Genomic DNA, 72,089 nt, shown 5'->3' with positions numbered 1-72,089 from the left:
TGGAACATTATGATAGGTGGGCTTGACCATTTGGGACTTAGGCTTGTGACCCAAACCTTTCTTGTCCTTGGACATTGGTTTTTGACCCTTAAACCCTAGAGATGACTTCTCCAAGTTCTTAAGAGCCTTTTCCAAAGTATCAAGTCTTGACCTCAAGACTTGATTCTCCTTCTCTAATACCTCAATTTTTAATTTTTCATTTTTCTTGGAGGTATTCCTAGGCATGTGTCTAGTTGATTTGGGATTTCTACCTAGGTTTTCCTTAGCCTTAGATGAGTTAGTCCTAGGGTTGGCTTTCCTAGTGTTATCCTCATCTAGGCTCACATGTTTGGCACCTAAGCATGTATATTGATTCCTATAATTAACATGCTTATCATTCTTGACAATAGCAATAAGGCTACTAGCATGCATCCTACTAGAATTGCAAGAATGTGCCTTAGAGATTACCTTAGGGTTTGCCCTAGCTCCCCCTATACGTGTGCTCGATCTCTTGTCCTTGTGAGATTGCCTCCCCCTCGGACATTGGCTCCTATAGTGTCCCCTTCGCTGGCATTGGAAGCACACCACGTGCTCCTTGCCCTTGTGTGTTGGGACTCCGGCTTCCTTGACCTTTGGCGCCGGTGGAGTCTTCCTAACCCTCCTTGGACACTTACTCTTGTAATGTCCATACTCCCTACACTCAAAGCACATTATATGTAATTTACAAGAAATTAAATTGCTTGAGTTACCTAGGGTTGAGGATGGTTGAATGCTCTCTCCTTCATCCCTTCCGGAGGTAGAAGCTTCTACTTCTTGCTCCGAACTTGAAGAAGAACTCTCCTCCTCTTCATCCTTAGATGTTGAGTGACCCTCAACCTCTAAATCCATGCCTCCATGATGTGAGCGACTTGGCTCACTTGCCTCCTCTTCATGGCTTGAAGTGGAGTTCCCCTCATGAAACTTGGCCAAGTTATTCCACAACTCCTTGGCGTTGTTGTAACCACCTATTCTACACAAAATGTCATTAGGTAAAGAAAATTCAATGATTTTCGTTACCTCATCATTGATGGTTGATTGGTGGATTTACTCCTTGGTCCACTCCTTCTTCTCTAGGGTTTCTCCTTTCTTGTCCATCGGAGACTTGAAACCTAATTGAACACAACTCCAATTTTCAAGGTTAGTCATAAGAAAATACCTCATTCTTACCTTCCAATACGCGAAGTCGCAGCACTCGTAGAATGGTGGAAACGTGATGTCTTCTCCGAGTCGATCCATTCTCTAGCTTGTGCTCCCCCGGGTGTTAATCCGACGAAGAGCAACCTTGCTCTGATACCACTTGTTGGGATCCTTCGTACGGAGGCTAGAGAGGGGGGTGTGAATAGCCGACCCCAAATCGTCGTTTCTTTCTACAAAACGTGTTAGCGCAGCTGAAAATAAACACAGAAATGAAAGGGAAAGAAGACAAACCTCAAACAAACCGATGTAACGAGGTTCGGAGATAAACTCCTACTCCTCGGCGTGTCCGTAAGGTGGACGAAGCCTATCAATCCGTCGGTGGATGAGTCCCCAGAGAACCGACTAATAAATGCTCCTTGTGGGTGGAGAAACCTCGCCACAATACTTGTAACAACAAGAAAGGAGTACAAGGAAAGCAAGAAGCAAATACAAACAACAATAGGAATGCAACACTCGCTTGCCTTCTCTGTCGACCGGAGGCGATGAAGCAGCAACTTCACAACCCAACTGCAGCAGCTGATCGACGACTGGAAGCTCACGCGAAGCTTCGGAAGCGAGCTCAACAAAGCTCAGAACCTCAGAGCACAGGAGCAGAAGCTTCAATCCAAGGAAGAAGAAGAAGAAGAAGAAGCCAATGTAGAAGCTCTCAGCCTCCTTTTATACCTGCGGAGAAAGAAGCACAGAAGAAATCTAGCCGTTGCGTCACAACGGCTAGTGCCCTGATCGGTCCACAGACCGATCAGGGAACTTCCTGATCGGTCCGGGGGACCGATCAGGCTTTGTGCTGATCGGTCCCCAGACCGATCAGCCCCTCTTGCGCCTCGCTCCTGTTCGGCTTCTGATCGACTCCTGATCGGTCACCAGACCGATCAGTTATGTGTTACTGATCGGTCACCAGACCGATCAGAATATTCGCAGTATCACTGGATCGATCACCAGATCGATCCAGCTCATGGTTTTCGCCCAAACCAAGTCCAAACCAACATCCGGTCAATCTTGACCTGTTGGTACATTGCGCCTAGCATCCAGTCACTCCCTTGACCTGCTAGGACTCCCCGCTAAGTGTCAGGTCAATCCCTTTGACCCACTTAGACTTTTCTCTCCGTACCAAGTATCCGGTCAATCCTATGACCTACTTGGACTTCCCATCACCAGATGTCCGATCACCCTTGATCCATCTGGATTTTCCCTTGCCCGGCTTCACTCACCAGGACTTTCACCTAGCTTCACTCACTAGGGTTTCACCGGCTTCACTCACCAGGATTTCCAATCGCCTGGCTTCACTCACCAGGATTTCCACCTGGCTTCACTCACCAGGATTTTCACCTGGCTTCACTCACCAGGACTTTCTAACTGCCTGGCTTCACTCACCAGGACTTTCCCGTCTGCCTGGCTTCACTCACCAGGACTTTTCCACATCCGGTCCAGAGAACGAGCTCCCGAGCCCTCTCTGACCACAGTCCGGAGAACGAGCTTCCGAGCCCTCTCCGACTTCCCATGTGCCAAGCTTCCATACTTGGACTTCTCCGTGCCAAGTCTCCATACTTGGACTTTTCCCGTGCCAAGCTCCCTGCTTGGACTTTTCCGAGTCAGGTCAACTCACCTTGGGTCAACCAGGTCAACCTTGACCGCGGGTTGCACCCACAATCTCCCAAGCTTGTATCCTTGCCAAGCATCAAGGTACAAACATTGTCAAACATAACTCGTCAAACATCAAACCACAACTCGAGTCCAGTCAACTCAAGTCTAGTCAACCAGGTCAACCTTGACCTAAGGTTGCACCAACATTTAGGTCAATGTTCAATTGTATCATTTAACTAGTTTTGGATTTTATGTCAATCTTGAGATTGGTGATAGATATATTTTTTAATGTATTTTTTCCAAGTAGATATGGGTAAAACAGACCTCTCCATAAAATTTAGAAATTTTTGGAGGTCTATGGAATTATTGGCGCATTTCTGAAATTGGGTTCAAAATGTAGGATAGGCTAGAATTAGGGTGTCAGTCGATTGGTAACAGTGAATATCTAACATAGAATGCTTCTGTGTGTTGATTTCGATTAGGGCAATCGACTAGGACAGTCGACTGATACCGATTTGGAATTATTTCAGCACTGGTTGTGACCGGGTCAACTCGTGTAGATGTATGAGATCCTAGGGGAATAAATACATGAGTTTAGGGTCAGTTTAGTGATCAAGTTTTCGATAATTGGGATATTGTTGGAACTTTTTAGATGTTAGGCAAAGGGAGAGAAGTAAGGTTTAGTTGGGAAAACCTTAGTGCCTTTGCGTAGGGGGAGCCTTGTGATAGGTTCTTAAATAGCCCTGTGGTAAAATCCTAACTCATTAGGGAGCTTAGGTGTAGGGGGAGCCTTGTGATAGCCTCTAATGCATGTTGCATTTTTTTTCTTTCAACAGTGTAAGTCCAAGTGTGTAGCCTTGATAACGTAAGTCCATTCGGCGGTGTAAGCCCAAGTGTGTATCCTTGGTAACATAAGTTCATTTGACGGTGTAAGTCCAAGTGTGTATCCTTGGCAACGTAAGTCATTCGGCAGTGTAAGTCCAAGTGTGTAGCCTTGGCAACGTAAGTCCATTCGGCGTTGTAAGTCCAAGTGTGTAGCCTTAGCATCGTAAGTCCATTATTTTTAGCATGTATATTTGCTATTTGTTTTCTCTAACTTAAACGTATTGCCAAACATCAAAAAAGGGAAGATTGTTGGAGCAATCTCAATGGTCCGTGCGACCATGTGTTTTGGTGTTTGGGCAAAGGGCTTAAGTTAGGTTCACCATTGTCATTTGATATGTGTATGTGAGTGTGTAGGTTTGTAGGATACACATATGACTCAGGTTAATAGCTTCCGGTCCGGTGAAGGATGGAGCATCCGAGGGACCGTGGACAAGGCGGCAAGGACAAGGGCCGAGGGAAGCGACTTCAAGGCATACGAGAAGGATGGCATTGGGACGAGCCGTGGGCTTGGGTGCATCCAAGGGACGAGAGCCAAAAGGAAGTAGGCTTGAAGGAAAGGAGGTCAAGGCTGCAAAGAGGCGTCAAGTGAGTCGTGAGGGTGAGGGTCTGAGTGCTGAGTAATTGTACTCGGGTATTAGTCGACTGGTGGTTTTATCAGTCGACTAGTGTAGTCGACTGGGAGCGAACAGAATGCTTCTGTTCGCTCGGCCAGTGTGGAGCAGTCTACTGGTACTTTTACCAGTCGACTAATATCGACCAGTTGGGATGTAACGGTCGAATTTCCATAGAGGGCAATCAACTGATGATTTTGGTAGCCGACTGGTAGGCGAAGTTTTCCAACCCGCGACCTATATAACCAAGGCTTGGGAGCTTGGTTATAGTTACCGAAATTGGACTCGATTAAAGTCTAATTAGCAGTCTACCAGTGCTCAAGGTATCCCTTATGTCCAAGAGGTCTTGGTGAGTTTGTGGCGAAGTTTCTCCACCCACAAGGAGGTTTGAGCTAGCCGGAGTTTACCGGGGACTAATCCATTGACGGATTGAGAGATTGTCCACCTTATGGACAGCCGTGGAGTATGAGCAAAGTATCTCCGAACCATGTTACATTGACGTATTAGCGGTTTGCATTTCCTTTCTAGTCTCAGTCTTTAGCTTTCCTTGTTTATAGTAGTTTGTATTCGGCTACGCAAACTAACAAGTGTTGGAAGCGCGAGTATTTGGGGGTGCCGTCTATCCAACCCCGCTTCTAGCCGGTCAACTATCCCTTACATAGACTCTCGCCCCAGTGCAAGTTATAAGCGAGCATTCTCTCGTGACCAACGACTTCCCGATCGGGCTCCAGACTCTCGCCCCAGCACGAGTTATAAGTGAGCTTACTCTCATGACCAACGACCTCTCGGTCAGCATTCTAGACTCTTGCCCCAGCGCGAGTTAAGTGAGCATGCTCTCACTACCAACGACCTCTCAGTCGGCGTTCCAGACTCTTGCCCCAGCACGAGTTATAAGTGAGCATGCTCTCACAACTAACTATTGGATCGTAAAGTTCGTTAGAGGGGGGATGAATAGCGATCGTCGGAAAATCGTAAATTGAATTGAGTAAGCAGCGGAAATAGAAAAATAAGAGCAATGCTAACACACCAAGTTTTTTACCTGGTTTGGAGCCTTTGTCGACTTCTACTCCAAGGCCCGCACTCATCGAGTGCTTTCGTTGGGCAATCCACTAATATTTCATAAAAAGAATTACAAGATTAGTACAAAAACTATAAAACTGAATTATCGACAACAAGAAAATTAAAACGTAGTTGCAAGTTGTCGGAGGAGCTTCGCAGCGTCGTAGGAACAGTGCGCAACAAAGCAATCATAGAAGGAAGTTGTTGCACTTTGCTCTAGGTATAGGCCTCCTTATATAGGAAGCTCCGAGTGCCCTGATCCCTTCCGGGTGCCTAGAGTGTGACGTCAGTCCAGCCAATCAGCGCGTTCTACATTGCGACGAGGTAAACTTTTGCATTCCAGGCGCCTGGATCCCTTTTTTCCAGCAGAAGTTTTTTTCTGCAAGAAAAAGATTAGTCTGAGGCAATAAATACTATACTATCCTGCAAAACAAAAGTTAGCACAAATATATATATATATATATATATATATATATATATATAAACAGAGTAGTAATTAGATTCTGTCTCCTCAAGACCAGAATCTAGTCACGATCTAAACTTAGATTTTCAAAATGGATCTAAGTTGGATCGACGCCTATAGTTCCCTCAAACAGGGAACGTGTCCTCACCAAGTCACTTCCCTCCAGTAACTTACCTTTACTTACTTTTTGCCAGACATCCAGTCAGCCCATCGACCTATCTGGACTTCGTGTCAACTATCCGGTCGGCCCGTTGACTTAGTTGGACTTCGTGCCAGATATCTGGTCGGTCCGTCAACCTATCTGGACTTTGTATCAACTATCCGGTTAGCCCGTTGACCTAGTTGGATTTCTTGCCAGATATCCGATCGGCCCGTCTACCTATCTAGACTTCTCCTGCACACTCAGTTAGATCATTAGATCACAACAAACCTAACTTAACATACTTTGTCATTCATCAAAACCTGAGTTAGACCGTTAGTGCTAACCGTACCAACGCTAATGACCTCTCGGTCAGCGTTCCATACTCTCATCCCAGGGCGAGTTATAAGCAATCATGCTCTCGTGACCAACGACCTCTCAATCGGCGTTCTAGACTCTCGCCCTAGTATGAGTTATAAGAGAGTGCGCTCTCGCGACCAACAACCTCTCGGTCAGATTCCAGATTCTCGCCCCAGCGCAAGTTATATGTGAGCATGCTCTCGTGACCAACGACCTCTCGGTCGGCGTTCCAGACTCTCGCCCTAGTGCGAGTTATAAGTGAGTATGCTCTCATGACCAACGGCCTCTCGGTCAGATTCCAAACTCTCTCCCTAGCGCAAGTTATAAGCGAGTATGCTCTCGCGACAAACGACCTCTTAATCAGATTCTAAACTCTCGCCCCAGCGTGAGTTATAAGAGAGCATGCTCTTGCGACCAACGACCTCTCGGTTAGATTCCAAACTCTCGCCCCAGCGTGAGTTATAAGCGAATATGCTCTCGCGACCAACGACCTCCCGGTCAGATTCCAGACTCTCGCCCCAACGCGAGTTATAAGCGAGTATGTTCTCGTGACCAACAACCTCTCGGTCGCACACAACTACTATTCGGTCAGGTTTGCTCCTCTGCCTGACACTCACTGTTCGTGTTTCACTTGCCGCTCTGCTTAACTTGTTGCTCAGTTAGCACTCGGCCCACTCACCACTAGGCTCACGGACTTTGCACCCACTTGGCTTCCCGGCTTGGCCCCCTCTCGCATTCGCCTTCAATCTCACGTGCTCCACGCCCTCTCCATTCATAGGATTCACTCCCACTCAGCTCACGAGTTTTACTCTCATTCGCCATTGACCTCTGGGTTCCACTCGGCATTGTCTCTGTTGCTCGGTCGACATTTTCTCAGTCATGCGCTTGACACCATTCACCTATCGTCTTTCCACCCGCTTGGCATTCTCCCGAGTGCTCTGTCGAAATTCCTTCGATCTCCAACTCGGCACTACTTGGTCTTTCTCTTTGTTCTATTTTTTCACATGCTCAGCATCCTTCCGTTCATTTGGCATTCACAGGGTGCCATTCAAACATTCGATCAAATCCTCTCAGTCGGTTTTCCAGAATCTCGCCTGAGGGTGAGTTATAAGTGAGTAAGTCTCTCGTGGCCAACGACCTCTCGGTCAAGTGTAACGACTAGTTGGCCGAGTTCTCTCCTTGATCAGGTGCTGGTCTCACTTGCTACTCTATTCGACATTCGTCGCCTGGTTGACATTCATCTCATTCATCATTCGTACCTCATTCGCCACTCTGCCCGGCGCTCATCATTCGCGTGTCACTCGCCGCTCTGCCCGACGCTCATCATTCGCATCTCACTCATTGCTCTGCCCAGCGCTCATCGTTCACATCTCATTCATCACTCGTGCCTCATTCGCTGCTCTGCCTAGCACTCATCATTCGTGTATCATTCATCGCTCGCGCCTCATTTGCCGCTCTGTCCGGCGCTTATCGTTCGCATCTCACTTGTCGCTCTGCTCGGTGTTCATCATTTACGTCTCACTCACCGCTCTACCCGACGCTCATCGTTTGCATCTCACTCGTCGCTCTGCTTGGCGCTCAATGTTCGCGTCTCATTCATCCCTCGCGCCTAATTAGCATCTCTGTCCGGTGCTCATCGTTCGCATCTCACTCGTCGCTCTGCCCAGCGCTCATCATTTGTGTCTCACTCGCCACTCTACCCCGCGCTCATCGTCCGCATCTCACTCGTTGCTCTACCCAACACTCATCGTTCGCGTCTCATTCATCGCTCATGCCTCATTCGTCGCTCTGCCCTGCGCTCATCGTACGCGTCTCATTTATCACTCATACCTCATTTGCCGCTCTGCCCGGTGCTCATTGTTCGTGTCTCACTCGGTGCTCATCGTTCGCGTCTCACTCGTTGCTCTGCCCTGCATTCCCCGCTCTACCTGACACTTATCGTTCGCTTCTCACTCGTCGTTCTGCCTGCATCGCCCGACCTTTTTCTCGATATCGCTTGGTCTCCCGCTCAGCATCCGATCAATCATTTGCTCGACACAAGCTCGACATTATTTTTCGCCCCTCGCTGGGTATTATTTTAGTCACTTGCTCGGCATTGCCATAGCTACTCGTTCGACTTTATATGATAGGTCCAGCGATTGGACTGCATTCAGGAGTGAGTTCTGGTTTACATTGGACTTGGTCTAGTTAGTTAGACTTGCGCTTCCTTCGACTAGACTTGAAGGGAGGCTTATGATGTGGATATGTCCTAAGGACCTAAGCAGAATTAGAGAGAAAGAGAGGAGCATTTTAGTCAAATCATAATGTGGGGGCATTAATAGGGTGAGGAGACACTGTTCAAGGGAAGTTTTTTCGTGTTTTTTCTGCCGCCAAGCACAACGCGCCCCTCCTGCTCACGTGAGCCCCTCGCCGCCGGTCAGCCGCCGGGCCCTCTCATCGCAGGCACACCAGCAACCTCATTGTCTCTGCCCCCTCATCTTCTCTCTCTCAAGTCCCCGCTGCCGACGACCACGTTGTTGCCAAGGGGAGGAGGCTTCTGCCTCCCTCTCCCACCTTCGTTGCTGGCCTTCCCTTCTCCCTGCCAATGCCGCTGTCGTTGCCTGAGGCTCTCTTCCTTTCGGGCGTTGCTCATGCTGCCTAGCCTTCCTCTCCCCTATGAAATGTCGCTGCCGCAGGGACTCGCTTCGCTTCCCCTACCGTGATGCCATTGCTTCCACCAGCCAACAACCTCCGAAGTCGCTGCACAACCCTCGACACCGCCTTCGCCGCCCCCATAATGTAAAATGCTTCATCGGCTAGTGTTGCCCTGCCGCTCTCCCCCTTTCCAGCGTCATCTCTCTCTTTCACATTCATTGGCAAGCCTCCAACGCCTCACTCCTCTCATCGCGAAGCCACGGCTGGCCCGTGCCGCCATTCTCCATTTTCCTCTACACACCAGCCATCTTCCGTGGCTCTGGAAGTAAGCACCATTACTGCTCCACAACCTCAGTGAGCAGCCACCGGCCACCGACGCCGATGCCAACGTCATTGTCGACACCCCTGCCACCGTTGGGCCGGCTAGAAGGGTTGTTAAATAACCTGTCAATTAAAAACAAACAACCCTTCCTCGAACGATTAAGCTAACACTTGTAAAATGAATTAAGCAGATAAATAAAAGCATAAAAGAAAAGACGAGGCACCAGATGTTTACTTGGTTACAACCGATGTGCTTGTTAATCCAAGGAAGATTAAGCTCAAAAACTCCTTCAGGCGGAGAAGCCTCTTACAGCGTTTAGGCACAGAAAACAGAAGCTTAACTACAACTAAAGCATACAAGTGTTTGGAAATAGAATGATCATGATTGTTGAAAAGCTTCTGGACCAAGGCTATATTTATAGCCTTGGTCGGGGCGCCTAGAAGGGTTCCGGGCGCCCTGGGGGGGATAAAATTTATCCCCCAACGGTTGGATCGAGTCAAAGCTCGATCTTGGGAAAAAGTTAATTCCGAGCGCCCCGGACAGTTCCGGGCGCCCCGGAGCCAAAAGACAACCCAATTGACTTTTGGTCCGTGCTCTCTTCTCCGGTTCAGCTCGCCTCTGGTCCGGGTCTTTCTGCTCCGGCTCCGCTTGCTTGAGTGATCTCTGACATCCGGAATAGGGCTCACCCGAACCCATCTTCCGGTCTTCTCGAGCGTGCTTCCCTCCGGCTTCTCGTCCCTCGGAATTGCCGCGTGTCCCTTCTCGTCCACTAGCGTACTCATCCGCAGACTTCGTCCCTCGGTCGCACCCCGTGCCGACCTTCGCGCTAGCTGCATCTCTTGCTCCCCGAGCAATCTTCCGCTCCGGCTTTCGTACCTCGGAACCACCGCGCACACTTCCTTCTCGTCCGCCGATGTACTCTTCCGTAGCACCTCGTCCCTCGGACGCACCGCGTGCCATCCTTCTCGCTAGCTGCGTCTTCTGCTCGAGTACCTGTGCTCCTAAGCTCCTGCACACTTAGACATCAGGTTAGAAACAACGCAGAACCTAACTTAACTTGTTGATCACACCAAAACAACCTTGGGGTTCCAACAATCTCCCCCTTTTTGGTGTGATCAACCCAAGTTAAGCTAGGGTCAAAAATAGATATGAAATTAAACAATTTATTGCAATAATGTGCAACAAGATAGAAAAAATTAAATTTCAGAAATTTTTAATTTTCAATTTGTACCTCCCCCTAGACTTATACTTTCCTTCTCCCCCTTTGATCACAATAAAATGGGGTTTAAAATTCTAAGGGTTTAAAGACTTAGGAAATTTTGAAAAGTTATCTGTTAAAATATTTCTAAGTCAACAATAGCTTTTTGAAAAGTTTCTAAGTTAAAAAAAATTTTCTAAGCCCAAAAAGACTTTTATGCAAGAAAATTTAAACATTAAAAAAATTTCTATGCATTTATTTATTTATTTATTTAGTTCTTAATTCTATTTATCAGAAAGTTTTAAATTTCCATTTTAACTTATCATAATTTCTTAAATCAATCTTTTTCAGATTTAAAACCACAAGTATTAAACATGTAAAAATTTGTATCATGTTAATTTCTATTTTTTGAATTTTTACTTCACAAAAATATTTGAATAGCATAAATTTTAACTTGATAAAATTTTTTGACAATATAAGAAGTTCTTTCGGAAAGGTGCAAAATTCGTTCAAAAGACTATTTTGTGATTTGCAAGAATTTGACGACAAAAATTCTAACTTGCAAAAATCTTTTAACAGTCGATCTCTTAATCCGAAAAATTCTTTCGATAACATATTTGGAAATAAATCTTTTGATAAAGTACTTAATTCGCAAGAATCTAGTTTGCAAGATTTGTTATACAAAAGTTTTTCTGAACCGAAAATCTCTTTTGATGAATCAATTTCTAATTCGAAAAAATCTTTAGGCAGCTTTTTGACTAGTTTAACCAATTGATTAGAAGATGGGGACCATACCTGACTTACCTTTTTAGCCGTAGGTTCTCCCCCTGTTGAATTAATTTCTTCCGAAGATTCTCCCCCTTCATCGATCTCGGGATGTACTTCGGCTGTTGGGGTTGTCTTGGTAATTTCTTCCGTCTCGGATTCTTCTGATGACGGCTCGATGTCTATTGAGGAGACGACTTCAACCAGTTCTTCATAGAGCATTAAGAACTTTTCCCAAAGTTCTTTCACGCTTTTGTGCTCTCCGACTCTGTCGAAATCTTTAGTTGGTATTGCGCTTAGAATGTGAAACTCTGCCCGAGCATTTGCCATGGACTCTTCACGTTGCTTCTCGTTCCAGAGGCGTATGCCGATTTTCTCTCCGTTCATGTCTTTCGGTGCTTCATAACCTGTTTTCATTATTAGAGAAATACCAATATCAGAGTTAAGGAATACCTTCATTTGTTGCTTCCATGAAGAAAGCTCCCCCTCGAATGCTGGTGGGTAGTCGCTAGCTCCAGCCATTGTTGCTTCAGACGGCGGTTAGTCCTCCTGAAGCGTCTCGGCTCTGATACCACTTGTAGGACCGTTGGGCCGGCTAGAAGGGTTGGTAAATAACCTATCAATTAAAAACAAACAACCCTTCCTCGAACGATTAAGCTAACACTTGTAAAATGAATTAAGCAGATAAATAAAAGCATAAAAAGAAAAGACGAGGCACCAGATGTTTACTTGGTTACAACCGATGTGGTTGTTAATCCAAGGAAGATTAAGCTCAAAAACTCCTTCAGGTGGAGAAGCCTCTTACAGCGTTTAGGCACAAAAAACAGAAGCTTAACTACAACTAAAGCATACAAGTGTTTGGAAATAGAATGATCATGATTGTTGAAAAGCTTCTGGACCAAGGCTATATTTATAGCCTTGGTCGGGGCGCCTGGAAGGGTTCCGGGCGCCCTGGGGGGATAAAATTTATCCCCCAACGGTTGGATCGAGTCAAAGCTCGATCTTGGGAAAAAGTTACTTCCGGGCGCCTCGGACAGTTCCGGGCGCCCCGGAGCCAAAAGTCAACCCAATTGACTTTTGGTCCGTGCTCTCTTCTCCGGTTCAGCTCGCCTCTGGTCCGGGTCTTTCTGCTCCGGCTCCGCTTGCTTGAGTGATCTCTGACATCCGGAATAGCGCTCACCCGAACCCATCTTCCGGTCTTCTCGAGCGTGCTTCCTTCCGGCTTCTCGTCCCTCGAAATTGTCGCGTGTCCCTTCTCGTCCACCAGCGTACTCATCCGCAGACTTCGTCCCTCGGTCGCACCCCGTGCCGACCTTCGCGCTAGCTGCGTCTCTTGCTCCCCGAGCAATCTTCCGCTCCGGCTTTCATACCTCGGAACCACCGCGCACACTTCCTTCTCGTCCGCCGGTGTACTCTTCCGCAACACCTCGTCCCTCGGACGCACCGCGTGCCGTCCTTCTCGCTAGCTGCGTCTTCCGCTCGAGTACCTGTGCTCCTAAGCTCCTACACACTTAGACATCAGGTTAGAAACAATGCAGGACCTAACTTAACTTATTGATCACACCAAAACAACCTTGGGGTTCCAACATAAGCATCCCGTGTTCGCCCCGAACACACAACTTAATTTTATCAATAATAATTCATTCCACTAGAGAACTATTATTGAACTACCGCACCAATCCCAAATTACATTTTTTGGGCTCCTTCTTATTATGAGTGTGTTAGTCTCCCTGTGTTTAAGATGTCAAATGTCCACCAATTAAGTGAGTTACTGACAACTCATTTAATTAATATCTTTATCCAAGAATAGTACCACTCAATCTCATCGTCATGTCGGACTAAGTCCACCTGCAGGGTTTAACATGACAATCTTTATGAGCTCATCTTGGAGACATTATCAACCTAGATTACTAGGACACAGTTTCCTTCTATAATCAACAACACACACTATAAGTAATATCATTTCCCAACTTATCGAGCTTATTGATTTATCGAACTAAATCTCACCCATTGATAAATTAAAGAAATAAATATCAAATATATGTGCTTGTTATTATATTAGGATTAAGAGCACACACTTCCATAATAACTGAGGTATTTGTTTCTTTATAAAGTCAGTATAAAAGAAACAACCTCAAATGGTCCTACTCAATACACTCCAAGTGTACTAGTGTAATTATATAGTCAAGATAAACTATTTCCTAATTACACTACGACCTTCCAATGGTTTGTTCCTTTCCATTTTGGTCGTGAGCTACTGTTTATAATTTATAAGGTACTGATAACATCATCTACTGTATGTAGCACCACATACTATGTTATCTACAATATAAATTAATTGAACAACTACAACTAAATGTAGACCATTTGACCAAATGTGATTCTTTATTCAAAATAAATGTTTACAAAAGCTTAGGCTTTCAGTATACACTCCAACAATCTCCTACATTTACTTGCTTCTAATGGTACTATTCATCATACTTTATGTACAGATTCTCCTGAATAGAATGGTGTGACTTAATGAAAGGATATGCTTTTTGTTGAAATAGCCCAATCCTTTTTATTATCTGTAAGTGTTCCTAGTACCTTTTGGGGGTAGCAATCCTTACTGCTCACGTGCTTAATGTTTCCTTCAAGTTTGCAACTGCACCGCTATTATCACAATAAATTGTGATGATTTTGGGCAAACCAGAATCACATCTAAGTCCATTAGAAAGTTCCCGAGCCATACTGCTTCTTTAGTGCCTCAGAGGCTGCTACATACTCAGCTTCCATGGTTGAGTCCAAAACGCATTTCGCTTAACACTCCTCCATGATATGGCTCCACCTCCTAAAGTAAACACATAGCCGATGTAGACTTACTGTTGTCCCTATCGATTGAAAATCCGTGTAACCCACAGGGAGCAAATCGTCTGCTTGGTAAACTAGCATATAATCTCTAGTCCTTCTCAGGTACTTTAATATATGCTTTACCGTAGTCCAATGTCCTTGTCCAGGGTTACTCTGATATCTGCTGACCATGCCCACGGCAAAACAAATATCAGGTCTCGTACATAGCATTGCATACATAAGGCTTCCTACAGCCGAAGCATAAGGAACTGCTTTCATGTCTTCTATCTCCTTTGATGTCTTTGGAGACATCTCTTTAGATAGAGCTATTTCATGCCTAAAAGGTAAGAAACCTTTCTTTGAATCCTGCATGCTAAAACGAGCAAGAACTGTATCTATATATGAAGCTTGAGAGAGACACAACATTCTTTTCTTACGATCCCTTATAACTTTGATCCCAAGAATGTGTGCACAATCTCCTAAGTCCTTCATATCAAATTGTTTGGACAACCATACCCTTACGTCTGATAATACCTTGACATTGTTGCCAATTAACAAAATATCATCTACGTATAGTACAAGAAATACCACCACGTTTTCGTTACACTTCTTGTATACACAAGACTCATCCGGACTCTGAATAAATCCATATGACTGGATTACTTCATTAAAACGGATGTTCCAAGATCTTAAAGCTTGCTTCAGTTCATAAATGGACCGATTGAGCTTGCACACTAGATGCTCTTTGCCTTTTTCAATGAACCCTTCTGGTTGCTTCATATGGATGTTCTCTTCAAGACTTCCATTAAGGAAAGCTGTCTTGACATCCATTTGCCAAATCTCATAATCCATATGAGCAGCAATGGATAAGAGTATCCGGATAGACTTAAGCATGGCTACCGGTGAAAAGGTTTCCTCATAATCGACTCCCTCTTTCTGAGTGTATCCTTTCGCAACAAGCCTAGCTTTGAAGGTTTCTACCTTCCCGTCTGTCCCTCTTTTCCTTTTGTAGATCCACTTGCATCTAACGGCTTTTACACCATCAGGTGGTTCTACAAGCTCCCAAACCTTATTAGAGTACATAGACTCTATTTCATAATTCATCGCCTTTTGCCAAGATGCTGCATCTATATCTTGGAGTGCTTCGTCATATGTCCGGGGATCAGGTTCATGTTTACCCAGGATTAAGTCCGAAGACTCTCCCAAAAACATGAATCTTTCAGGCTGCCTTACAACCCTCCCACTACGACGAGGCACTGTCTGTGGTTGTGTATTATATGTGACACGTGTTGCAGTCTCTTGTGGTACTTCATCTTGTACTGTTGGTACTAAAGTAGACGTGTCCTCTCTTAGTTCTTCTAAAACAACTTTACTATTGGGCTTGTGATCCATTATATAGTCTTCTTCTAAAAACTGGGCATTGGTGCTAACAATGACCTTCTGGTCTTTAGGACTATAAAATAAACCACCTTTCATTCCTCTGGGATATCCTACAAACACGCGAACTTCTGTACGAGATTCTAACTTATCAGCATCTGGTTTCAGCACATGTGCTGGACTACCCCAAATCTGAATATGTCTTAGACTAGGTTTTCGCCCTGTAACGCCCGAAAATTCTCAAAACTATTTTAGAATTATTCTATGATTTTTCTGGAATTTTTAGATATTTTTCCGGAATTTTCCGAGTAGCGGAAGTAGCAAAAATAATTGGAACCGTAAAATAGCTTAGGCGGGAATCGAACCCGAGACCTATGGTTTATGGATAAGGTTAGTAACCGGTTGAACCCAGCAGGGCCGTGCTGAAAGAAAAGGGAATCAAGTATATTTATAGTTGGGTTGGCCGAATTAATCACTTAATTTAAATAGGAAGATTAATAGGGTGAAGAGTTATTTGGTTTTATTTTCACCGTGACCTATTCCTCTTCCAAAACTTCACCGCCGCCCACACCTCCTCCTCCTCCTCTCTCGGCGCCCAAGCCCAAGGACCATCGGATCATCTTCCGGCGACGACTCCAACACGAAAAAGGTTCTTCTCCGCGAGAGGAACGCGAAGACGTGAGCGGATCGTCGAGAAGTCGACTCCACCGGAATTCTAGCGAATAGAATCGTAAGAAATTACGAACCGGAGGTAAGAAACCCCTCACCTGCAGTATAAGTAGCTCTCGTTTGATTGCATGCTTATAATTTAGTTATATGTAGATTTTTATCGATATCTAGAGTGTATTTAATTCTCTTCGCAGATTTAGGGGTTAGTTGAGTATCTCTGGATGGGCCGGACGCGTTTTTCCTCTTCAGATAGAGGTTCTAGACGTCGTTGGGTGCCTAGAGGTAGTCCCCCTATTAGAGAGGAGAGTTAGAGCACGTTAGGTGTTCGATAAAACGTTTAGCGCAACATTAGACAGTTTTAACAGTATAGTTAAATGCTTAGAAGCATTTAAACCAGCATATCAGTTTTTATTTCACTTTATGGGACTAGATGTCCAATGGGTGGGCTCCCACACGCCTCTAGGTTCAGACAACCTAGTTCTAGGTTCGATAACCTAGATTCAATTAATTAGCATTTCAGTATTTTACTTTCAAGCAATGTACTGGATTAGATATCCACCGGGTTGGACTCCCATAGTCGTCCCTAGGTTCGGTTAACCTAGTAAACCCTACTAGATTCGGAACTTGCAATCCCGGGTCTAGTTAGGGATGCGCCAGGGCCCTACAGCAGCATGTTTAGTATTTTTATCTATTATGTATAATAGTTTTCCAAATCAGTTTAACAATCAAAATGGAATTCAGTATTAGCTCAGCTTCACCTTAGCTCACTTTTGTGTCAACTCAGCTTATTCCAGTTGTTAAATATGATAGCTTCATATATAGTTCTTGACATGTTATGATCAGTGTCATTTTATGTGCAGCTTATGTTATGCCATGTTTTGTATGATACCATGCCATGCCATGCTTGCATATTCAGTATGTTTTCAAACAGCATGATTTAAAAGCATGTTTGCATCGTTGCATGATTTTTGTGAGGTAGATGGTTTCTTACTAAGTGAAAGCTTATAGATACTGTTTTTCCTTATACTGCAGATAAAGGCAAGGGAAAGATGGACTAGTAGTGGAAGCTGGAGTTCAATGCAAGGATGGTGTGTGTGGCAGGAACTGGAATAAAAGATCCTTAGGGGATTAGCAAGCTTAAACAATGGAACTTTTAACATTTCTATTTTTACGCACTTTTAATTGTTAAATACTATGAACTAGTAGACCATGGTTTATATTCGGTAGAATGCTAGTTTTATGCCACTAGAATATATTTTATGGATTTTAGAATTGTTGTGTGATGTTTTGGCACGCCAAAGTGCTGAAATCAGAGTTCTCGGGCGAAATCAGAACTCTGATCGGTCTCCAGACCGATCAAGGCCTGAGTAGTGCCACTGGATCGGTCAGCCGACCGATCCAGACGGATGCAGTACGCTACTGTATCCTCCTGGATCGGTCAGCCGACCGATCCAGCGCGATACAGTAGTATCCCGGGAGAATTCCAGGTTCCTGGATCGGTCTGCTGACCGATCCAGTTGGGAACAGAACGCTCCCCAGCTTCGATCGATCTGTGGATCGATCGACAGGTTTGTAGGTAGTTGGGAAGGTTAGTTTCTAGTCCCTAGCTCAGTTGGGATGTTCAGTTTCCCTTCCCTAGCATGTGTACAACTCCTAGGTACACCTAGAATATTCAGAATAGTTTTTTTAAAGGATAATAGTTAGCAAAATTTTAATTAGCCAGCTTTCCGCACAGTATAGTTTAGCATTATTGTAGCGACCGGCCTTACAGCCAGTACCCAGAAGGTGGGTCGTTACAGAGTGGTATCAGAGCAGTATTCCATACTTCCTACACACACATCAGCATTGTACCTGCAGCTTCCAAGTAAGGATACCTCTACTCTCTTTATTGTTCTTGCTTTCTAGTTACAGTTCATGTTTATATGTCTATTACCTGTCAGTCTGTGCTAGTCTTTTAACATGATATCAGTAGTTATATAACTGCAATTACCTTAGTTATGTTTTGTTCTCTATGTCGTTAGAAATGGCACGAGGACGCCCAGCTAGAAGGGCACTGGCTACTGAGCCCCAGCAAGAGGCAGGCAGTTCAGTGCCTCCTCCTGACCTTACAGCATTAGTGGCTCAGTTACAGCAGCAGCTAGCTGAACAGCAACAGGAAATACCCCCACAGTTACCCCGGAACCAAATCTGACGACTCCAGTAGTCTTAGAGGTTCCACCAGCTCAGCCTACAGCACCAGCACCAGCACCAGCACCAGCAGCCCTAGCAGCTGAGCCAAGAAAGGAAGCTTATCTGATCCAGTGGCAGCGGGTCAAGCCAGAGAGCTTCTCAGGCACTAGTGAACCATGGGATGCACAAGCCTGGTTCAAAACACTGGAGAGCACGATGGAGCTTCTGGACTGGCCAGAACACGAGAAGGTGAAGTGTGCCTCCTTCTGCCTGACAGGAGATGCACGCATGTGGTGGGAAAGAATCAGAACGAAACGCCCAGTGAACCAGATGACATGGGCTGACTTCGAGAAGGAATTCTTCGAGGAATTTTTTCATATGCGGGTTACAAACCGCCACTACGACGAGTTCACTGAGTTTCGTCAGGGCAGCCTATTAGTTGAGGAAGCCGTGAAGAAATTCAACAGGTTGGCTCGTCTATGCCCAGAGCTAGTCAGCACAGAGAAGGAACGAATCCGGTTGATGCTCAAGATGCTGAGGCCAGAGATAGCAGTGAACGTGGCTGGTGGCATGTATAGGCCACAAACCACAGAGGAGTTAGTGAGCAGTGCCTTGACCACAGAGCATTACCAGAACAGCATAAAGCAGCAGAAGCAAGTCCCCTCAGAGTCCAAAGGCCAAGGAAACTCTCACACTCAAAAACAGCAAGGCCATAGCTCCAACTGGAAAGGGAACTCCAACAACAAGCGCAAATCAGGGAGTGACTCAAAAGGAGGACCATCTAGCAAGCGACCCAGTTATCCAAAGTGTGCCACTTGTGGGAAATTCCACCCAGGGGTTTGTCGCAAGGGCACACGAGGATGCTTTGAATGTGGACAAGAAGGGCACATGGCCAAGCAGTGCCCGAACAAGACCGGTCTTCCTCAGCCACAGCAGATTCAGTACGCAGGCCAGCCAGCCCAGTTATATCAAATGCAGGCCACTCTAGAGGGTCCACATATCAGCCAGGGCAGATTAGAAGCCCCTCCAGCTATGGCGAATGCGAGGATCTACTCACTCACCAGAGAGGACGTAGCCAATGCCTCGACAGTTGTCACAGGTCATATTAGCATTTTTCAGTATAGTGCTACTGTTCTATTTGATACTGGGGCAACCCATTCATATATAGCCAGGATGTTCTCCGAAAAATTAGAAATACCCCCAGAGGTACTCAGTGGTCAGTTTCTGACGGCACTACCTTCAGGAGAGGTCATGGCATCCACGCACTGGCTCAGAGCAGTGCCAGTCATTATAGCAGACAGGGAACTCTTTTGCGATCTGATCCTGCTAGAAATGACTGACTATGACGTCATCCTTGGAATGGACTTTCTGATCAGATACGGTGCTTCCATAGAGTGCCGTAAACAGAAAGTCGTATTCCAACCCGAAGCAGAAATACAGTTTGAATACCACGGAGAACCAAAGAGAAAAGCCAGAAAATTTCTCTCAGCAATGAAGGCACAGAAGTTGATGGATTCGGGATGTACGGGGTACCTAGCACATGTAGTCAATACCAGCCAGGACAAGGGCCAACAGCTAGCAGAGGTCCGAGTTGTATGTGACTACCCAGCAGTCTTCCCTGAAGAGTTACCAGGCCTAGCACCAGTCAGGGAGATTGAATTTGAGATAGAGCTTTTCCCCGGCACCAATCCTATTTCCAAGGCGCATGGCTCCAGCAGAACTGAAGGAACTTCATGAGCAACTACAGGAGCTGCTTGACAAGGGTTTCATACGCCCTAGTCACTCACCATGGGGAGCGCCCGTACTGTTCGTGAAGAAGAAGGATGGAAGCATGCGGCTATGCATAGACTACAGAGCACTGAATCAGGTCACGATCAAGAACAGGTATCCTCTTCCCAGAATAGATGACCTGTTTGACCAGTTAAAGGGAGCAGCAGTGTTCTCTAAGATTGACCTCAGATCAGGATATCACCAAGTCAGGGTCAAGGAGGGTGATATACCGAAGACAGCATTCAGGACCAGATACGGACATTACGAGTTCGTAGTCATGCCTTTTGGCGTGACAAATGCTCCAGCTACATTCATGGATCTCATGAACAGAGTATTCAGGGAGTATTTAGATAAGTTTGTTATTGTGTTTATTGATGACATTCTTATCTACTCAGGAACTCAGGAAGAACACTCAGAGCACCTGAAACTAGTATTGCAGACCCTTCAGCAGAACCAGCTTTATGCCAAGTTCACGAAATGTGAATTTTGGCTAGATCAGGTGTCCTTCCTGGGTCACATCATCTCAAAGGATGGTATTATGGTAGATCCCAGTAAGATAGAAGCAGTAAGTAACTGGAAGAGACCTAAGAACGCCAGCGAGATCAGGAGCTTTCTGGGATTAGCAGGATATTACAGGAAGTTTGTAGAGGACTTCTCCAGGGTAGCCTCCCCACTGATAGCTCTTACCAGAAAGAACAGAAAATTTCAGTGGACAGAGGACTGTGAGAACAACTTCAGCGAGCTAAAAAGGTGCTCCCATTTTGGCTCTACCAGACAACACCAGCTTTGACATCTATAGTGATGCCTCTAAGTTGGGACTAGGAGCAGTACTGATGCAAAATGGCAAGGTGATCGCCTATGCCTCCAGACAACTCAAGGATTATGAGAAGAATTACCCTACTCATGACCTTGAGCTGGCAGCAGTAGTGTTCGCTCTCAAAATTTGGAGACATTACCTATATGGAGCTCAGTGCAGAGTGTATACAGATCATCAGAGTCTGAAGTATTTCTTCACTCAGAAGGATCTGAACATGCGACAGCGCAGGTGGCTTGAGCTGGTCAAGGACTATGATGTGGACATCCTCTACCATCCAGGGAAAGCCAATAAGGTAGCAGATGCACTTAGCAGAAAATCCAGTGCTACCTTATTATCTCTTACAGCCATGTCACCGCCCCTAGAAGGAGATCATAGATTTCGGTCTCGAGTTCATCGTGGGACAGCCTCTACTATGACCTTAGAGTCTACCTTGCTTGGTGATATTCAGTCAGCTCAACAGGACCCCGAAATTCAGAAAATCAAGCAAGGGCTAGCGTAAAGAGAGTAGAGAATTCAGAGTGTCCGATAACGGGTGTTGTATTTTGGTGATGGACTCCGTGTTCCAGGGAGGAGCTACGGAGATGATTTTAGATGAGGCTCACAGAACTCCCTATGCGATGCATCCAGTTCCACCAAAATGTATCAAGACCAGAAGAACTTTTGGTGGTCCAGGATGAAGCGAGACATCGCCAGATATGTTAGCATCCGCCTCACCGCCGAGGGTTAAGGCGTAACATCAGACTGTGAGGAGTTCTATCTGATTCCGAATGGAAGTGGAGGATATCTCCATGGATTTCATAGTGGGATTACCCGGAACCACGAATGGTTTTGATGTCATCCGGGTAATAGTCGATAGGTTGACTAAATCAGCCCACTTTTAGCTATCAAGATATCCTACTCCATGGAGAAGCTAGCTCAGTTGTATCTCCAGGAGATCGCCGGACTACATGGAGTCCCACGAACCATCATTTCAGACGGAGACATGGAGTCACAAGTGTTTCATAGCAAAATGACGAGCAACTTAAAGTTCATGGACAATTCCATCAGAATGATGGTCAGTAGTGAGTAAATCGGTGCTCAAGATATGCTCCGAGCATGTGCCCTAGATTTCAAAGGAAGTTGGTGCAAATATCCGAGTCTAGCGAATTTGCATACAACAACAGCTATCGGGCCACTATCGGCATGGCACCTCACGAGGCTCTCTATGGGCGGAGGTGTAGATCACCAATCGCTGGTATGAGAGTGGTGAATGGAAGGAACTAGAGCTTCAGACAGATCTAGTCGCAAATCAACTATACAACAGATCCGCCAGAGGATAGAGACAGCCCAGAGGATACACGACACAGACCCTTAGAGTTCTCGATCGGGACACGGTGTTCCTCAAAGTAGCTCCCATGAAGGGAGTGATGCGTTTTAGGAAGAAGGGCAAGCTTAGTCCCGGATATGTGGGACCATACCTTATTAGCGTAAGAGTGGGCAAGGTAGCGATGAGCTAGAGCTACCCCGAAATGTCGGTCCACAACGATTTCATGTCTCCATGAAGAAGCATACCCGATGCCACCTGTGATTGAGCCCGGTCACAGATCCGCAAGACCTCAAGATGATAGTCGGCCTATTCGGATAATAGACCGAGCGATTAAGAAATTATGGAACAAGGAAGTACCATTAGTAAAGTCATTTGGCACACACAGAAGAGGCAACTTGGGAGACATGAGACAGAAGTACCCAGAATTGTTCTAAGTTCGAGGATGAACTTTTTATAAGGTATGGGGGATTGTAACGCCCGAAAATTCTCAAAACTATTTTAGAATTATTCTATGATTTTTCTGTAATTTTTAGATATTTTTCCGGAATTTTCCGAGTAGCGGAAGTAGCAAAAATAATTGGAACCGTAAAATAGCTTAGGCGGGAATCGAACCCGAGACCTATGGTTTAGGGATAAGGTTAGTAACCGGTTGAACCCAGCAGGGCCGTGCTGAAAGAAAAGGGAATCAAGTATATTTATAGTTGGGTTGGCCGAATTAATCACTTAATTTAAATAGGAAGATTAATAGGGTGAAGAGTTATTTGGTTTTATTTTCACCGTGACCTATTCCTCTTCCAAAACTTCACCGCCGCCCACACCTCCTCCTCCTCCTCCTCTCTCGGCGCCCAAGCCCAAGGACCATCGGATCATCTTCCGGCGACGACTCCAACACGAAAAAGGTTCTTCTCCGCGAGAGGAACGCGAAGACGTGAGCGGATCGTCGAGAAGTCGACTCCACCGGAATTCTAGCGAATAGAATCGTAAGAAATTACGAACCGGAGGTAAGAAACCCCTCACCTGCAGTATAAGTAGCTCTCGTTTGATTGCATGCTTATAATTTAGTTATATGTAGATTTTTATCGATATCTAGAGTGTATTTAATTCTCTTCGTAGATTTAGGGGTTAGTTGAGTATCTCTGGATGGGCCGGACACGTTTTTCCTCTTCAGATAGAGGTTCTAGGCGTCGTCGGGTGCCTAGAGGTAGTCCCCCTATTAGAGAGGAGAGTTAGAGCACATTAGGTGTTCGATAAAACGTTTAGCGCAACATTAGACAGTTTTAACAGTATAGTTAAATGCTTAGAAGCATTTAAACCAGCATATCAGTTTTATTTCAGCTTTATGGGACTAGATGTCCAATGGGTGGGCTACCACAGTCGCCTCTAGGTTCAGACAACCTAGTTCTAGGTTCAGATAACCTAGATTCAATTAATTAGCATTTCAGTATTTTACTTTCAGCAGCGGCACTGTACTGGATTAGATATCCACTGGGTTGGACTCCCATAGTCGTCCCTAGGTTCAGCTAACCTAGTAAACCCTATTAGATTCGGAACTTGCAATCCCGGGTCTAGTTAGGGATGTGCACACAGTAAGTACAGTTGTCAGGGCCCTACAGCAGCATGTTTAGTATTTTTATCTATTATGTATAATAGTTTTCCAAATCAGTTTAAAAATCAAAATGGAATTCAGTATTAGCTCAGCTTCACCTTAGCTCACTTTTGTGTCAACTCAGCTTATTCCAGTTGTTAAATATGATAGCTTCATATATAGTTCTTGACATGTTATGATCAGTGTCATTTTATGTGCAGCTTATGTTATGCCATGTTTTGTATGATACCATGCCATGCCATGCTTGCATATTCAGTATGTTTTCAAACAGCATGATTTAAAAGCATGTTTGCATCGTTGCATGATTTTTGTGAGGTAGATGGTTTCTTACTAAGCGAAAGCTTATAGATACTGTTTTTCCTTATACTGCAGATAAAGGCAAGGGAAAGATGGACTAGTAGTGGAAGCTGGAGTTCAATGCAAGGATGGTGTGTGTGGCAGGAACTGGAATAAAAGATCCTTAGGGGATTAGCAAGCTTAAACAATGGAACTTTTAACATTTCTATTTTTACGCACTTTTAATTGTTAAATACTATGAACTAGTAGACCATGGTTTATATTCGGTAGAATGCTAGTTTTATGCCACTAGAATATATTTTATGGATTTTAGAATTGTTGTGTGATGTTTTGGCACGCCAAAGTGCTGAAATCAGAGTTCTCGGGCGAAATCAGAACTCTGATCGGTCTCCAGACCGATCAAGGCCTGAGTAGTGCCACTGGATCGGTCAGCCGACCGATCCAGACGGATGCAGTACGCTACTGTATCCTCCTGGATCGGTCAGCCGACCGATCCAGCGCGATACAGTAGTATCCCGGGAGAATTCCAGGTTCCTGGATCGGTCAGCCGACCGATCCAGACATACCTGGATCGGTCTGCCGACCGATCCAGCCACACCTGGATCGGTCTGCCGACCGATCCAGCCACACCTGGATCGGTCTGCCGACCGATCCAGTTGGGAACAGAACGCTCCCCAGCTTCGATCGATCTGTGGATCGATCGGCAGGTTTGTAGGTAGTTGGGAAGGTTAGTTTCTAGTCCCTAGCTCAGTTGGGATGTTCAGTTTCCCTTCCCTAGCATGTGTACAACTCCTACGTACACCTAGAATATTCAGAATAGTTTTTTTAAAGGATAATAGTTAGCAAAATTTTAATTAGCCAGCTTTCCGCACAGTATAGTTTAGCATTATTGTAGCGACCGGCCTTACAGCCAGTACCCAGAAGGTGGGTCGTTACACGCCCATTCCACAATTCTATGGGAGTGGAAGAAACTGATTTAGAAGGTACTAAGTTCAGAACGTATACTGCTGTTTCCAGAGCATATCCCCAAAACGAATTTGGTAATTCTGAATAACTCATCATCGATCTAACCATCTTCATAAGAGTCCTATTCCTTCGTTCTGCTACACCATTCTGTTGGGGTGTTCCAGGTGCAGACAATTGGGATTGAATCCCGGCCTCTGATAAGTAATTCCTAAACTCTCATAAGAGGTATTCGCCACCACGATCAGATCGTAGTGTCTTGATACTTTTACCTAGTCGTTTCTCCATATCAGCCTTGTATTCTTTGAACTTATCAAAGCACTCAGACTTGCGGCGCATTAGGTAAATGTATCCGTATCTTGAATAATCATCTATAAAAGAGACAAAATATTCAAAACCATCTCTTGCCTGGACAGACATAGGACCACACAAATCAGAATGAATCAATTCTAACACTTCTTTGGCTCTATACCCCTTGGCCTTAAAAGGCCTTTTGGTCATTTTACCTTCCAAGCAAGATTCACAAGTTGGAAAATTTTCCAACTCTAATGAACCCAAAAGTCCATCGGCTATAAGCCTCTGAATCCTACTTAAGTTAATATGACCAAGCCTTAGATGCCAAAGATATACTTGGTTCATTTCCGAAGGTTCTTTTCTCTTATTAGAGTTAGAAGATGAGTTATAAATTTTCATGTTTTGCTTTGTGGAAGAAATTGGATTTAAAGTATACAAATTGTCAACTAATGTACCAGAACAGATAATCACTTTATTTCTCTTAATAACTACATCGTTACTGAAAGAAACTGAATATCCATCTAAAAACAGTTTAGAAACTGAAATTAAATTCTTTCTAAAACTGGGTACATAAAGACAATTTCTTAAAACCAAATTTCTATTTCTACTAAAAGATAAGTAGACGTCTCCCACTGCAACAGCCGCCACCTTAGTAGCATTGCCCATGTAGACGGTAATCTCTCCTTCAGTTAGTCGTCGGGTTTCCTGGAACCCCTGCAAGGAATTGCAGACATGATCAGTGGCTCCTGTATCTACACACCAGGTGCTGGTAGATAACACCGCTAAACATGTTTCAACAACTAGAGTATGAGATATACCTTTGTTGTTTTGATTCCTACGAGGACAGTCCGCCTTCTGACTGCTCGCAGATGAAGCACTTGCCCTTCGTCTTCTTCATTCCAACTTTAGGTCCATACTCCGAGATTTATTCACTTTGTTTGAACCAACTTGTTTCTTCTTCTTTCCTTCGGTTTAGAAGTAGAACCATTTTCAGATAGTGAATATGAGAATTGTGATGAAACAAACCTTCTGCTGCCTATCAGTAGTTCCGCCAATGAATATACCCTTTTGTTCATATTGTAATTCAGGCGGAATTGCTCAAAACTTCTAGGTAGTGTTTGGAGGATCATATCGATCTGGGTTTCCCCATCAATTTCTCCTCCAAGGATCTGTATCTCGTTCAGATAAACCATCATCTTTAGGATATGATCCCTCACAGGAGTACCCTCTTGCATGGTGGCTGTCATTATCTTTCTCATGGCTTATTGTCTAGAAGCCCGATCCTGATGACCAAAGAGTTCCTTGAGATTGTTCATAATATCATAAGCTGTTGGTAAATCTTGATGCTGATGTTGCAATACATTTGACATTGAAGCCAAAATGTAACACCGCGTCATCTCATCTGCTTTTACCCATTTCCTATGATATTCAATCTCCTCTTGGGTAGATTCACCAGTGGGTGCATCAGGACAAGGCTCAGTCAGTACAAACTTATAGCTTTCAGCAGTAAGAACAATATCCAGGTTCCTTTTCCAATCTATGTAGTTAGGACCAGTAAGTCTATTCTGTTGTAGTATGATGGACAGTGAGTTGAAAGTCATCCTAAGAATCACAAATAACTTTTGGTCAGAGCTCTAAATTTAGAATAATATTGATTCCTCAAACAATACTATTTTAAATTAACCAACACCTCAAACCACCGTGAATTTTGTATGCCACGATAGTGTGGACGTATACAAATTCAACATTTGTAAAAGGAGGGTTTTAACCCATTAATTTTATTATCTTGTCAACCTAACTTTTTGACAAATAAAATTAATAGTTGGTATCCTTTGGTCACACAAATAATAGTAGTGACTCCGATGGGGAGGATACTATTAGTTGTGCCTAAGTGTATACCATTACTTGACACTAAGTCCATTAATAAGATTGTGCCCCTTCCAATGGGGAAGATCACACGCTCTTAATTAACTTCCTATAGTCATCCCAAATGGAAGTTTGTTCTAGTGATCCACAAACAAGCTCATTCGATATAGAGGAAGGCACTCAGAGCCAACGCGCAAGCTTGTTTACATCACTTACAAACCAGTAATGGAGACCATGGGTTTTACTTAAAAATCCCTCTCCCACTTAGTTATTTATAAATGAGGAATTTTAACTATGCTAGCCTACTAAACATGTATACTAACATGCACACACAACACAATATAAAAGCAATAAATAGAAAATCTAATTTTCAACTATTATGGCTTTTATCTATAGTTGTCCGTCGTATGTTGTCATCCCAAGCTGCTGCCATATTTGGCCACCGCCACCGGGTCTAGCTGTCGCATCCATCTTGCTCCTTGTTCTGCTGCGCCTCTGGTCCTCAGAAGGTTCCACGCTTTGCAAGATTCGATTCGCGACATAAATAGAATTTTACATTTTTGATCCAATATTCCATAAAAAGAATGTACATGTATCTAGATCAAAAATAAAATCCTAATAAAACTAAATACAGCTCCTGCTGTATTTTATAATACAATCATGCACACACATATAAATGCCCTTGACATGTCCAAGGGTCCAATCACACACATAATAACTAAAAGCCATAATAGTTGGATCCTGCATCCACAAAGTTAGCACATCCTACTATTAACCTGCCTAAATTATGTATGACATGTGCATAATTAAACTAATACCAAATACACAGAGGCAAAACCCTAGCTCTGATACCAATTGTTGGTTGCTACTCGGAAAACCTAGAGGTTCCACTGTACAAAAATTTTGTACAAAGGTCTGAACCTTTTCCTAGCTACCATGTGTTCTTTTAAATTAAATTTTGGATCGCCTGCGGAACTTAACACGTTTGATCCAAAACTTAATCTATTTGTTCTTTTAGGTTTAGACTTGGATCTCCTGCGGAACTTAACACGTTCGATCCAAATCACCTTAAGTTATTAATTCCATTAAATATTAATTTCTATAATTGGTTCCTAGTACTGACGTGGCGAGGCACATGGCCTTCTTGGATATGGGAGCAACCACCACCGACTAGACAAAACCTTTTATGGAAAGCTAATATTTAATTTCCTAAAATAACTTTAGGTTAACCGAAAGGAACAATCAAATCACAAGGAAAAATAAATCAAAAGAACACAACATCGAAAAATATATTCGAAATACTAGAATCGTAAGCCTCTTGTATTTGGTATTATTTCCAAAAATAACTAGCATGATGCGGAAAGAAAAATTACTAGTTATACCTTTTAGAAAGACCTCTTGATCTTCTACCGTATTCCTCTTCTAACCTCGGACGTTGTGTGGGCAACGATCTTCCGAGATGAGAAACCACCAAACACCTTCTTCTCCTCCTAGCTAGGTTCGGCCAAAACAAGAAAGCTTCACCAAGGAAGAAGAAAAAAAAAACACCAACCAAGCTCCAAGGGATGCAAGCTTTCTCTCCTTCTTCTTCTTCTCCAAGTAGTATCCGGCCACCACAAGAGCTCCAAGCCAAGAGAAAGGTTCGTCCACCACAAAGAAGAAGAGGGGAAGAGAGGTTGGCCGACCACAACACCAAGGAAAAGAGGGAGAGAATAATAGAGGTTGTTCACCCATGAAGGCACCCCCACCCCTTCTTTTATATTCCTTGGCTTTGGCAAATAAGGAAATTTATTTATAATAAAATTTCCTTAACTTTCCTTGACAAAAATTAATTAAGAAAAATTAAATAAAATTTCTTAATCAATTAATCATGGCCGGCCACCTCAAATAGAAAAATTAGGAGAGTTTCAATCAACAATTAAAACTTCCTTATTTGTCTTTGGAAATTTTAAAAAATAAAATTTTCCTTTATAATCCCTTCATGGTTGATAAAAAGAAATTTCTATAATTTTAATTTTTCAACATGTGAATAATTTTCAAAGAGAAAAAATAAAATATCTTTCCAATCTACAAATAAGGAAAGAGATCTAATCTCTTTCTTTAATCTTTTGTAGATCCTTTTAAGAGAGATATTTTAATTTTAATTCTCTTTAATAAATTATATCTTCCATATAATAAAATTAAAATTAAAATTCTTTTAAATTTTATTATGGCCGGCCCCCTCTAGCTTGGGTTCAAGCTAGGGCCGGCCACCCATAAACCAAGCTTAGGCCGGCCCTAGCTTGATTCCAAGCTAGCTTGGCCGACCCCCTTTAGGTGGGTATAGAAGGTGGGTATAGTACTCTATAAATAAGAGGCTACGATAGGGACCGAGAGGAGGAATTGGTTTTGGTCTCCTGATAAAATTAAGCATCCCGTGTTCGCCCCGAACACACAACTTAATTTTATCAATAATAATTCATTCCACTAGAGAACTATTATTGAACTACCGCGCCAATCCCAAATTACATTTTTTGGGCTCCTTCTTATTATGAGTGTGTTAGTCTCCCTGTGTTTAAGATGTCAAATGTCCACCAATTAAGTGAGTTACTGACAACTCATTTAATTAATATCTTTATCCAAGAATAGTACCACTTAACCTCATCGTCATGTCGGACTAAGTCCACCTGCAGGGTTTAACATGACAATCTTTATGAGCTCATCTTGGGGACATTATCAACCTAGATTACTAGGACACAGTTTCCTTCTATAATCAACAACACACACTATAAGTAATATCATTTTCCAACTTATCGAGCTTATTGATTTATCGAACTAAATCTCACCCATTGATAAATTAAAGAAATAAATATCAAATATATGTGCTTGTTATTATATTAGGATTAAGAGCACACACTTCCATAATAACTGAGGTATTTGTTCCTTTATAAAGTCAGTATAAAAGAAACAACCTCAAATGGTCCTACTCAATACACTCCAAGTGTACTAGTGTAATTATATAGTCAAGATAAACTATTTCCTAATTACACTACGACCTTCCAATGGTTTGTTCCTTTCCATTTTGGTCGTGAGCTACTGTTTATAATTTATAAGGTACTGATAACATCATCTATTGTATGTAGCACCACATACTATGTTATCTACAATATAAATTAATTGAACAACTACAACTAAATGTAGACCATTTGACCAAATGTGATTCTTTATTCAAACTAAATGTTTACAAAAGTTTAGGCTTTCAGTATACACTCCAACACTTTCAACTCTTATAGTGCAACAATAATAAATAAGAAAGAATAGAATTAAAGAAAAAGACTTAGGGATTGACTTGGTTACAACCTAGGTGGTTGTTAATCCAAGGCGATTGAAAAAGCTCAGTCAGAATCTCCTTCTCTGAAGTCGGAGAAGTCTTTTACACAATAAAAGCTTAAGTAGTTGCTAGGAATTGAATACAAGAGTTGATTATTAATTCCCTAGCTCCAGGGTCCTTTTTATAGGGTCTGGAAACTCTATCTTCGGCTTGAGGGCGCATCCCATAAGCATGGAGGGCGCCTCCAGCGTGACATTTGGATAAAGTTTTATCCAAATGTGAAACGGTCACTTTGACTGATTTGAGGGTGCCCTTAACGCTATGGAGGGTGCCCTTAATGTAGAGGGCACCCTCAATGTGGAGAGTGCCCTCAATGTTGTGGAGGGCGCCCTCTACCTGCAACGTATAAATAGCTCCAACTTTCCTTTGAATTTTCCGCTGCTCCGTTCGCTTGGGTGATTGCGGCAAATTGAAATATGGCTCACCCGAATCTAATTTCCGGCCTTCTCCTTGAGCATGCTTCCGCTCCGGCTTCTCGTCCCTCAAATGTCGCGTACGTTCTTCTCGTTCACCGGTGTACTCTTTCGCAGCTCTTTCGTCCCTCGGACGCACCGAGCCTGTCAGCTCTCTCCCGTGTTGTCCTTCTTGCCAGCTGCGTCTTCCACTCGACTGTTTGTGCTCCTAAGCTCCTGCACACTTAGACACAAGGATCAAAATCAAATAGGACCTAACCTAACTTGGTTGTTCACATCAAAAAAATCATGGGGTCCAACAATCTCCCCCTTTTTGAAGTGCATCAACCCAAGTTCAAGTTAGGGTAATAACAGACAAGTAGTAAAAGTTTACAATAAAAGAAATTGCAACAAAATTGATTTTAGAAAAAAAAAAAAAATTTTAACTCCCCCTAAACTTATACCTATTTCTCCCCCTTTGATTACATAAAAAAATAGGGTACAAATAAAATAAGTTTAAAAAAAATTAAGTTAGAAATTTTGAAGTAAAACAAACATTGACATCTTCAAAACAATTTCTAAGTTATGAAATTTTCAAATAATTGACAAGGATCTAAAAATATTATTTTAATCACATGCTTATCAGTTTGTCAATTAAATATTCAATTCGATAATCAACTTCCAAACTGTGATGAGACACTAGGCCTTCTTGGTTATTGGATCATCAACCACTTCTAAACAAAGTCTTTTAAGGAATTTAAACATTTAACTTTCTTTGAAAGCCTTAATTAACACAAATGTTTAATCTAAATAATACTTTGGAACCCAATATAGGTTTCTTCCTACTGGATTAATAAACAAATTAGGAGGTATATATCCTTTGAGAAATTTTCTAAGTTATCCCTGATGTTTACTAATATACTAATTTAACTTTCCATAAATTCTCAGTTTTGATTTTTGAAAGTTATTTGATTTTAAGCATGCATTTGTTTTCAAACTTTCAATTTATATTTTTAATTTATCATTTTCTGATTTTAGATTATCATACAATTGTAGAGGACATGCATTTGCTAAATTCAATTTTAATTTAGCATTTTCCTTTTCTAGTTTAACTAGATCTTTAGTAAGACTTTTAATAAATTTAAAAGGCTGCTTGGGAGAGAGAGTGCGTACCTCACTTACCTCAATTTCTGATGCTCACTCTTCATCGTTGCTTTCTTCCGATGATCCTCCCCCTTCATCAATGTTTATCTCTGAGCTGATTTCATCTTCCACTTGATGGTTGGCCATTATGGCTAGTCCTGAGAAGGCTTCAACCTCAGACTCAGAGGATGATGAATCGTCACATGTGGCCTTCAGGGTCTTGTGTTTGGAGGATGTTGGTCTTTTGTACTTTTCTTTTTCCTTGTCTATTTTCTTCAATTTTGGGAAGTCATCCTTGATGTGTCCTTCTTCGTTGTAGTTGTAGCATCGAACCTTTCTTTTGTTTCAGTAATCCCTCTTTGTTTGCAATTTAAATTTGTTAGACTTAATAAATTTATTGAATTCCCTTACCATTAGTGCTGCTTCGTTTTCATCAATTGATTCTTTGGAGTCTGAATCGCTGGTTCTTGCCTTCAGGGCAACATTCTGACTCGGTCCTTTTCTTTGTCCTGCGCACCGAGATTCATGTAATTCAAAAGTAGAGAAAAGACTTTCTAAAGTACTTACCTCGAGATCCTTGGATATATAGTAGGAGTCTACTATCGTTGTCCAATCGGGTGTTCTTGGGAACACATTTAAAGCATACCTTTGTACATCCTGATTCGTTATCGTTTCTCCAAGATTTGTTAGTCCGGTGATCAGCTCCTTGATTCTTCCGTGAAGTTGTGCTACTGACTCTCCTTCTTCCATCCGGGGGTTCGTAAGTTGATTCCGAAGCACGTCCCGTCTCGCAAGCTTTGTTTCGGAAGTTCCTTCGTGCAGTTCCAGGAACTTTTCCCAAAGTTCCTTTGCTGAGTCGTAACTGCCAATTCGATTGACCTCCTGGGGAGGAAGAACGTTGAGTAGATGGAATTCTGCTTTCCCATTTGCCACAAAGTCGGCTTGTTCCTTCTTCGTCCATTGATATTCTTCTTTGTCTTTTGGAATGTAAAATCATATTTCATTATTAAAAGAATATCGAAATCTGTTTTGAAGAATACCTCTATTCGACGCTTCTATTGTGTGAAGTCTCCCTCAAACTTTGGTGGATGAATGCTTGTATCGACCATCATCTTGATCTTGATGCTTCAGTCGGTGGTCAGTCCTTCCGAGATTGTTGGGCTCTGATACCACTTGTTGGTGCAGCGGGCCAACAAGAGAGGAGGGGTGAATTGCTTGAAACAAAAAAAAATACCCTCCTCGTTCTTTCAACTCTTAAGGTGCAATAATAATAAATAAAAATAAAGAACAGAATTAAAGGAAAAGACTCAGGGATTCACTCGGTTACAACCTAGGTGGTTATTAATCTAAGGCGGTTGAAAAAGCTCAGCAAGAATCTCCTTCTCTAAAGGCAAAGAAGCCTTTTATACAATAAAAGTTTAAGTAGTTCCTAGGAATTGAATACAAGAGTTGATTATTAATTCCCTAGCTCCAGGGCCCTTTTTATAGTGCCTGGAAACTCTATCTTCGGCTTGAGGGTGCCTCCCATAAGCATGGAGGGCGCCTCCAGCGTGACATTTTGATAAAATTTTATCCAAATACGAAACGATCACTTTGACTGGTTTGAGGGCACCCTCAACGCTATGGAGGGCACCCTCGATGCTGTGGAGGGTGCCCTCAATGTGGAGGGCGCCCTCAATACTGTGGAGGGCGCCCTCTACCTGCAGCGTTTAAATAACTTCAACTTTCCTTTGGATCTTCCGTTGCTTCGTTCGCTTGGGTGATTGGGCAAACCGAAATAGGGCTCATCCAAACCCAATTTCCGGTCTTCTCCTTGAGCAGGCTTCCGCTCCGGCCTCTCGTCCCTTGAATGTCGCATACATTCTTCTCGTCAACCGGTGTACTCTTCCGCAACTCTTTCATCCCTCGGACGCACCGAACCTGTTGGCTCTCTCCCGTGTCGTCATTCTCGTCAGCTGCGTCTTCCGCTCAACTGTCTGTGCTCCTAAGCTCCTGCACACTTAGACACAGGGATCAAAACCAAACACGACCTAACCTAACTTAGTTGATCACATCAAAACAACCACGGGGTCCAACAATATATTCGTTGGATTTGCCTCGAATATCGGGGTATCAGAGACTGGGGCGACCTGATCGCTGACTGCAGGTAGTGTTGACCAGATGACTTCTGACGACTTGGTCAATATAGAAGTCATCTCAGCATAATTCCTTTCGGGATATCGTGATTCGATTAATATTTTATTCACCTTATTTGACGGTCCGTCTGACTTAGATTTCGGACAGGATATGTAGATATTAATAGAATATGTGCCATCCAATTAAAATTTAATATTATTATAAAATAATATTATTTTTTAAACAAACTTAAATTATTTTATAAAAAATGATTAAATTTTAATGGATTGTTATTAATAGCCATAATAATGGTAATGCTGTCAATTTTTTAAAAAATAATTTTCAAAATTGTAAATTATAAAATTGACAGAATGTCATGGTTGTTCGTTCCTCTTCAAACCTCGCAACAAAACGTGGTTTGTGTTCATTTTTTTACTTATTAAATATATCAAAATCTGAAATTTAAAACCACGTAATTTTCTCAAATCACGTAACCACGTAACTTCTTGGAATCGACGCAAGTACACAAACTAGTCATCGTCTCCGGCCCAACTTTCTGAAACCACTCGCCAGCAGCCGCAGTACGCTCCGGCCGAAACACCGTCAACCGACGGCAACCCAAAATAAAAGTACTATCGCCGCGCCGTCTTTAGCCTCCAATCGGCCAGAAATAGCTGTGTTTCGGCCATTCTGTGGCGATTTCCGACCGTCACTCGTTCCCTCAAGGTCGCATGTGGGTCACTGTAGATCGCTAGAAATTGACCGTGGATTTGGCCTATTTCCTTATTCCGGCAGCCCTATCCAAAAAAATTGAATTTCCTGATTCTCGTGATCATGATGAAGGAGTGGATGGAAAGATAGAATAGTAGGCATATGACAACCAAAACACAGAATAAATTCTTAAGAATTAAAATAGATTACCCTGATAATAATTGATAGAAAAATGGATTAAGAAATTTTAACGTACAACCCTAAACTCTATTTAATTCTTAAGAAATCATAAATATAATAATCTAACATTATAGAAGTATATCATAATTCATAGTTTCCAGCCGATTTTGAAATCTTCAATTTATAGATTTACTTAATAGCGAGAGAATTTTGTGGAATACAAAATATAAAAACCCATATTTATAATGACTTTATTTCTAATTTAATCCCTCAATAAATAAAAAAAATTATACATATGGTATTTATATTATTATATTCATAACAATTAAACATTTAAATCAATTTTTAATTCTAAATTTGACTACTTATTTAATTGATGATATTAAATATTTATAATTATAATTATGACTTCAAAATTCTAATATTTATCACCAATCAAGTTTGTTTTAGAGGCATACTTTAATTTAATTATGGTAATGGTTTTCAAGCTACTGGCTTTTCTCTTCGTAATTCTTGACATAAATGAGTCTATTTTAAATATATATATGTGTTAAGATATGTCCATGATGAAATTAGGAATTTCATATTGTGAGATGAAAGATGTGTGTTTATGTTAAAGAGTGACGATTACTCTGTTGTTATCCACCGTTCGTCCTTTTTTTTAGAGAAATGATATGCACAAGGAAAAAAACTCAATGAAAATTTCAAGGATAGACATATAAAGTGATGAGGCCCATAAAAGTGAAATGGTGGGTCATGACTTTATGTGTCTATCCTTGAGATTTTCATTGAGATTTTTTCTTTGTGCATATCATTGCTCTTTTTTCTATACCCCTATATCTCTTGCACTAAAAAATTAAGAGGGTGGCCGCCACCATCGCCCCTACCTTGGCTGCATCTGGATATGACAATGATTTTCAATTTAAGGCGACACCTGGTACATTATTGATTTCAAATTGCTCTCATCATCATTCTGAATTATATGTTTTTTCTATAAAGTACAAGTAGACAGGAGTTTCTTTGAGGTGTGGGCATGAGCCAGGCCAGTTCATGTTATTCCAAATTTTGTGTGCTTCAACATTTCCGGGTACTACGAAACGCAATTTGGAATTTGAATTATTCTGTGACCTGACCCAAAGTTAATTGGTTAATTTGATTCATAAATAATTTGACCTGCAAAGATTAGGAATTTGGACTAGTAATGCTAGGATTTTCATTGGGAAAGACTTCATTGGTAAGTTATCTTTTGTTTCCTGTGATTAATTAAGACGCTAGGGAAAGGTTACTCAGTGAGTCTGCTTCTGATGCCTCTTTCCTCTATCCTATTACAGAGTTTAGCTTGCATTAGGTCTTCATAAATGACCAACAATTAGAATGCAACTTGCTTACCATCCTTGTCGTGCAATTTTGTTGATACTGATTTCATGGATTATGAAAAGTTAAATCCTTCCAAATTCTAAGAATTTAGAGTGTTTTAGGTCCTGATAAATGACTAAAACCTATGGTAGAGCAAATGAGCATAGTAAAAAACCTTCTGCATTTTGACTCTTGGTCAAAGTTAAGAAGTTCACCAACAAAAAGGATGTGGATATCGTTAAACTAGTTATATTACTATTGGTCCTTGGAGAAAGCATGAGAACCATTTGTATCCAACCATGCTTCAAGAGAGGAGAGGAATTGCGATCTAAAAAGTTACAGTGTGTTCTTTGTCATCTTCATGTTAAATGACATTGTTTTATATTATACCACATGCTTCTGTACTTGCCATCAGAACTCGACTTACACCAGATAAATGAAAAATGATTACACATTTAAATCTGTTAACTTTTGTAAGTATTTTAATTTTATAATGCGGATATTCATAATTTTACATAATTCTGTGTCAATCGAACCTAATTCATTTATGATAATTTAATTCTTAAAAAAGTTGCTTGTGTGGAGAAGAATTATTTTATTCCTTCTATATTTTATTTATTTTGTTTTTTTATCATCTCTCTTTCTCTCTCTCTCTCTCTCTATATATATATATATTATAAACATGAGAATTCTATCCACAAAATGGACAAGCTGCTTTTCTTCTATTTTTTTCCCTTCTTGTTGTAAAAAAAAATATTCATTTGCACACAGTGACACAGAGTTCACCAATGGATTTAAATGAATCTTCTTTATCTCTCAGTTTGTGCCTAAAATTAGGATCATAAATGAACCAAAAACTTATTTAAGTTAGCTCAATACACATTAATTAAATTAGCAAATTCGTGTTAATGTTCATATTATATAATAATACTTGTGACCTGTTCGTGCAAACAAAAATTGTGAATTATATTCATCAATATGATAAATAAATTAATTTTTTTTTATAATGATTAAATAAATTTGTATTATCAAACTTAATAATAAATTAAATAAATTAAAAATTATAAAATTTTAAATCATTAAATAAGTTTAAACTAAGAGCACGATAATATCTAAACAAATCAAGTTTGAGTTTATAAAAAAATCAAGTCAAAGTTAAACAACTTAGCTTAACTTGATTACTTTATAAGTTTAGATGTCATAAAGCTTAGCTTGACTTGACTTATTTACCTCCTACCTAAAATTTTCTTCTAGCACATAATCAACATCTTCATATTAAGATCCAACATCGTCCATCCAAATCCTAGAGTGAGAACAGCTTGCTCTACCCATGTACATTATTTTTCTAAATAGATCATCCTATCAAAATCAACAATCCTAATGTGGACTGTAGTTATATACAGGACAGGACATTTTGCAATAATTCTTTGAAGCCTGATTACTTTGATATGAACCTTTCATATTCATTGTCCTCTTGAAGGTTATCAAACGGGAGCCACATCGTCGGAAACATGTGGGGCAGATGCATCATCATTTCTCTACTGGAGATTTCCTTTGACATGCTTGCTGTATTAATGCTGCCATCATTGCTGTTGAACTCCCATTCAGTTGAAATGTTACCATCATACGCATCATTACTCTGATTAGCAGAACCTCTTTCTTCGTTCTGGAGCAGGCAGCAAAGTGAATCCACCTTCGACATGATTAATTTCTCGTCGGAGGCTGGGGATTGGCAATCGCTAAAAAGGGTTTGAACCAGCTCATCCATATCTGCCTTGGAGATGTACTGTTCTCCAGTCTGATCTACAAAGTTGTCGAGGGATGTAGATGGCTCGTCAACACAATGTATTGCAGCATCTTGAAGTTTATCATTCAGTATGTCAAATGAATGGTGTTTAGAATTGTCTAGATCTTCAAACACAGAGCACTTTGATTCAAAATATGGATTTTCGAGAGCAAAGTCTTGTTCTTGACTGAGTAGCCGGAGACGTGGATCGAATTGCATGATCTTCTCCAAATGCTTGCCTAACAAAGCTTGTGGACATTGCAGAAAATGCTGCCTGAAGTAAGAACGGAAACAATACTTTAGCTAAGGACTACAAAAATGAGTGACTAAGGAACAAAAAGAAGGAAAAAAAGGTATGCATCATTGATCCACAATTTCACAACTACATATGATACTCTAAATGGTTAAAAATATCAACAATCTTGACGCATGCACTTCAATCTACACCAAAATAAAAGGTTATAACAATGAAAAAATACAAAAGAATTAAAATTATAAAGCAACAAATTACTAAAATATATCAACCATCTCAACTAATAATATATGAATACAACCTATTTCTTTGACTTTGAAAACACTCTTTTTTACTATCCTTGGTGGACCTTCCATTACTTTTCTTTTCTCCCTCCACTCTCTTCTTATAATATTTCATCTCCTTCCCTGATTGGTAAATTGAATCGATCAGTAAGAAAATCCTCCTATCTCGACTGGTTCTAGATAGGACCAATCAAGACAGGCAATATCACCAAAATTGTGTAGGCTCGAATGACATGAGAACATTTACCCATATTGATATGATATCGAGTATTAGAATGATACAGAACATGACTTGAAACTATTACTTTAGGTATTCAATAATCTCTTCAATCAATGCAATGGGCTATAATTCTTCTAGGCTACATAGAAAATATATACAGCAAGAAGAAACATAAATTCTGTGATCTTAAAACCAATTGAAACCATGCATTAAACAGAGAGATTATGAAATGTTCATAGAACAGGGTAAGAATGTCCGAAGAAGTAATGAACATTGGGTAAACTCTGGTAAGAAAGCAAGAAAAGCACTACCTAGAAGCTAAAACACATAATCATAAATGTAAGAACAGTGATTGTATGTCTATTTGTTGAATTAACATTCGGCTTACATATTTCAACAATAAATTTCTATTGGAATTAATTATGGTTAAAAAAAATTATGGTGGAATAATACTATTTGTTATTGGATATGTATACACGAAACACTATTTTATGGAAATTGCAACATTACATATAGAAAATACATATGTGGTAATATGCTAAACAGAAATGTATAATTGCAAATGGAGGAAAAAATGGAGGCGGATCAAGAAATAACTAAAGATGAATTTGAAAGAAGCAAACCAAATTATATAGAAAAACTGGAATGAATTAGGAAGAAGATTCAAACAAATCTTCCTCCTTTATTATTGAACACGATGATAAATATCAGATGCTTGATGTTTAATGATTACTGCAGCTACATCAAATTTTATCTTGTCTCTAGATGATCCACACATATTTTGAGATAATGAGATATCTATAACATGTCAATGGATTCTGGGTTAAAGCATAATGCCAGATTAAAGGACCCTAATGTTCTATGGTGTGTGTTATGGGATGAGGTACCACCAAAGGAATGATCAGACAAAGTGCATAGTCTATATCAACAAGCTTTATTTTCATGAAGAGAAACAAAGGCAAGAGCAGACTATGACTGTCAAGAAAGGGAATCCTTAGAGTTGTGGCATCCGCAATGAGGTGTATGGGAGACAAGATCATGCATAATAAGAACTACCCCCAGCTCAGTGCAAGCAATAAGTGGTAATGTGAAGGAAGAGCTTAGCAAGGACAATAACGCTTAGAAGTCACAATGATGTTGAAGGGGAGGGGAGACCACACTAATGACCTCCTCTCAACTCGAGATTAAATGAAAATTGACAATGACTCTGATACCATAATAGAATTGACGATGGGAAAATGCCATTACATTCAATATATTTAGTTCATATACTTATAGAAAGATTGTGATGAAACATAGAATACGTGTGGTAATATGTTAAATGAACATATATTATTGCAAATAAAAAAATATCAGTCAGTTTAAAATATCATCTGAGAAGACTTCAATAGAAATCATATCAAATCAAATCAAATAGGAGAAGTAGAGTGAAAAATAAGAATAATTATTAACGAATCAACCAACACATGATGAGTCTATCGTTTTACCTATGAAGGCTTGCTTGCCCTTCAGTGAAATCTGTTGTTGCCTGCCATACTGTGTGTTTCCTAGGCTGTGGATTTATTTCTCTGAAGAAAAGGGGCTGCCTAGACAGCTGCATCAAATTTGTCAAACTGTATCAACATTGACAAAATCCCGGAACAGCACAAAGGAAATTGAATATACCACTACATCCAAAGTCGCAGGTCCATCTTCAGGGCATAGAGCTCTGAGAGATGCAATATCTGACCACTGGATTTCAATCTTGCTTTTGAGACCACCTTTAAGGATCTCCCATACAAGTTTCCGCTTTGCGAAATAGCACTTGGCTACTAGATCTCCTTCATACCTTGATGCATACTGAAAAACAATGAAGGCATCCCATCAATCATTCTTCATTCTAGCTACCTGTGTGCTGCAGATTATGAATGTAAATCTGACTCTCATGATGGTAATTAAATTGCATGCAGCCTACAATATTTGGTTACTAATTAAAAGTAATTTATGCCTGTTTGACTACCTCCCAAGTTCCAATCTTCAACAAGGAAGCAGGAAAATTTGAGGCTTTCATCTTTTCAATGGTAGCCACAGCACCTGCACATGCAGTAGGCTTAGTTTCTTTCTTCTCCACCTCTTCTTTTGTGATGGCATTATTGTCGTGGAAAGAATTGACAGCCGCATCATGTTGTTGGGACAATAGCGCCTGAAGAAGTTCCAGAAATGATGGACTCTTCGGGAGGCGAAGACCCAACGGACCGGACTGATTTGGTAGATTATGTTGCATCAACACATCGGTTGGAGGCATACTCGTGCAAATTTCCAACTGTTATCACACAATTTTAGTAGGCTTAAATTTTATGTAATAAAATAAAGGAAACAAGGAAATCTCCTAGCACAGCAGATCTAGATGAATTGATAGTCGTCTGAAAAAAGAAATGAAATCAATGACATGTGAGAAATGAAATCGATAACAAAATGATGAATTCGTGTATCGCCACCAGCAATTATATTATCTAATGAATAATATCGATCAAAAACCATCTGCAAACTGTATAAACTTATGCTAATATTATCGAAATGAACCATCCTCAAAGATGGGTGGATCGCTATAACCAATGCGAAGACGGAAACTTTTTTATCCGAAATCCACAGTCAAATTTAACAAACAAATCTCTTAGAATTGCATTTGCACGTTTTGCAACAAAGATTTAATTAGATGTACAGAACAAAAAGATTGAACAGCCACCTCCTGGAGAGAAGGATGATCGGACTTCATTCTTTTGTTGTAAGGACCGTGTTCATCTTCCAATTGATCTTCCACCTCTAGTTTCACCGGCATCGGCAGTTGCGATTCCGACTCGGCCATCGGCCGTCGCATAATGAAACTGGCGTCATTAACCATCCAAAACGAAAACAAGAAAAGAACCCAGAACCCTAAGCGCATTTCATGCGCTCTCTATCACCCAGCTCTACCTTTCGGCTTTCTCCCGGTATATATAGAGCATGGATCTGAGTTTTTTTTTTAATTATTTTTTGTTTAATTTTTTATTTTTATTAATCTTTTAGTTTGTGTGAATAAAAAAAATATAGCGATTTAAGAAAAGTTAACCAATTCAAAAGTACTTATTAAATGAATATGATGATTAAAATAAAATAATTAATTAAAAAAATTAAAATCAATAGCTGATATTAGTGTGAGCGAATGGACCAATTTACAAATTCAATTTAGTTAATTCAAATATTTATTTTATTTTTAAAAAATAGTAGTTAATTCAGATAATTGGATTTGCTGTCAACTTTCAAAGTCTGAATTCAGTTAAATCAATTAAATTGAAATTATCAGTTGTATGCCACAACAATAGATTAATATAGTAGTTGACTATTAATGATATAGTAATCAACTATTTAACTTAAAAATCAAATAAAATATTTAATCGATGGTTGAATTCGACTATTTATTATGTCTGAAAATAACAATTGACTAATAGACTTTTTAGATAAAATATCTCATAATCCATCATTAGATACAACTATTTTAATTGAGGAAACCCATCAATCAATGATGAAAAGTTAATTATTTTATTTTTTATTAAATTAATTAATATTTTATTGATTTAATTTATTAGATGTTTGTTGGAATGATGGATTAATAGAATTATAAATAAACTGAGTCGAACTGAGTCAAAATTTACAGTATTCAAAATTATTTGATAAAATACTGAAACTCGCATCATGAACCACCCAAAAGAAATCAAGAAAAGAAGAGAACATGATCGAAATCACCAAAACTAAGCGCATTTCACGCGCTCTGTATCATCCAGCTCTACCTTTCTCTCTGTATGTCTTACTATTTTATTAAAAATCTTTTCCTTTTACTAACAAATTTTGGTGAAGCCTAAAATGAATTTACGTTAATATTTTTTTTTCTATTCATACTAAAAATAATTCCAAAATTTATTAATAATTCCACAAACGAAACAATCAGTGATATAGAGTTCGAGACTTAGCTGCGGCATATTTTTATGATTTTTTCTCATCATTAATGACTCTACTTTATTAATATAATTTAATTATAAAGGGTCAATGTGATTTCAATGTATTATATTATATACGCGACGCGTGTGCACGATCACTAATATAGACTATGAATCTGAGTTTATTTTAATTATTTTTTTTATTCTTGAATCTGAATATTTTAGTTTGTGTCAATTAAAAAAAATATCACTAACGAATTCAAAAGTACTTATTAAATGAATATGGTGATTAAAATAAAATAATTAATTAAAAAAATTAAAATTAACTGTTGATATTAGTGTGAGCGAATTGATCGAATTTACACATTCAATTTAATTAATTCAAATATTCAATTTATTTTAAAAATTAATAATTAATTCTGGTGATCGGATTCAGTCTGAATTTTAAAAGTCTAAATGCAATTAAATCGATTAAATTGAAATATTAGTCGACGGTTGTGTAATACACAATCGATTGATATAATAGTCGACTACTAACGATATAGTAATCGACTGTTTGACTTAAGAATCAAAGAAAATATTTAATCGAGCATTGGATTTGATTATCTATTATGTTGGAAAATAACAATTGATAGGTAGATTTTTTTGGACAAAGATCTCATAATTCATCATTAGATGAAACCATCCATCATCAGTTAATTGAGAAAAAACATCAGTCAATCAATCATGAAAAATTGATTATTTTAATTTTTTTTATCGGATTAATCAATTTTTTATTGATTTAGTTTGTTAAATCTTTGTTGGAATGATTGATTAATAGGATTATAAATAAGCTAAGCCGAGTTAAGCTTTACCATATTTAAGCTTATTTAATAAGATATTAAAACTCGCATCATGAATCATCTAAAAAGAAACGAAGAGAGAAAGACCTAAATCGCCAAGCCCTAAGCGCATATAACGATTTAAGAAACGTTGACAAATTCAAAAGTACTTATTAAATGAATATAATGATTAAAATAAAATAATTAATTAAAAAAAATAAAATTAACGGTTGATATTAGTGTGAGCCAATTGACCGAATTTAGGAATTCCATTTAGTTAATTCAAATATTCAATTTGTATTTAAAAAATAGTAGTTAATTTAGTTAATTGGATTCGGTCTACATTTTAAAAGTCTGAATTCAGTTAAATTGATTAAATTGAACTTATCAATCTATTGTGTAATATGCAATCAATTGATAGAGCTGTCGACTACTAACAATATAATAATCAACTGTTTAACTTAAAAATCAAATAAAATATTTAATCATTCGACTACCCATTTATGTTGGAAAACAACAATTGTTTGCTAGACTTTTTGACAAAATATCATATAATCCATCATTAGATTCAACTATCCATTACCATCACCATCACCAGTTAATTAAGAAAAAACATTAGTCAATCCATAATGAAAAATTGTTTATTTTTATTTTTTTATTGAATTAATCAATATTTTATTGATTTTGTTTGATGAATTATTTTTTATGAGTTTGAGTTTATTTGAAATTCGACTTGAGCATATTTTATTTAGATATCATCGAACTCTCAATTCAAGTTTGACTCGAACTTGATTCGAGCTTGGTTCGTTTGGATATTATTGAGATTTCAATTTAAACTTATTTGATTGTTTGAAATTTTTACTTGTTTGATTGGTTATTGAATTTCATAATTTAAATTTATTTTATTTTATTTTTTGTTTATTTAACATATTGATATAAATTTTATTAATGAACATGGTTCATAAATATTATTCACGAACGTTGTTATCGAATATTATTTATGAACGTTATTCAAAATTTTTTACGAATATTAATAAGCTATTCAAACTTATCTATTTAATTAATCTCATATATATAAACAAATATAAATAAATTTTTATCGAGTTAACCACTAAATTTATTGATGATTAATTTGTTTACTGTTCTATCGATCAATTCGATTAGTTCGGAAAAAAAAAATCAATTTAATTGATTTCGAGATTAAAAATGTAATTCCCTCTTATTCGGCTCATTCCTTCCCCGCTTAAAGTGCCAGCCCAGCCCAGTCTCATTTTTAATTCTTGGATCTGTCCCCCACGGCGTGGGAGAGGATGAGTCGAAGATGAAGGTGGAATTTGAGAGTAGCCGACTAGGCAACGCCAGCGAGGTACCTCTTCGTAGTAGCGAGATGAAGATGGAATCCCACTCGGAGGCAACGAGAGAAAGGACGAACTAACGATGAAGCTCAAAGGCGGTTTGAGCGTGAGCTAGGAGGAGATGAGCCTGCTGGGTAATGTTGCGGAATGAGACTTCACGTTCGAGGACTTCATGATCATCGGGATTTTATAGTAAAAATCAGGTTCAATTCAGTTTAATTGATTTTTAAATTGGAAAAGGAAAAAAAAATTAAACAGACGGTGCAAATTAGAATATTCATCTACGCATTATGAATTCCCTCACTTGCCCTTGTCTATATGCCGAACTGGATGGAATATGTTTCAGCGGAACTCATTTGACTTTTTCCGTTGATTAGTAAGACGAGAGAAAGATCAAGACATAGGCCCAATTTGGCCCAAAATAGCCCAGGTTGTCTCTAAAATAAAACGACAGATATTTGCGTTTACCCCTTCCTCACGCCAGTCGTCGGTCCTTCGATCTCGTTTTGCTTCGCCGTTGCCTTTTCCGCCTCCTAAGGCCGCCGGAATCTTCGAAACCCTAGGATCCATGGGTCAGGGAACCCCCGGTGGGATGGGGAAGCAGGGGCACCCTGGCGATCGCAAGCACGACGGCGATAAGAAGGACAAGAAGTTCGAGCCAGCGGCGCCACCCTCTCGTGTCGGTCGCAAGCAGCGCAAGCAGAAAGGCCCCGATGCCGCTGCCCGAATTCCCACCGTCACTCCCCTCTCGAAGTGCCGCCTCCGCCTCCTCAAGCTCGACCGCATCAAGGATTATCTCCTCATGGAGGAGGAGTTCGTTGCCAACCAGGAACGTCTCCGTCCCCAGGAGGAGAAGAACGAGGAGGACCGATCCAAGGTGGACGACCTTCGCGGTTCGCCCATGAGCGTGGGGAACCTCGAGGAGCTTATTGATGAGAACCATGCCATCGTCTCCTCGTCCGTCGGGCCGGAGTATTACGTTAGCATCCTTTCTTTTGTCGACAAGGATCAGCTGGAACCTGGCTGTGCCATCCTTATGCACAATAAGGTTAGTCTTTATATTGATCTGTTATCCATTTTAGGGTTTGGGGACATCACTGTTTTTTTCCTTGTAAGATCGGCACCAACCTTTGTTTTTTTTATGAGAAATTTGAGGCTGCTATCTTGTTATAGATATTCCAGCTCCCCTTTCAGCCTTCTAGCTGCAACTATTTAACATGTTGTAGTTGTATATCTTCATGAACTTGCTGGGATGCTGATTTGAGGTTTTGAGCAGTCGTTGTTTGGATGTTGTGGGAGAGAGTTTTTAGCCTGTTCAAAAACATTCGAGATCTCTGGACTGGTTATCTAGCGATATTGTTCAGAAACTGTACTACTTTATATTACGTTAGGCAAAAGGTTTACAGCTATTGAATGGATAGCTAATTCTTTGCTCCTTGTTTGGTTCATTCAGGTGCTCTTTTTGCTGTGATATCATTAAATGGTGCTAAATTATTTGATTGAATGATGGAGGAAATTAAAAATCATAACTTCACTAAACTGGCCTTGGATCAATCTCTTTTCTCGTGTCCAGGCATACTGAATGTTAAAGTTGGAACTTGGAAGTATGGGTTATTCTTTCTTATTTTTATTCCTTTTTTGGCACTGTTGGGTCAACACTCAATGATAGATAGTTTGTGTCATTGCAACATCTTCTTCTGTTGGAAAGAAAATGACAAAATTACTTTGTTTTTTTTTATCCCCCTCTGTTGGATTTTCAGGCCTCACTTCAGGTCTTCACCGACAACAAGCACCTAGAATTGACTCTTTCTGCAATCACTATAAATTTGTCTTCTCCTTATATCCAAGCTGTGAACTAGCTGCTAGCATGAGCATCTAGTCCATCTCTAGCAAGATAGTTTACTTTCGTTTACTTCACTTTTTCTGGTACATTTAGGGTTGCTCTTAGTGATAAGATCATCTTCCACTTTTTCCCATATGCTTGCTTCTAGGCTTGGTAAAACAATACAGAATATGATTTTTTAAAACTAACTAGTTTAAACAAAACATAGTAGTCGGTATATCAAATTAGGAGAGTCATTAATTTTAAAACAAATTTAATAAACATAGTGATTGACTAATGTTATGTATTTTGCTATATCTTATGTCCTTAATTTAGATTATTTAAACAAATAACTTACAATACATTACTTTCTTTGAGGGCAGCAGAGAATCTGCAAACTCAGGATTGTGAGATCTTTCAACTCAGTCAACATATCATATCAAGTGTCATACACACTTCACAATTACTATTGGAAATTAAGGCTGTTAACTGATAACCACATAATACATTCTATTTTGAAAATGAAATTCTCTATCTAATTTAAGATAATAATTTAAATAAACTATTATGTTTTATTAAAAACTTAATTTGTAACAAGTTCTTTTCATGTGCCATGTGCAAAATATGCTAGATTAAGTTCTTTGTAAGTGATTATAATCCCTTTATTTATTCTTTGTTAAAGAATATTAATAAAAAATAATAGGAAATATAAATATATATTAGGTAAATATTTTTATTTGTGTTCGATCAATACTTGGGTATTATGTTATAAAAGGTGTAGAGAAATATTGATGAGTAAAAACAAACATTTTTAAAAGAAATGTTTGTCTTTCATTTTATGGTGGCATTATATAGAGAATATTTATTATGTTTCTCATATAACTGTTTACACATCCATTTGCAAACAAAAATTCTCACGTGAGTGTTGATATAGCTACCATTACATTTGCAACTGCACTACTGTGTCTGCTTTTATTTAAAACGAGGATCTGTTTCAAATTGGTAGGCTATCAGATTTATAAGTTGAATATTCAATTTAACATTATCATATTTCCTGTGGATCTTTTGATAATTTAATTAGAATGCCTTCTGCAGGTCCTATCAGTTGTTGGTCTCCTTCAGGATGAAGTTGATCCAATGGTTTCTGTCATGAAAGTTGAAAAAGCACCTTTGGAATCATATGCTGATATTGGTGGCTTAGATTCACAAATTCAAGAAATTAAAGAAGCTGTTGAACTTCCTCTGACTCATCCTGAACTATATGAAGATATTGGCATTAGGCCTCCGAAGGGTGTCATACTATATGGGGAACCTGGAACTGGTAAAACTTTGCTCGCGAAGGTGAGAGATTGTATTGTGTTACTGCGACTCATGAGTTATAATGTCATTTTGTTGCTTGGATCTCTTCGTACATTTTTTCTTTCATTTCTTTAGCTATGCTTGTCATTTTTACCATATTGAACCTGGAACTGGTAAAACTTTGCTTGCCAAGGCAAGAGATCATATTATTTTGTTGTGACTCACAAATTATCATGTCATATTGCATTACTTGGATCTATCCACATGTCTCTTCTCATTTGTCTATGTTAGCCACTTATGCCAATAATTTTGTGTACTTATATCTGCATATTGACTGGGTTTATCTCTTTGCCAAACCTGTGTCTGTCATTGTTTATGAGTTGAATGGATTGATATCATGGATTAAAGCTACATTCCAAATTGGCTTATTGGTTCCATGTTGGCGTGCTGACTGTGGTATCAATCAGAGCCAAAGAAGAAGAAAAAAGAGGGCGGAGAGCAGCTGTTGAACCTTAGCAACATGAGGAAAGAGAGAAAGTTCACAGGAGCTGTTGCCGTTGGCACCTTCATGGAAATTGCTGCCTTCCTATCTGTGATTGTTATATCTGTCAACTTTTGCTACGATTAAAAGTACTTGTAAAAGTAGGATTATGAAATGAGTATAATCATGGCTGTACTTATTCATTGCCCAATATGCATTTCTTATGAATTTCTCTTTGATATATTTGTGATGGTGTTTATTCACAGAAAGATACTTGAGGCTCATTTTAGTGTGAAAGTATCTTTCTTGCTAATAGATTACATCCCATAAAGCCCTAGTACAAGATCTATACCTATTAAAATATTTATTCTACTTATATCACTCTTTATGGTCAATTTGGTTGTTGAAATTATTGGACTCTTGTGCACCTTCTTTTTGGTAATGCAGATTTTTTAGTCATTTTAATAATGTTGTTGAAAACTTCTGTAACTCTTTCATCACATTAAGTATCATCTACTAATTGCAGGCTGTAGCTAACTCAACATCAGCAACTTTCTTGCGTGTTGTTGGTAGTGAGTTAATTCAGAAATATTTGGGTGATGGCCCGAAACTTGTTCGAGAACTATTTAGAGTTGCAGATGACCTTTCTCCTTCAATAGTGTTCATCGATGAGATAGATGCAGTTGGAACCAAAAGGTATTTAAATGGGAATTAAAATCTGCCCTTCTGTTCAGTACAAGCATTGATGATGATTTTTTTTTTAATTCTGGCCCTGTTTCTAGATATGATGCTCATTCTGGTGGTGAACGTGAAATACAAAGGACTATGTTGGAGTTGCTGAATCAGTTAGATGGGTTTGACTCAAGGGGTGATGTTAAGGTCATTCTTGCTACCAACAGAATTGAAAGTCTGGATCCAGCCTTACTCCGTCCAGGTCGGATAGATAGGAAGATCGAATTCCCACTGCCAGATATTAAAACAAGAAGGAGAATTTTTCAAGTGTGTTATTTCTCATGACTAAGTATAGGGCTATGGTTCAATGCAGTATGCCTATTCCTGCATGCAGTCCCATTTCTGGGACTATCTGATTTTCTTTATCAATTTCTCAGATACATACTTCTAGAATGACGCTGGCAGATGATGTCAACCTGGAAGAATTTGTCATGACAAAGGATGAATTTTCTGGAGCTGATATCAAAGCAATCTGTACTGAGGCTGGTTTGCTAGCTTTAAGAGAGCGTAGAATGAAGGTAAGCGATGATTTTAATGATTGCTCTTTTCTCTTGAAAGTGATAAGTAGGAGGAATGTTTTTAGTATAATGTTGTCAGATAATATTTTTCCACATTCGTATGTGTTTTTTAATTTACATGTTAAAATAGATGCTATATATTTCCAAAAAAAAAAACTGTGATTTTTTCTTCTTCTATTCCCAGCCATGTTTTCAAAACCTAATCATCATGAAAGATAACTGGTAAATGCTACTTTTGGAGATTTGTTTCAGAAAGAATACTACATATGTTTTTTTTTTTCTTCCAACTTATTCTGGTGAGTTATTTAGTAGTTTCAATATGGTGGTTCATGTGAAACATGATCATATGTTTTTCATTAACAAATTTGGGCATACTTCAGTTGTTTGCTTTTATCAATCCATTAAGGTTGAACTGTGGGTCTGTTCATGAAAGTTGACTTGTCATCATCCTACATGGAATTCCTGGTTCAATTAGTTGACTTGTCTCTTTGAAGGTAAAGAAATATAATTTTGTAAAAACTGAAATCTTCCATTAATTTTTTTGTGGATTTATATATTTGTGTATCTTTATTGTACCTTGATTCTAATGTAAGTAGAAATCATTTATTGTTAAGGCGTAGTGTATAATTGTAATGTTACTATTGGAAACTCTGTCTGACATGTTTGCTTGTTTCTGAACGTTAGTCTGTGCTACCTTCATGCAAGGTTTGTGTTACTGATTGACTTGAACAACTAACTTGCCTCTCCTTGGTATTTTCCACTCATGTTTTTGAAGTACAAATAGATACTTCATAGTGTTCGTGGTTTGAGGGATCCTCTCTTTCTCTAACTCGTATTTCTTGTTTTGCCTTACAAAAAAAAAAAAATGTAGATCTGCTAGCTTTGTGAATGTCATATGTAATAGAAACTATACATTGGTAACACATTGCAAAATCATCTGTTCCCAGGTTACTCATGCAGACTTCAAGAAGGCCAAAGAAAAGGTAATGTTTAAGAAGAAGGAAGGAGTGCCAGAGGGACTCTACATGTGAGCAACTGGTCCTCTTGGACTGGAAGATGGTTAGTCTTATTTGTTGATTTTTATTGAACTAATGTAGCCTTTTAATTAGTTTTTTTTCATTAACCTTGTTACTTGAAGGGGAGCTTTGGCACAACAGTAAAATTGTTGTTTTGTGACCTAAAATGTCATGGGTTTGAATCTTGGAAACAACCTCTTGCAAAAAATAGAATAAGACTGTGTACAATGGATCATTCCCCGGGATCCCGTATGACGGGAGCTTCGTGCACCGGACCGCCTTTTTAAGCCGATTCCACCTAGTGGGATAAGGTTTAGTTGTTGTTTTTGTATTAACCTTGCTAATGGGAGCCTTGACGTAACAGTAAAGTTGTTGCCATGTGATCTAGAGGTCACGGGTTCGAGTCTTGGAAACAGTCTCTTATAGAGGAGGGTAAAGTTGCGTAAAATAGATCCTTCCCCGACAGCCCGTATTAGTGGGAGCTTCATGAACTGTGTTGTCCTTTTAATCTTGTTCCTTGCAATTTTATTAACAAATAGCTTGGTTTTATGGCCTTGCTAGTAGTGAATTAGGTGATTTTTCATGACCAAGTTGCATTTAAGCATGCTGCTAGTAGACGCTAAATTGACTAGTTGACCAACTATAGTTAATTTGATGTCAGAGAGGATGCAACAAGAAGCACAAACTATATGGTAGTTGTTGCATCCTCTATTAGACGTCAAATTAACTGCAAATGATCGACTGCTATACAGTTTTTGCTTCTTGTTCAATCTAGACAGTGGAAACTAAGTTTATTATTGATTGTATAGTAAGATGAGAGCATAGTGTTTGAAATCAATGAATTCCCTTTTGGATTGCTCGGCACCACTTTTGCTGTCTTTCCACACTAAAAGAACCTAGCTATGGCATATGAAAACCTTGGAAACTTGTATCTGATGAGTGATAAGAAAATGGTATTTATCTTACACTTGAGAACTGAGTGTCCTAGGTTGTCCGCCTATGTAGAGCTTTGAATAGTCAGTGAAGCATTGAGGCACTGCTGAAAATTGGCATCTCATGTCTTAATATCACCTTAAAGTGTTTTTTTTTCGTCCTCATGTTATTCTTTTGTTGTTAACATAGGTGGCTGCTTGACCAACATTTTCCTATGCTAGTGAGATCTTTGGAAGGCTTATCTTATCGGTCCGGCTTTTGTGAAATATCCACACTGGCTATCAGGAATGGTATCCCCGTGACAAGACAATGACCTATTTATCCTCATGTCTTAACATATCTAGTAATTTACTAGCACCAAGTTTGTTGCATGAAATGAAATTACTGAGAAACGAAATAGTTGTTCCTAGGAAATAGAGTAAAAATTCAATTGGATTATGTGTTAGTTTGGTTTGCTCACCTAATGAAATAAATTAGATATAGAATGCCTACGCCATAGTTTGCTTCATAGTGTTCCATTCTCAGTTCAATTTTTTTGTCTGTAATTTTTTTTGTGAACATTCCTTCCTGCCCAAATTGCCTATTCCATTTGAGCTACTTGGCACTTCCAACTCCTTTCCCGGCCTGACTTGTCATTTTGCCAAGTCTGGTTAACCATTTGACCCATCTAGCTCACTCAGTTCACTCAAGTTCATCTTTCCTGTACCACCTAATTTAACCATCCTACTAGGCCCATTTAGCCCATCCAACTATTTGGAGAATGTAATTGTGTAGGGGTACATATTTCTTGGATTGGTATAAGGAATGAACACCATAAGGGAGTAATTGATATTGGAGTTCGTTGTGTAACTAAACAAATAATTAGTCTATTACGATTCATAAATAATACAATAGCCAAACTCACCACAATTCTACAATCTTAACCATTCTTTTGTTAACTAGATAAATCTATTTATTTCTCCTTATTTTTTTATTTTGGTTGTACAGACTTTAGAATTAATAGTTGGGATTTTGGCTCAGTTCATACGGATATAGTGTTTCTGCATGACTACCATGCAGTGGACCTTAACCGGAGTAGGTTTGGATTATGAATTCAGTAGTAGATTCATTAATATGAAGATGACCTGTTATCCCTTTAGGAGAGGGAATGGGTTTGTGCTGAGACGAGAAGGCAATGCATAAATGGTCTGTTTCAACCAGTTCGGTAGGCAACCATCCTTCACTTTATCAGCTTTGTTTGTATACTGTCCTGAACCAGTGTTTGTTGTTGAATCCTCTCCCCCAAAAGAACTAACAAGGGCAACTCACCTAAAAAAAACTATCCCTCTTGGCATGAAGTTGGTCTCAGATAGCTGCTTCCCCAGTGAAATATATTCATTAGCTTCCTTAGTCTTGATTTAGGGAGGCCAGATCTCTTAGTCTACAAAAAAAGTGGATCAGGGGATGCACCACTTGTAATTGCGGCCGGATTGTGACCGTGATCCAGCCGCAATTGGTTGCGATCCCTCTCTGGGTTTACCGCCTCCTAGGTTATAGTTTGGGTCGGGATGGGTGACCGGAGGCTATTCCCGCTCGGCACCAGGTTGCTTGGCGACTTGCCCACTGCCGGCAGCCTTCGGACGACCTCTGGCTACTTGTCCCGATGTAAACTATAACTTAGGGGGACGGTGAACCCAGGGAGGGATCACAACCAATTGTTGTCGGATCAGGGCCATAATTCGGCCGCAATTACAAGTGGTCCATCCCATGTTCCACTTTTTTGTGGACCAGAGGATCTGCCCTTCGATTTAGGTGCCAGTTACTCTAAAGAACTCATAAGGGGATAGAAGGCAGGAGATCTTTGGCTGTTTCAATTGCCATCATATATGTCACGACCTTTTTCTCAAGGTGTATCAAGTGATATTTAGTGGATGTTCTATACCGACTAGCAATAAATTATGAACAAACTGATGAACTAGAAACTGTGGATTTTTTATGCCAACTAGCTATATATTTTTTTTTTATAAAATGATGAGCAAGAAACTGTGGGTGTTTTATAAAACAACTAGCTTTTTTTTTTGAAAAAAAAAAAATCTATGAGCAATAAACTGCTGCTCGTTCTGCAGTTTTGGCATCATTAACATGAGATCATCTTGCTAGTAGATTTTGATAGTATGTTTAACCATACATGAAGTGTAGCATGACTTGTTTGCTACTTCAGTAGATTTGACATTGATAAAGGAACTAAATTAGCGGCTACCATGAGTCATGATAGTATTTATGCATATCGGTATGCTTAATCATTTTTTGCCTCCATTTATGATCATTGCCTTTAGGTGAGATTCTTGCTATTAGTTAATAGATGGTATTTGATGTCTGGTTATTTGTTTTCAACTAGGTTAGCTTCCGTTCTTTACTAGAACATGACTTTAGTGAAATCAAACAGTTGGCTCATTTTGCAAAGAAGTTTAACACATTGATTTCATCTCTTCTGCTGCAGGTAGAGGATACTCCCTCCCCACATGAGAAATGTCGTTTCCAAGGGATCTCTCATCTCCCTCCAATACCTTTATCAAATGAACTTTAAATCCTGTGTATTTTTATTTGTACGCAGATTTGGATGTATGGATTAACTTATGCATTTAATTTTACATATTTGCTTGAATTTATCGTCGAAACTTCAAAAAATCTTCTACAGCAATGCTTTGTCTGGTTTGAATACTCATGCAAATTGCATTGAGTGCCGTGTACGTGAACAAGCTTATCATTCATGAAAAATTAATTTGTTCCTCGAGAAAATTTAAAATATTTGGTTGGATGCACCATGTTTCTCCTTCTTTTAATTAAAATATCGGCAATATTAGGTTACTCCAACTATTTAGAAATGGGTCGACCCAATTTGGTGGCTTAAAAACTAATTAAATAAGTGAATGTTTTTTTAGAAAATTCGAGAGCCATAACCTGTTCGTGACTATTACTCGTTGAACATGTTTTTTGACCTATTCATATAAACAGCTTGAAAAAAGGGAAAATAAACCGGCAAGGCGATCAAAATTTATACTTCAGAAGAAAGATTTGGACAAAACTAAAACATAGCAAACTTGTGATGTACATGTACAAGCAAAGATCACATTTGATTATTCAAGGTGCAATGCAAAATATGGGTTTTTGAAGGTTTTGCCCGAACGGACACAAAGCAAACATGAGTTTATATAGCTTCTTATAGTTTCAGAGTCAAGTCCAGCTCGTCACTGAGCTCCGGCGAGCCCACAAAAGCCGATGGCTGAGGAGACTGCGCATGCATGACTTCTGCTACCTCCCTTCTCGACTTGCTATGCTTCCGCTCCTGCTTATGCGCGTTCTGATGCCCACCTAACGCCTGAGAGCTGAAGAACTTACGCCGGCAGTAGCTGCAGGTGAACATCCTCTCCTGATCCAGCCAACCCAACTGTACCTCCTGATTCAGGTCATCACCGTTATTCCTTTGGCTTTCGGTCTCCATACTTCCGATGAATGATCGAATTGTGATGGTAGCCTAGATATACCTGGAGGGAAGAATTAGGGTCACAAATAATTGAGTTGAAATCTATGATGGCCGTATTTTTTGGTAGTTGGCTAGTTACTGCAAATTTATCCTAATTATGGAGTGGAGGAATGGGAAATGACAAGTCAATTCATCAGCTCTAGATCATCATCGACTTCACGATTTTAAAATGGTACACATGTTTTTAATCCTCTTGATGCATCAGGTTTTGTTTTATGCTAAAAATATTCTTTTTTTTTCAGGATGTGTATACACGAACCAACCAAATGATGTTCACGTTGTTGTTGGTGCCAAAACTCATGACTTATACACATGTGTTATAATTTAGAGGCCACCCGTGGTCCCCAGTTAAGCACCCAGAAAATGGATAGTGATGTCTGCCAAAGGGAACATGATCTGGCAACCCTATTGAGCAGGTACAGTGAAGCCACATAATGACTGATATTATTTGTGGATAAGAGGACGGCTGAGCCAAACATGAACAATGTGCTCCAAATAGGAAAATCCATTGGAATATTGGATCTTGTAGATAATTCCATGCATCCATCACAATTCACTGGACATGATAATTCTGACGACCCAAAATAAATAAATCAAAGTGCAACCTTAAGATTCTTGAATTCTACGATTTTTTATTTGCCACATACGCATGCATGCAGTAGAGAGTTATAAATGATGATAGATTGCGACATTGGAAGGATGCAATCCAGGTAGGATTATAAATGAAACATTAGTAAGTTTGATTTTTAGTTTGATAAAAATTTATTTATGTTATGTTCATCTAATATATATATATTGATATGATGATTACGATAGGGGCCTTCAAGTTAGGTTAAAGTCTAAAAGATCGACTGATAAGATGGTCAAAGTCAAGAAAGGGTAACCCTTGAAATCAGCGTAGTCAATCTTCACGGTCAAGAAGTTATCTGACTGACCCAATGGGCCGGTCGGACCATTCGACCAAGAGGTTATCCGATTGGACCAGCGGACTGGTCGGACGCCAAGCCTCTCAATATAGATGAAGATCTCAAGACGAGTCAGTACTCGCCAAGCCAAAATTTCTTTAAAATAGCACAACTGAGTAAGTCGGTGGAGTAGTGTAGCCGATCAGAACTACGGTCCAATCGGACAAAAGGGGCATCCAGTCTGATTGAACTCTGTTGTTGAAATCGATAAGCCAGATCACGGATGAGCCCTTGACGACATTCTATATGCCCTATCGGCATAGCGATTGACGACCGGATCATAGGAAAAACTTTGTTAGTATGCTAGGTAAGCAAGTTGTGGGTCCCCTAACCTAACGACCACATATTTCTTTTTGACATTTTGTACCATGAATGACAACGAATATTCTATATGCGAACTGTACATCAGAAGCTTTCTCTCTATCACACGCAAAGATTATGGATCAATTTTTGAAAAAAATGTCAAAACATCTTTATGGTCTGCCCTTTTCTAGAAATGCTTTGAGATTCGTGTATAGAAAACAATAACACTATAAAAATGGGTATCCATTTATAGGCACAAGTATGCTCACATTACGCGAGACTACGCAATTTCCACCATTCATATTACAGTTCATCATCTTCTATCGATCACTGACTTTAGCGTCGGAGGGCTTATGTTGGAGACTCCTTCTTTGGCTCGGTCACTAACGCTCCTCTTGATACATAGGACTGCTTCGAAGTTATCTTTGGGTATGCAGCAAGGAGTCTTTATTTCATCAGCATCTGAGCCATATATCCAGCCTTTCGTCTGCACCGATTTCAGATAGGACCATATTATGCGCCGTCTGTGGAAACTTCGCCTGCATTTGAAACGTGAGGATGAACGAGACTGGATGACTCACCACCATGACACTGTCGCAGGAAGATTTAGAACTGTTGGTAGCCACCCAAGCATTTAGAATGGTGCAGTAGCAACAAGCAGTGATCGAAGGCCATCTTCCGAATGAGCCCGTTGTGTTTGTGACCAACCGTTAGGCCGAGTGAGGCACTCGAGTGGAAGACTCGATCGAGTTATAGCCGATCCAGCCTCCCCCGACTGTCTTCTTGCAAGTACTTGTGCATCTGACTAGCCTCCCGATTGTGCCCCCTCATCGATAGCATATCACTGGGCATTGTTCCAGACACCCCTTGATGATATGGGACAAGCAAAGTAGCCTCAAGGATCACCCTCTGAAAATGCACCCGCTCGGGACCACCGTAAAGGAAAAACTCCAGTGGCCAGTAGCTCCCCCGAGTGGGCGAGCATGTTGTTCTCCCATTATGGGAGACTTTCCTACTTATAAGTGTGGAGGAATGGATGTCACATCATATGCCACAGTAGATTTCCTAAAGTTTGTGATCATGGCTGGGATGGAGGATCAACATGCTATTGGATGCAAGTTCACATGGACAAAGGGCGAGTAGTATGCAAGTTAGATAGAGCAAGGGTGAACAAAACTTAGTTAGAGCAGGATAAGAGCAGTGTAGCAGAATTCAGACCGCCGGGAGTTTTCTTAAATCATGCCTCTTGTATTATATCTATCTTAGAGTCTCAGAGACCATAAGCCAAGCCTTTCAAATTCTACAACATGTGGACCACACATCATGATTTTGGCCTGCTAGTACAAGAGAATTAGACATTTGCAGATTTAATGATCAGAGAAGGTGTATGCTAGTTCAAACTAAAGTAAAAATTCCTATTCCTTAAGAAACCACTAAGGCAACTCAATAAGGAAAGCTATCAACATATTTAAGAAAGAGCAAAGAGGGCACAGATACACCTAAAGGAAGTACATGAGAGAGTTTTAACTCAAGGATCTATAAATGAGTAATATAAAGAAGCCAGGAAAGCTGCTAATCTCCTAGCACAGGCCGAGTACCTCTTCTACTAACAAAGGAAAAAAGCATGCATATTTGAAGCAAGTTGATAGAAACACCCTTTGGAAACTCATTAGTCAAAAGAAACAAAAAAAAAGGAGAGAAATAGTGGATATTAAAAAAAGAAGATGAGGTGTCTACCACCAGTCTTCAAGAAGTTGCTTAAGCATTTGTTAGGCACTATTAAGAGCAGCTAGGGATATAGGTAGTATGTGCTTTATTTCAGGCGGAGTGTATGTAGTTTCAGAGAGTACTGTCGATGGATCATCAAGCTCAATTGGCAAGGATTCCAATTACAGAGGAGGTTAAGAGTGCTCTTTTCAGTATAGAAGGCCTAAAGGCATTGGGCCTAGATGGATACAACTCTAATTTTTTTAAACATACATGAGATATAGTAAAGGAGGATTTCACCTCTGCCGTGCTAGAGTTCTTCACTACTGGGCAACTCCTAAAATCATGGAATCACACTTTGATTGTCTTAGTACCAAAAATAGCTAATGCAAGCAAGGTGCAAGATTACATACCCATTTTCTACTGCTCGGTATTCTACAAGGTGATCTCCAAACTCCTGTCTAACAGACTGGCAGAGGTCTTAAATCATATCCTACATCCTACTCAGACCGCCTTTATTAAAGGTCGTATTATTACAGATAATATCCACTTGGTATAGAACTACTCAGGAACTACACCAAAAAATGAATCTCACTGAGATGTACATTGAAAGTGGATCTGCAAAAGACTTTTGTTTCAGTGCACTGGGGTTTCTTGCAGGACATCTTAGTAGCATTACAGCTCCCAGTCATTTATATCGTATGGATCAGAGAATGCACTATCATCACCTCTTTCTCTGTAGTGATTAACGACATCATGAATGAGTTTTTCAGAGGTGGTAGAGGACTTATATAGGGGGATCCTCTCTCCCCTTACCCTCTTTGGATTATGCACGGAGTATCTATCCCGATCACTAGCATGATGCACTATCAGGTCTGATTTCCACTTTCACCCCAAATGTGAGCATCTGAGGATAATATATTTGGCGTATGCAGATAACCTATTATTACTTTCCAGGGGATGCCCCTTCAGTCACATAACTAGTTGAGTACTTATCACAGTTTGCCAGATGATTAGTCTTACAACCAACTTAGCTAAGTTCAACATTTACATGGCAGGAATAGATTCCCACACACGGGATCAGTTACTCACCATCACAGGATTTCAAATAGGGGAGATTCTCTTCAGATACTTAGGAATTCCCATAGCTTCCTAGAAATTAATGATCTCAGACTACAGTACACTCTTGGACTCACCTACTCGTAGGATCAGTTCGTGGCCAAAATCCACATTATCTTATGCTGGGAAAGCCCAGCTTATATCATTAGTCCTAAGGAGTGGAGTGCTACTAGATGTTAGTTCTACTCCTACCCCAGGGAGTTATAGACCGCATCTACAACATCTACAGAGCCTTCATGTGGATGACTAGGAGGCCCCCCATTGCATGGTCATAGTTAGTGAGGCCTAAGCAGGAAGGTGGTCTTGGCTTGAGAGACTTGCGGACATAGAACCTGGCACTTCTGGCTAAGGTTCTATGGCACGTACAGAATAAGCAAGATATATTATGGATATGCTAGGTACATCACACATACTTACAGAAGGTGGGCGTATATGGGTGGGGTGGTAGAGCAGGCATACAGACTTCCCATTGATTAAGTAGTTGGTACACATCAGAGACAGCATCCTTGGTGCAACAGGCATCCTAGAGACAGTGGGGTAGACACTTTAATCTTGGTTCAGTGGCAGGAGGGGGCGGGGCAGTGTCAGGAGAACATCAGTAAAGCGTGAGGACTGCATGTGAGTTACCTTATGGGATGAGGGTGATGTATATGAGGAGAGACCACAGCGGATGGAGTTGTTGGTGCAATCGACCTCTAAGGTTTTAATATCAGACAAATATGTTTAAGTATGCTTAAGTATGTTTAAGTATGGAGCTTAATCAAGGGAAGTCCTAATTATAGGCTAGGCAAGGGGAGAAATCTCGGTATATCGTGGAAGCCAGGTGGATAGGTCTGGAGGACTTGATCCTTGGGTAGCCGAATACTGAGTCTTGGTGAGTGAAGCCAAGTGGAGCCTAGGGGGTGGTAACCTTAGGTCCTGGTGAGTGAAGTCAGGTTGAGAAAACCCTAGGGGGTGGTAACCTTAGGTCCTGGTGAGTGAAGCCAGGTTGAGAAAACCCTAAGGAGTGGTAACCTTAGGTCCTAGTGAGTGAAGCCAGGTTGAGAAAACCCTAGGGGGTGGTAACCTTAGGTAACGAGAAGTCTTGGAGGAGTGAACTCCAAGCAAGGTTGATCGGATGGTTTCTGGTCGACCGCACGCGGTTGACCGGACCAGCGGATCTTGGTAAATCTAGGTTTAGGTGACCATTATTTTCTGTATTATTATTGCTGTTTGCTAATATAATATTGCAGGAAAAGTCTTCGCGGATCAGGCGATCAGACACTGAGCAGGCAGAAGTCCAAACAGGTCTGGAGGACCATGTTTGGCAGGTAAGTTGAGGTAAGCAACTGGAGGAGCGACAGTGAGGTCGAGTTCCTGAAGGGAACAATCTAAGGTCACTGATCCAACTGAAGAAACTGGGTAGGTTTCTAAGTTGAGATCAAGACAAATCTACTGTCTTATATTATTACTCATGCATTTTATATTACTGTGCTAATCTTTGTTTTGCAGGATTATTGTCTAACACTGTTTTGCAAGTTCGACCCGATCGGTCGACCGAACATGAGGATCGGTCGACCGAACCAGGTTAACTCAAAGCAAGTATCAGTTCAAACCAAAACAAAGTTCAGTCTGATCAAAGCTTGATCGGTCGACCGAACCAGAGGATCGATCGACCGAACCAGAGGATCGGTCGACCGAACTATGATGACTCAGCATAGCCAATTCATCAGCACCGATCAACAGCTAAAGGAAAAGAAGCGGATCGGTCGACCGAACCTGTGGATCGGTCGACCGAACCAATTAGCATTAATGGTGCATTGAATGTTGATCTCAGCAAATCACGACGAACAGGGAAGGAAGCTGATCGATCGATCGAAAAATGAGATCGGTCGACCGAACCATTAAAGATCAGTTAATGTCAGAGATCGAGCCAGTGTCAGACTCCAGCCAGGAAAGGATGGGAGCTGGTTCGGTCGACCGAACAGAGGGATCGGTCGACCGAACCTCCATTACACCTATAAAATGAGGCTCGAAGTCTGAGGCCACAACAACTCTTCTGACCATCTAAAAAGCTCTTCTTCGCGTACGGATTGTGCTACACATCTTCGACAACTCAGCAAGTCACTCCGTCCGAAAGTACCGACCAAGCTACATCCTACACATACGATTGTTGGTATATTTATTTTCATATTGCACTTAAATTAAAATAAGATAGCAGGAGTGTTACTATCTTATTTCATTGTATTTGTACAATTTGCTTCTTTCCGAAGATTTCGAAAAGAAGGGTTTTAGTGCTTTGCCCATCGATGCGGTCGAGGACCGCGGGCCTTTGAGTAGGAGTCGAGCTAGGCTCCGAACGAAGTAAACGACTTTGTCTCTTTTCTTATTTCTGGTGCACGATTCTGATTTAAAAAGTAAAAGAAAGGTTTTAAAAGAAGCGATATTAACCCCCCCCCCTATATTGCTCGCATCTGATCTATCAGGAGTCATGTAGTAGTGCATGAGAACTGTATGTGGGAGGGCATGTAGGGGATGAGAGTGATGTATAGGTGTATAGATCCACCTTAGAAAGATCTATCTAGTGCATAACAAATGGCTAGCAGTAAAGACATGTCAAATTTGTTTATGGTTAGGACTTTGCCAATAAGCCCAAGAGGGTGAATATGCCCACCATAAAGGCCCATCTTGCCTGCAGCAAACGGCTCGTGGGAAGGACAATATCAAATCCGTTTATGGCTGGGGTTTTGCCAAAAAGTCCAAGAGGGTGCATAGGTCCACCTTAAAGACCTATCTAGCCCACAACAAATGGCTCATGGTAAAGGTGTGCCAAATCAATAAATAGCTGGTCACTTGCTCAAAGTGACTTCATGGGGCCTTGGCCCATGACATAGAAGGAGATGGATCGAGACGGCTTGGAGTCGTTAGAGACTCAGAGACATATAGGAGATGTGAGAGGCATGGAGGAAGTGTGGGGTGTCTGCTTGCAGGAGACACAGGACATAGTGTGGGCACTGATGAGTATGCAGACACATAAGTAGCATGGATAGAAATAGCAGGTAGTGCTGGATGATACCTCAGTTTCAGTATCTAGAACTGAGGATGAGCTTGCAGCTAGTATGTGTAGAGGAGATAGGGATAGATGGTACACGAGTGAGCACATGTACATGACCATGTTTACCCTTCTAGATCTGATATTTCGTCAGATATGACATAAGGGGTTCCATGATCACTTTTGTATGTTTGTGCATTTTGATGATATATATTTACCTTTTCATAAAAAATTAGAGGATAAACTGTCGGCTCATTTTCGACCTCTCTCAATCGAAGAATATAGAGGGGTGACCGACCCAGAAGACCACTTACTCAAATTTGAAAACGTGGCTATTCTCCATTAGTACATGGACAAGATCAAGTTCGAGTGTTTCTCATGACTTTGTCCGGCTAGGCGTAGAGGTGGTTCAACTGATTCTCGACCAAGTCCATATGCTATTTCAAAGACTTTCGCAAGGCTTTTCTACATCACTCTACCAGCATCCCTCGTTATCATAAGACGATATTAAGTCTTTTTTTCTCTCAAGTAAGGGCCCAAGGAGCCATTAAAGGCATACATTAAGAAATTTAACCAAGTAGTTATAGATATCGCCTCAGTGACCCCGGAGATTCTAATGGGTACATTTTCTCAAGGGTTCACAGATAGCGAGTTCTTCTGATCCCTCATTAAGAAACCTCCGAGGGATTTCGATCATTTGTTTGGACAAGCCACCAAATATATCAACGTCGCTCAATTCGCTTGGAAGAAGGAGGCAACTCCTTCTGCTCTTGCCACTGCTCCCGAGCGCCGAGTGCCTCCCTCTACTTTACCGCCTAAGGGTTGTCGACTGGAACAACAGCCACTGTTGGTTGCTACTCGGAAAACCTAATGGTTCCACTGTACAAAAATTTTGTACAAAGGGGTGAACCTTTTCCTAGCTACCATGTGTTCTTTTAAATTAAACTCGAATCGCCTTCGGAACTTAACACGTTTGATCCAAAGTTTAATTTATTTGTCCTTTTAGGTTTAGACTTAGATCTCCTGCGGAACTTAACACGTTCGATCCAAATCACCTAGGTTATTAATTCCATTAAATATTAATTTTCAAAATTGACTTCCAGGACTGCATGGCGAGGCACATGACCTTCTTGGATATGGGAACAACCACCACCACCTAGACAAAGCCTTTTAAGGAAAGCTAATATTTAATTTCCTTAAATAACTTTAGGTCAACTAAAAAGAACAATCAAATCATAAGAAAAAGAAAAATAAAAGAACACAACATCGAAAACTAATTCAAAATACTAGAATCGCATGCCTCTTGTATTTCGTATTTTTACAAAGAAATAAAACTAGTACGATGCGGAAATTAAATACTAGTATACCTTTTCTTTTGCAAACAAAAAAAAAACCTCTAGGTCTTCTACAGTATTCCTCTTCTAACCTTGGACGTTGTATGGGCAACGATCTTTCGAGATGAGAAACCACCAAAGCACCTTCTTCTCCTCCTTGCAAGGTTCGACCAAAACAAGAGCACCTCCAAGGATGAAGAGAAAACACCACCAATGCTCGAAGGGATGCAAACTTTCTCTCCTTCTTCTCCAAGCTAGAAACCGGCCACCACTTGATCTCCAAGGAGGATGAGAAGTTCGGCCACAAGGATGGAGAGAAGAGAAAGAGAAGAGGCCAGCCACACCAAGGAAGAAAAGAGGGAGAAAATAATAGAGGTTGTTCACCTTCAAGGCACCCAAAACTCCCTCTTTTATAATCCTTTAGCCTTGGCAAATAAGGAAAATTTAATAAAAACTTCCTTAACTTTATTTCCATTAAAAAGAAAAATTTAATTAATTAAAAATTAAAATCCTTTTCTTAGTGTATATGGCCGGCCACCTCATGGAGAGCAAACAAGGTAATTTTCAATCAACAATTAAAATTCCTTATTTGTCTTCTGAAAAATTTTAAAAAATAAAATTTCCCTTTAAAATCCCTTCATGGTTGATAAAAAGAAATTTCTATAATTTTAATTTTTCAACATGTGAATAATTTACACAGAAGAAAAATAAAATATCCTTCCAATCTACAAATAAGGAAAGAGATTTAATCTCTTTCTTTAATCTTTTGTAGAAACTTATAAAAGAGATATTTTAATTTTTAATCTCTCCAATAAATTATATCTTCTACATAAGAAAATTTTAAAATTAAAATTTTTTTCTAATTTAATAGGGCCGGCCACCTAAGCTAGGGTTCAAGCTAGGGCCGACCGCCCATGGACCATGGTTTGGCCTGCCCTAGCTTGGTTCTCAAGCTATCTTGGCCGACCCCTACACCATGGGTATGAAGGTGGGTATAGGTGAGTATAGTACTCTATAAATAAGAGGCTACGATAGGGACTGAGAGGAGGAATTGGTTTTGGTCTCCCGATAAAATTAAGCATCCCGTGTTCTCCCCGAACACACAACTTAATTTTATCAATAATAATTCATTCCACTAGAGAACTATTATTGAACTACCACACCAATCCCAAATTATATTTTTGGGCTCCTTCTTATTATAAGTGTGTTAGTCTCCCTGTGTTTAAGATATCGAATGTCCACTAATTAAGTGAGTTACTGACAACTTATTTAATTAATATCTTAGTCCAAGAGTAGTACCACTCAACCTCATCATCATGTCGGACTAAATCCACCTGCAGGGTTTAACATGACAATCTTTATGAGCTCCTCTTGGGGACATTATCAACATAGATTACTAGGACACAGTTTCCTTCTATAATCAACAACACACACTATAAGTGATATCATTTCCCAACTTATTGGGCTTATTGATTTATCGAACTAAATCTCATCCATTGATAAATTAAAGAAATAAATATCAAATATATGTGCTTGTTATTATATTAGGATTAAGAACACACACTTCCATAATAACTGAGGTCTTGTTCCTTTATAAAGTCAGTATAAAAGAAACGACCTCTAATAGTCCTACTCAATACACTCTAAGTGTACTAGTGTAATTATATAGTTAAGATAAACTAATATATAATTATACTACGACCTTCCAATGGTTTGTTCCTTTCCATTTTGGTCGTGAGTTGCTGTTTATAATTTATAAGGTGCTGATAACATGATCCTCTGTATGTGACACCATACACCATGTTATCTACAATATAAATTAATTGAACAACTACATTTATCATAAATGTAGACATTTGACCAATGTGATTCTTATTTCTAGATAAATGTTTATACCAAAAGCTAGACTTTTAGTATACATCCTAACAGCCACAATATCGTGAGCCAAGACCACAAGTGGTTCAACTTGTAGAACTTGAGTGGGCATGCTTCCCCAAACCCCAACAATGGACTCCTATGTTTTGTACATACACCGCTCGGGAATCCATAATATAGAAGATTGCTACCATTTTAATCAAGAGCAATGTCGACCAGCTAATCATGGATTTCACCAACGATCCGCGTCTCCCAACTGTCAAAGTCATCGTTGACCGAACAGACCCTAGGCCGGAGCCCTGTCAGGGCTGATTAGAAGCAACAAAGGCCTCAACAAAGAAATAATCGAGCGCAGGCTCGGGCTGCTGTAGAATAGCCGTGTCGACCCACCCGGGAGGAAGAAAATTATAGCAATGTCGCTTGAGATGACATTGATATCATAGCGGGCGGGCCAACCGATAGTGATTCTAATTAGGTTAAAAAATCACACGCACACCAACTGGAGACTCATGCGGTCAGGTGTAGCCAAGAGAAAGCCCAAGGACCAGAGATCAGTTTTGGTCCTAAAGACTTAGAGGGGTGGAAATACCCTATGATGATGTATTAATTATTAAAGTTATGATCGCCAAGTACAATATTCATCAATATCATTTTCAAAAGGTGTTCGAGCAACTTTAGATGGATAAAAGTGAGCTCCAGCCAATGACAATTTCTCTCTATGAGTTTACGAGAAATAAAGTACAACCGATCGGACAAGTCCAATTGACTATCTCTCTTAGGGAGGAGCCACTCATGAGGACCCGCCGCTCAAACTTCATTATGGTGGATGCACCTTCGGCTTATAATGTAATATTTGACTGGCTAGCGCTAAATGAATTTTGAGCATTCGTCTCCACATTTTGCCAAAAGATTAAATTTTCAGTAGATGACTCGGTCGGTGTGGTCAAAGGAGATCAGCTGGTAGCTCGGAAGTGCTACATAGAAGTGGTGAAAATTGAAGCTCGCGCCTCTCAAAAAACTCAGCAGGTAGAGGTTAACTCCATTTAAGAAGTTCCTTGACCCTAGTTTATGAAGAAAAAGAAGAACTACAAATCCATCTCATCGACCGGAGGCTATCACTCAAGTAGCAACTGATTTGATCTTGAAGAACAAAGCAGAGTTGGTTGCTTGTTTGACACGCAACAATGATGTCTTCACTTGGACATCCTAGGAACTCACGCGTATCTCACTGACAGTGATGGAGCATGCGCTTCACATTCGCCCAGATGCTCAACTGGTTAAGCAAAGGAAAAGAGACTTCAGAGCCGAGCAGAATCAAATTGTTCGAGTAGAGGTGGATAAGCTGCTTGAAGTAGGGCATATTCATGAAGTTCAATTCCCGAGTTATTTAGCAAATGTGGTGCTTCTGTCGAAGCCCGGTAATAAATGGTGGGTCTGTGTGAACTTCAAAGATTTAAGCAAGGCGTGTCCAAAAAACTATTATCGTTTACGGTGCATTGATCAGGTGGTCAACTCAACAGCTAATTACGAGATGATATGCATGTTGGATGCATATCAAGGCTATCATCAGACCCCCTTGGCAAGAAAAGATAAAAAAAAAAGATTAGCTTTATCACTGCTAAAGGAAAATATTGTTATAATGTCATACCGTTCGAACTAAAGAATACGGAAACAACATACTAGGGGCTTATAAACAAGGTATTCTGAAAGTAGATCGGTGAAAACATGGAAGTATATATAGATGATATACTAATCAAGTCCCTCCGAGCTACTGATTTATGTGCAGGTATAATGGAGACATGCTAGACCCTTATAGGATCAAGCGCAACCCCAACAAATGTTTATTCGGGGCTAAGAGTGGACGTTCCTCGGCTACATCATGACTGAATGGGGAATTGTGGTCAACTTGAGCAAGGTAAAGGCCCTCCAAGATATGACCCTGATACATAATTTGAAGGCAGCACAACGCTTGACAGGATGGATCACGGTTTTATCCCGATTCATCTCAAGGTCATTTGATTGAAGTTTACCATTCTTCAAGATACTTCATTGAGCCACAAAATTCTAGTGGGATGCCTAGTGTGATAAGGCGTTGGAGGATCTTAGAAATTATTTATTTTCCTTATGCTTGCTAAGCCCATTGTTGGCGAGACACTATGGATATACTTGTCTTTCACTGAGAGGGATGTCAGGTCAGTGTTGGTATGACATGACGACAATGAGCAACAATCCATATATTTTTTAAGTCATTTATTAAAAGGCGCTCAATGCTGCTACATTGCTCTTGAAAAGGCTGGTCTTAAATGCTCGGAGGTTACACCCTTACTTTCTTTCTCATCCCATAATCGTTTTGACTAATAGTACACTGGGCCGAGTACTCATCAACCCAGAAGTGTCTGGAAGATTGATCAAGTGAATCACGGAACTAAGCGAGTACGATATACAATATCAATCTTTATCGGTCATCAAAGCTCAAGCCTTAGCCGATTTTGTGATGAAGATACAAAGTCCTGAATCGGGCGAAACTTAGAAGATTTATGTGGATGGATTGTCCACTCGGAAGAGCAGTGGAGATGAGATTCTCATGATATCGCCGCATGAAGACAAAATACAATTGTCCGTCCAGTTAGAGTATCGAGTCACCAACAATGAAGCAGAATATGAAACACTAATAACCAGTTTGTCGGCTGGAAAACATGTGAGGGCTTCTTGAGTCTTGATTTACTCAGATTCCCAATTGGCAGCTCAGAAATTATCGAGAAATTTCAAAATAAATAATGATTAGTTGAAGTTATATACGGAGGTATTTGATAAGCCAAGAGGGGGATTTCAAGAGGTGATGCTATAGAAAATTTCCCGATCGAAAAACCAATATGTTGCTGAGTTAGCCAAGTTGGATAATTCTCTAAGCCCCTAGACGCTGGATAAGCCAGTTGAGCAAACGTTATTGATAGCTCACATTGAATGGCAAGCTGGAGGAGAAATACAAAGTAATTGGTGAGCACCTTTGTTGTTGTTCTTTCAGCATGGAAGTTTTTTGGCCGACCAGGAGCAAACTGGTATGATAAAGAAGCGAGCAACTCAATTTACATTAGTAAGAGATCATTTGTACAAGAGATCTTTTTCTTGTCCATTGCTCAAGCGTGTTAGATCTGATGATATACAATACATTCTCCAAGAAGTGTATCAGGGATCATGTGGAAGCCATCTAGGTGGTTGGTCACTCGCTCGGAAGATTTTATTAGCTTGGTATTTTTAGCCCCCTTTGCAAGTGGACTCAACTCATCTTGTGTCCACTTGTTTATCATACTAAAAACATCAAAATATTCCACACTGACCCACAGAATTATTGAAGACCTTAATTATTTTCTGGCCGTTCGACCAATGGGGAATGAATATAGTGGGACCTTTTCTGATGGTGTTTGGTTAAAGAGAGTTCCTCTTAGTAGTTGTGGATTTTTTTTTTCAAATGGGTGGAAGCCGAATCGCTAGCTAAGATAACCGAGCAAATGGTCATCAAATTCTTGTGGCAAAACATAGTATTCTGATTCGACATTCCTTACAAACTTGTCTCGGATAATAGAAGACAATTCCATGGTCAGAAGATCTAGGAGTGGTGCTCAACTTATGATATTCTACAAGCCTTTACTTCAGTGGCTTACCCCCAAACAATGACTAGGCGGAGGTCGCTAATAGGGAAACCATTGGAGGACTCAAAACTCGGCTCGACCATATTAGAGGAAGTTGGGTTGATGAATTGTCAAGTGTATTGTAGGCATACTGAACAACGCCCCGAGAGGCCACAGGGATAACCGTTTCGACTTAGTGTATGGAGGAGTTGTCTTGTTTGTTGAAGTTGGAGTAGAGTCTAATCAGAGACAGTTATATGATGAAGATAATTTCGATCGACATCTCATAGAACTTGATCTTATAGAAGAAGAAAGGGATAAAGCAGCCTCTCGGCTGATGGCGTATTGACAACGAATGAAACATAACTATAATCGAAGGATTATGCCTAGATTGTTCTAGGTTAATGATCTAGTTTGAAAGCGGATTAAGCTGGTCGGTAAGATTAACAAACTGGAGCCACAATGGGGCGGACCATACAAAGTGGTGCGAAAGCTTGGCTTAGGCTCTTATTATCTACAAGACTCGGAAGGAATGGACTTGAATCGGCCATGGAGTGTGAATCATCTATAACCCTATCGTGCCTGAGAGTATGCTTGTATTGAATTGATGTAGCTTCTAAAAATTCATACTCAATAAATGCGGGCAAATTAAAGTTAAACGACTAAGTCCTAGACTATTGCTCCGTTTGGATGAGTTATAAGTGTGAGCTTTCTCTCACAATCAAGTCCTAGACTTTCGCGTTGTTCGGCCGAGTTATAAGTGAGCTTACTCTCATGACCAAATCTTAGACTCTCGCATCATTTGACCAAGTTATAAGTGAGCTTGCTCTCATGACTAAGTCTCAGACTCTCACGCTGTTCGGCGGGGTTATAAGTGAGCTTGCTCTCACGACTAAGCCCCAGACTCTCACACCGTTCGACCAAGTTATAAGTGAGCTTTCTCTCACGACTAAGTCCCAAACTCTCGTGCCATTCAACCAGGTTATAGGTGAGTTTGTTCTCATGATTAAGTCCCAAACTCTCGTATCGTTCGGCTAGGTTATAAGTGAACTTGCTCTCATGCCCAAGTTCCAGACTATCGCTTTGTTCGGACGAGTTATAAGTGAGCTTGCTTTCATGATTAAGTCCCAGACTCTCGCTCCCTTTGGATGGGTTATAAGTGAGCTTGCTCTCATGATTAAGTCCTAGGCTCTCGTGTCATTTGATCGAGTTATACGTGATCTTGCTCTCACGACCAAGTCCCAGACTCTCGCGCTGTTCGACCGAGTTATAAGTGAACTTGCTCTCACGACCTGTTAGTGCAAGTTACACTAATGATCTAACTCAGGTTTTAATGAATGACAAGTGCATTAAAGTTAGAGTATTTATGGTCTAATTATTTTACCAAGTGTGTAGGAGTTGATGGGTTTGGAGGACCCGCCACCAGTATGAAATTCAACTAGGTCTGCGGGACTAGGGATGACAATGGGGCGGGGCGGGGGCGGGTTTGCCATTCCCATCCCCGCCCCGTTCTCATTTTTTCAGGTTCGGGGATTCCCCGAACCCGAATCCATGGGGATCAAATCCCCATCCCCGCCTCATTCACAAATTTAATTTATATTATTATTATTATTTAATAATTATTATTAATGATAATATTAATATTAATATTAATATCAATATTAATATTAATATTAATATCAATATTAATAATATTATTATTAATAATATTTTCAAAAATTTTAATATTAATATTAACGCTATTATTAATACTTTTTTTAAAAAATAATATTATTATTTAATAATAATAATAATAATAATAATAATAATAATAATAATAATAATAATAATAATAATAATAATAATAATATTCGGGGCGGGTTCGGGGATGGGGATAGTATTCCCATACCCGCTCCGAACCCGCCTCATCCCCAAAAAATTGGGGATCCCCATCTCCATTTCGGGTTTTCCCCGCAGGGCCCCAAATCCGCGGGGAAAATTGCCATCTCTACACGGGACTGGATAGCTGGTGCAAAGTTCCGATAGGTTAAGAAGTGACTCGATATCTGGTGGGAAGTCCGGTTGGATCTGCGGGACTTAACAATCGGCCGAAATCCAGTTGGGTCTGCAGACCTGACAATTGGCGAAAAGACCTGATGGGTCAAAGACAAGTCAAGCGACTACAGTTGGTAAGTAAAAGGTAAGCAACTAGAGGAGAGATCTAGTGAGGACGCATTCCTAGTTGAGGGAACAGTATGCATCAGTCCAGCTTAGGTTCATTTGAGAAACTTAAGCTGAGACCTTGACTAAATCTTGGTCTCGAGGAGACATGATCTAATTACTACTATCTTATTGTATTATGCTAACTTTGTTTTACAGGATAAACATATTTTGGTTGCTTGAACTAACTCTTTTTTACAAGAAAGAAGATGCTGAAAAAGAGTTGTCTAGGCACCTGGACTAGAAAATCCATCCAAAAGATGAGTTAGAGCTCAACGACTGGCTAAACCATGTCAACGGTCTGAGCGCCTGGAGGGGGTCCGGGCTCTCGGAGGTGGATAAACTTATAGGATGAAGTTTCGATAAGAATTCACCACATCAACACAGTTTAGGCACCCGAATGGGGCTATAAAGTAGCCTTTGACCAGCAGCTTAAGAATATCAAGTGATATGATTTTCAATCCTACGC

The 72,089-nt window shown here is 40.2% G+C and overlaps 2 protein-coding genes across 2 annotated transcripts; one reads left to right on the top strand and one right to left on the bottom strand.

Annotated features, from left to right (window-relative positions):
* Positions 1-40,613: 40,613 nt before the first annotated feature.
* LOC122005727 lies at positions 40,614-41,943 on the bottom strand. Its single transcript, XM_042560877.1, has 3 exons — positions 41,731-41,943; positions 41,005-41,307; positions 40,614-40,844 (listed from the first exon to the last, which is right to left on the bottom strand). Exons 1-3 carry the CDS (start codon positions 41,926-41,928, stop codon positions 40,614-40,616), a joined length of 732 nt encoding a protein of 243 aa, XP_042416811.1. The 5' UTR covers positions 41,929-41,943.
* A 3,653-nt stretch (positions 41,944-45,596) lies between these two features.
* Positions 45,597-54,592, top strand: LOC122038152 (26S proteasome regulatory subunit 4 homolog). Its single transcript, XM_042597778.1, has 7 exons — positions 45,597-46,182; positions 48,052-48,297; positions 49,263-49,432; positions 49,519-49,735; positions 49,846-49,986; positions 50,934-51,045; positions 54,415-54,592. Exons 1-6 carry the CDS (start codon positions 45,703-45,705, stop codon positions 51,015-51,017), a joined length of 1,338 nt encoding a protein of 445 aa, XP_042453712.1. The 5' UTR covers positions 45,597-45,702; the 3' UTR covers positions 51,018-51,045; positions 54,415-54,592.
* The last annotated feature ends 17,497 nt before the right edge of the window (positions 54,593-72,089 follow it).

This window comes from Zingiber officinale, chromosome 1A (assembly GCF_018446385.1).
Source record: "Zingiber officinale cultivar Zhangliang chromosome 1A, Zo_v1.1, whole genome shotgun sequence".
Lineage (NCBI taxonomy): Eukaryota > Viridiplantae > Streptophyta > Magnoliopsida > Zingiberales > Zingiberaceae > Zingiber > Zingiber officinale.
The sequence above is the reverse complement of the archived record's forward strand: the minus strand, read 5'-3'. Positions and strand labels throughout refer to the sequence as shown.

Bases quoted from the DNA above. Each gene is read 5' to 3' on its own strand.
- LOC122005727 (XM_042560877.1), bottom strand. From the start codon at position 41,928: ATGCGCTTAGGGTTCTGGGTTCTTTTCTTGTTTTCGTTTTGGATGGTT. The intron at 41,308-41,730 runs GTGGCTGTTCAA...GTGTGATAACAG, and splicing joins ATCATCCTTCTCTCCAGGAG to TTGGAAATTTGCACGAGTAT. The intron at 40,845-41,004 runs GTAGTCAAACAG...ATTGTTTTTCAG, and splicing joins TGAAGATTGGAACTTGGGAG to TATGCATCAAGGTATGAAGG.
- LOC122038152 (XM_042597778.1), top strand. From the start codon at position 45,703: ATGGGTCAGGGAACCCCCGGTGGGATGGGGAAGCAGGGGCACCCTGGC. The intron at 46,183-48,051 runs GTTAGTCTTTAT...TGCCTTCTGCAG, and splicing joins CCATCCTTATGCACAATAAG to GTCCTATCAGTTGTTGGTCT. The intron at 49,736-49,845 runs GTGTGTTATTTC...TCAATTTCTCAG, and splicing joins CAAGAAGGAGAATTTTTCAA to ATACATACTTCTAGAATGAC.